Here is a 64,911-nt window from a genome sequence, read left to right as displayed (position 1 = left end):
TTTAGACTAGAAATGGGGGGAGTTGAGTTGTTGGGTTTAACGTCCCAAAGCGACTCAGGATATGGAGACGGCGTTGTGGAGGACTCCGGAAATTTCGACCACCTGGGCTTCTTTAACGTGCACTGACATTGCACAGTACACGGGTATCTTGCCTTTCGTCTCCACCGAAAAGCGACCGCCAAGGCCGGGATTCCATCGCGCATTCTTGGGAACTGTAGTCGAGCGCCGTAACCACTGCGCCAGCCCGGCAGGCTCAAGAAATGAGTTGTGAGTCGCTTGAAGTGACGTCTCGCAGTTTCTCAAGGTGCCGAGCGCTATACGCGGGCTCCCCGTTTTTCTCTATGGCGCGTCCTTCCGTATGGTCTGGGAACCCGACGCAGCCAAGGCCTTGGTGCAGCTGCGGAGATACGGCGCGGCGGCCATCAAACCGAAGCCGACGCAAGTGCGGAACCTGTCCAAGCAGGTAGCCATAGCGACGGCGCCTGCATGGTTCAGGCCTTGGCCGACCACGGCGAAACTCGCGGAGCTTGTACACCAAAAGGTTTTCTTCATACCACGCACGTTGTCGCGTCAACGCTTAAAACTGCACTCCAACGAATCCTACCGGAGAGCCCATGATGAGCGTCTGCGTTTTCAGCGCCGTGCCTTGTGGGCGTCAAAAGCAACGCACATCCGCATTCTGTTCCGACTGCCGTCGCAGATCTCACCCGGTCGAAAAGAAGCGTAGACAGGAGTCTACATGGAGCAATTTACAGCATCGAGAGACGGCCATACGCCAATGATAGACCTACATGTATGAGCAGCTTCCAGTGCCTCCGTGAACGCTGATCGGGCCTGGTCACGTCTGGGCGATTCGCTCCAATTCGCTAGCGTCCGCACCACGGGCATGCAAAAACTTGTTTCGTGGTACGACAACGACGCCGACGCTCAGGATGTGTCGCTAGATTTGTGCCTTTAGGCGGTGACTAAAAGTATCTGAAGATTTTTGCAATGAACTTTAACATCACCGATTTGGGCCATATTTTATGACGCTATAAAATAAATACAAAAGACAGGGCATGTCACGTACCACAGAAAGAAAAAGCTCGAGGTGGTCAAAACGGCTTTAGTTCTTCTGTTTCAAAGTTACAAAATAATAGCTTACAATAACTGCATTATTAATACAATCGAGACATCCCAAATGCAGTGGACAGCGATGATTTGACAATTGTTGCCGATTATGCGAAAAGGGGTGAAAACTGAGTTTAAAATAATTTGGCCGAGAATGTACTTTCCTCTAGAGTGTGAATTTTTGCATATATATTTACTGTAAAAATACCGAATAAGAAGTCATCAACATAAGCCGCATTATACCAACAGCAGAGTGATGATATCTCCCAAAATATTCCAACTAAACCAGTCCTGTGCCACCTGCATCCACTTGACCTTTGCGAACTTCTTAACCTCATCCGCCCGCCTAGAATTCTGCCGCCCTCTGGAATGATTGCCTTTCCTTAGAATACACTTCGTCACACTTAGCAACCATCGGTTAGTCTCCCTTCGCACTACATACTTGTCCATGCCCATTTTTCTTGATTTCCACTAGAATGTCGGTCAGTTATATTTCTGATCCACTCTGCACGTTTCGTAGCTTTTACCATTTCACCTACCAATTTATCTTCAATATAGCTCTGTCCTCAGGTTAAGTATAACGCTTTCCTTTACCCGACACCTATTAATCCCATAGGTGAGTGCAAGGAAGCTGCCTCTGTTATTTACTTTCTTCTTCGGCCATAACGCTAGGCTGCTAGTTACAATCGTTGAGTTTTTGTGAAATTCGCTTCATTCTAAGCTTATTCTCCTAGTTATTTTCTTAGCTGCTCCAAATCAGCGGTTACTGCTTGTCCTAAGAATACATACTCGCCTACCACTTCCTGTATTATGCTACTTACTGTATACTGCTGTCCTTTCAAGAGGCTGACGAACACTTCCTTAGCGTCTGCATATTATATCTTAGGTCGTCTCTCCTTGCCTAAGACGTTTCCTTATTTCGAATTGCTTTCATCTTTGCTCCGCTAAGTTTGGTTGTGTGCAGTTCGGAGACAACAAAACATTCTACGCATTTGAAGCACAAGGCGGATGACAGACTCATAGTTCGAAAAGCTCAAATTTATTATGAAGCTGACTACTTGCGGTGACGCTCCTGTCCTCACTCAGCAAGAGCCAGCTTTCTTGATCCATTTAATGTGCAACCTAAGCACTTTATTTTAACTTTCTACACTGTTCCCTTTCATACTCGTGAGCGTTGTAGATTTTATTTGCACATAACGAAAAGAGCACGAACTCGCAGTCACTGAGTGGCCTGTTTAGAGCAGAATGTTTCGTCCACATTGAGCAGGTGGTGCGGTCTGGAGAAGAAACACTCAATTAGAGAAATTCACTTAAAATTCGAAAATTGGTAACCATCAGCAACGTGCATGTTTTGTTTTACTGAAAACGTTCTCACGAAAATATCATGTCGCAAATGTTTCCTGATCCGCAAGGGATTCTTAGAGTAAGATGTCTTACGACAAGTTTGTTCAATGAGGCATATTCAGGATTCGAAAATTAGACGATTGACGCAGCGAAACCAAAACCACTCTGCCATTTACTCCCATCCTGAAAGGGCACCCGTTTCCATTCACGTTTCTTCATTCATCATCATCAGCCGGATTATACCCACTGCAGGGCGAAGGCCTCTCCCATATTTCTCCACTTAACCCGGTTCTGTGCTAGCTGCATCCACTTGACACCTGCGAACTTCTTAATCTCATCCGCCCACCTAACTTTCTGCCGCCCCCTGCTACGCTTTCCTTCCCTTGGAATCCAGTTTGTTACCCTCAGCGACCCTCGGTTATCCTCTCTGCGCACAACATGTCCTGCCCATGTCCATTTCTTGTTCTTAATTTCCACTAGAATGTCGGTAACTTGAGTTATTTCTCTGGCCCACTCTGCACGCTTTCTATCTCTTAATGTTACCCCTAACATTTTTCGTTCCATAGCCCTCTGGGTTGTCCTCAACTTAAGTAGAACTCTCTTGGTTAGCCTCCACGTTTCAGCCCCATAGGTGAGTACAGGCAAGATGCAACTGTTGTATACTTTCCTCTTGAGCGATACCGGTAAGCTGCTAGTCATAATCTGCGAGTGCTTGCCAATGCGCTCCATCCCAATCGTATTCTTCTTGTTATTTCCTTTTCGTGGTCCGGATTTGCGGTTACTACCTGTCCTAAGTAGAGATATTCGCCTACTACTTCCAGTATTTCGCTACCTAATGTAAAATGCTGTTCCTTCCCGAGGCTGTTGAACATTACCTTAGTCTTCTGCATATTGATTTTCAAGCCTACCTTTCTACTTTTCCTGTCTAGGTCATCAATCATTATTTGCAGTTCATCCGCCGAGTTGCTTAGCAAGGCAATGTCATCAGCAAATCGCAGATTACTGAGGTATTCTCCATCTACCCTTATCCCTAACTGCCCCCATTCCAAGTCTCTGAATACTTCCTCTAAACAAGCTGTGAATAGTACTGGAGAGATTGTGTCTCCTTGCCTAACACCTTTCTTTATGGCAATTTTGTTACTTTCTTTATGCAGAACTATGGTTGCTGTGCAGCCACTATATATATCTTCCAGCACTTTCACGTACGGCTCGTCTACCCCCTGATTTCGCAATGCCTTCATCACCGCCGAGGTTTCAACTCAGTCAAATGCTTTTTCGTAATCAATATATGCTTTATAAGGGCTGGTTATACTCCGAGCATTTTTCGATCACCTGGGTTATGGTATGAATATGATCGATAGTAGAGTACCGTTTCCGAAACCCTGCTTGATCCTTTGCTTGATTGCAGTCTAAGGTTGTCCTGATTCTATTAGTGATTACCTTAGTAAATACCTTATACGTAACATATAGTAAGCTGATTGGTCTGTAATTTTTAAGGTCCTTAGAGTCCCCTTTCTTGTGAATGAGGATAATGTTTCCATTCTTCCATGGTTCCGGTACCGTCGATGACACAAAGGCACTGCGTATACAGGGTGGCCAGTTTTTCTAGCACGATATCCCCCCCGTCCTTCAGGAAATCTGTAGTTATCTGTTCCTCTCCAGCTGATTTCCCCCTTTTAATAGTTTCTAGTGCTTTCTTGACCTCGTCCTTCGTCACTGGTGGGACGTCTGACTGTTTTTCGCTACCGCCAATCTCATTACGGTTCTGACTACTTTGGCAACGGTAGAGATCTGTATAGAACTCCTCTGCTACTTTGACTATGTTTTCCATATTAGTGATGACGTTGCCCGCCTTGTCCCTTATCGCATACATCTGGTTTTTGCCTATGCCCAATTTCTTCTTTACTGCTTTAAGGCTCTCCCCGTTCTTTACAGCATGCTCAATTTTCTCCATGTTATACTTCCTTATATCGGCCACCTTGCGCTTATTGATTAGCTTTGATATCTCGGCCAATTCGATCTGGTCTGTTGGATTGGAAGTTTTCATACTCTGGCGTTTCTTAATCAAATCTTTCGTCTCCTTAGACAGCTTGCCGGTATCCTCTCTAACTATCCTACCGCCTACTTCTACCGCGCACTCAGTAATGATATCTCTGAAATTATTGTTCCTTGCCTCTAGGGTAATGTCGCCATCCTCAGTTAGAGCTGAAAACCTATTCTGTAGCGAGATCCTGAACTCTTCTGCCCTCCCCCTCATTGCTAATTCGTTGATGGGTTTCTTTCTTACTAATCTGTTGCGTTCCTTCTTCAGATTTAGGCTAATTCGGGACCTCACCATCCTGTGGTCACTGCATCGCACTTTCCCAATTACCGCTACATCTTGCATAATGGCGGGGGTTGAACACATTATGAAATCGATTTCATTTTTAGTCTCTCCGTTAGGACTTTTCCTTGTCCATTTCTTCATTACTCAATTCATTATTTGGGATGCGCGTCTGCGTCGCCGCTTGAAACTGATTTTATGCTGCATGTTCGTTTACTTCATGCACATTTTAGCTACGACGGACTACGATGAATCGTTTAAGTGCTTTCAACCGCCCAACAATACCATTAAGACTAACGAGTGATTTTTTTAATCATAATCGACTAGAACCCGAATACTCTCCAATTTCAATTTTTATCTGCAGTGGATAAGGTACCATGACACAGCACATTTTCTAATCGTTGCATAAATAGTTTAATTTATTTCGTCATTGAATTTAGGTTATTTTTAAAATTTTCACCAGTATTTTTTATTATCATTATTTAATACACCAATATCCAGTTATTGATTACCAATAATTAACCTGCGCAATTTCCATCTATTGCCTATCATTTTTCGGTCAACTGTAGGCCTTTGTTTTTCTTCCTACATTCCGAACGCTGCTTACATTTTTTTCATGAGCTGAACCGAAAAGGGTACATCGATTGTTTGTCGCCCTAGCTATGGCCGCATATGCTTCGAATAAATGAAGTTCTTTATCTGATGGGGGAAAACGACTTAGTTCTCAAAGGGTCATTCCAAATTCGAGTATATGGGCGCTAAAATTTTGGCCTAGGTTTCTACATTATAATCTGTTAATATATTGTTTTACGCTTTTTAGCAGCCCTTGATAAAGTGTTACTCTTACGTCATTAACCGAGGGTTTATTCTATTCGAAAAATCTACATTATTCAAAAAATGCTTCCGATGCCTAAATTATGAGGACCACTGTCGCAGTGGCCAATATTTACGTGAATCACGCGTTGTGAATTCGCGCAAAGACAAATAAAATAGTACTATGCTTTGATCACCTTACCTGTGAGGTTATATGAACCCAAGACAACGCAATCAGACTGCGCATAAAGCACGGGATAAAAGTCGTGCATCAACATCGCAATGGGACCTGTTATTCAAAGAGCCCGCAATTCAAGGAACAGTAAATTAACAGAGCATTTCTGACCCAGTGTTGCTGTTCAGTTCTTATGATTGTCAACTTTCGTAGGTTGTTCACTTATTTAATTGCGAGAAGACTTCCTATTAGTGTTGTCATTACTTTTTGTGCAAGCACTCGATGCTATCGAAAAGAACATCTGATATCATATCAAGTATTTTCGGTACCCGAAAGAAAGGTTCTTTCCTTCCTTCAGGTTAACACGTTTTTCTTTTCTAATTTCAATGCTGTCCAAAATCATAAAGAAGATTTGCAATAACGAAGAAGCATTTACTTAGTCTAACACACTTCTAAATAGGTAGGTGAAATGTATGTGGTAGCAACCTAGATGTATAAGGTGAGCGTTGCTTCTATACTCTGGGTGGATTGAATTTCTGTAAGGGGACGAAATTTTTTTCAATTACATAGCAACTGCGAATGGAGCGTGGAATATATTTTATTTATATTTGCAGGCGTAGGATGGTTATAGTGGGCATATGTTTTTCATATTTGGTTCTTATGCGCATAAGCTTTTTTTATTTAAAGCGTAAGATAAACACATTCTGCTTTAGGTAGAAGAAACAACAATTAAAACCCTCACCAACCTCTTATTGTACCTTGCAAACTGGTTCCACTTGGAACTATGCATTATGCTACAGCAAACATAAAAGGTGGCCACAAATACATCAGTTTTTCCATTCATGAATGAAATGAGCAAACATTTTAAAAAACGATGCACTGTTCTTTGCTTATTTGGCCATAAAGGTAAGATTTATTTCGCTCTCACCTCTTAATGAATACTTCCCGAAAACATTTAACAAAAATTTGAAGCGAGTATGGTCGCAAAGGACAGTTTCGTTTACTTAAACTTTATTTACCCACGTACAAAACGGATAAAACGTGCATAAATATGGTAAATCCCGCTTAAAATTGTATAGCCTTCATGAGTTTACATACGTACATATATAGGTAGCTTTAATACGTTTACATATGAGCCTTAATAAATTATAACGCCGTAAAAATGCTCTCATTCAATCCTACTTCCCCAAGCAAAACAAAATATAACAGGAGAGAAAATGAAACGTTAAGAAAAGAGTTTGAATTGCAGCCTCGCTGGCTAGCGTAGCATAGTAAGCTTAAACATTTCTGGAAAGTCTGAAGACCAGTTGGACCGCAAAGGTGACGGCCAAGTTGGCGATCTTAAGGAAGCTCTCACTAAGCATACCAAATACAACGAAGCAAATGAAACTCCGTATACTACAAAGACCGTGGACTTGGTAGCCGTGTGAAATAAAACTCGCAGCAGCGCTATATTTGTATTTCGTTTTATCGAGCAGTGCAATTAAACACTTCAAATTTTCCTTCTTAGCATCAGGAAAAGCCTGGGTGAAAAAGAAAATGGCCTGACGAGTAATCAGCTACTCAACTACTCACATCTGTACTACCAGCATGATTGCGTAGGTCAAAATAATTTGATCACCATGAGCTTTGAATTAAGAGGGAAAATAACAAAGCAATGACATCATGGTAAAGCGAGATAATAAGCATTTGACTCGGAGAACTGTACATAAAATCCGTGGATAATGAATGGGTGAACAATTTTAAATATTATCAAGAAACTAAGGTTATCGTCAATAATATTTGCAAACATGCGCCAGAGGACGACTATGCTAAAATGAATAAGAAAATGGATTATTTCAACTATAGTTTGGAAATATTCTTGCGACTTTATATTTGCTAAACTCTTATAGTTAGGTAGGGGCGTGATGCTTCGTACGCTCCAACGATCCCCCTGTGCCGCTGCGTCTATGAAGGTGAGCGTCTGCTTAATTACGAATAGGAATATTTTCCTGAGGGGAAGTGGTTATTGTAATCTTATTGGCATTTTGAAGATACCGCATTTCAATAAACCACAACAACGTTTACCTTCATGGTCGACCAACGTTACATGCCCTTAAAAGCTCGTGGACATTTGAGAATACAATGGACATAGTTATCGGCAGACCTTGATTTTTAATAAGCTTATTACACGATACCGTTCTCTCTTTGACGCACTTCTTAAGGGACCTTGTTGAGTTATGTATAAATTAGTTTTTCTACTTGGTTTTAAGTACAAGAGCCCATCAGTCCTGTTCCTGAATGCTTACCAGGAATGACTAGTAAGTAATTTGTGAGATTTAGTGATTTTGTTCATTTGGTCACGGCTATGAACTTGCATAAATGTAACTAAGCGAAAGGTCAATAGAATGAACATAATCTGTAATGAGATCAAATATGCCACGACAAATAAATTCATATGCAGAAATTTTACTACACAATTTAATCCTCAGCTCTACCACCAAGACCATGGACCTGAAAAAAATTCCCTTAGTCAGCTTCTTTCCCAGGATGACGCAAGGGCATCTTTCCCTATAATTAAGGCAGTGCATTCCCATGATATAGAAATATTTCCTCTGTCTTCTTGCAACCGACTCAGTCCGATCTCCACTTCATATACTCACCAAGGTCTCCAAGCTTTATAACCTGTATCGACGGTTGTTTCTCTTCCACATACGTCAATACAATCGTAACTTTGGCTTCGCTGAAAAATTAAATTTCAAGACTGCTGTAATACCTGCCTTTTTTACATTATTGCAGCACATCTGGCGAGACATAGAGGATACTGCGTATTGGGAGGAGTCTTATTTCTCTTTACTAAAAGTATTCTGAAGCGAGGCCACGATTTGCTCTAAGTATTAGAATTTAGAATCAACCTTTAAATGGTGAAAATGAGGCTAGTAACATAAACATTTTGACCTTCCTCGCGTACTTGACTACGGCGGTACATGCAGCGAAAATGATCACCTTAGCCTACTCTGCATACAGAAGCAATGTATTGAGGCGCTGTAATTATTCATTACCCAGCATTATATTGTTCTCTACCGAGCAGCATAGCGGCCATCCGCCAAGAAAATTATAGTGCACCTGTATGCTTAAATTAAACAATTTGTTTTTCCTAGTTTTCAGAACTTATATATATATATATATATATATATACATACATAGAGGGAAATGAGGGTGCCCGTTATACTACACGAAAGAATGAAGCCAACAGTCGGCGAGGCCAAAGAAAGCGTTGGGGATGGTCCATTTATGTCTTCTTTTTTTAATGTTTGCTTAGATAACCACAGAAATTAGTAATGTAATCTGTTTAGGGGAAAGATAATTAAACGCAAAGTAGAAGAAAAAACAACGTGCCGATGGTGGGAACTGAACCCACGACCTCCGAATATCGCGTCCGGTGCTCTTCCAACTGAGCTACATCGGCCGCTGTCCCCCCTGCTACTTGCTTGGGTATTTGTGTTGTCTGTACAAGAACCTTGAGAGTGTTCACCAGCGCCACCCTCAGCCATAGCGGCGGACGTAGAACGTCCTTTGTTACCGCCAGCGTCACGTAGAACGTGATAAGGAGCGAGGGCGAACGCTGTGCTAGAACCCTCTTACGCTACCTATGGCTTCAAGACTGCCAGAACCGAGACCCCCGTAAGCTACAAGCAGATCAATTAAGGGGAAATGAGGGTGCTTGTTATACTACACGAAGGAAAGAAGCCAACAGTCGGCGAGGCCAAGGAAAGCGTTGGGGATGGTCCATTTATGTCTTTTTTTTAATGTTTGCTTAGATAACCACAGAAATTAGTAATGTAATCTGTTTAGGGGAAAGATAATTAAACGCAAAGTAGAAGAAAAAACAACGTGCCGATGGTGGGAACCGAACCCACGACCTCCGAATATCGCGTCCGGTGCTCTTCCAACTGAGCTACATCGGCCGCTGTCCCCCCTGCTACTTGCTTGGGTATTTGTGTTGTCTGTACAAGAACCTTGAGAGTAATCACCAGCGCCACCCTCAGCCATAGCGGCGGACGTAGAACGTCCTTTGTTACCGCCAGCGTCACGTAGAACGTGATCAGGAGCGAGGGCGAACGCTGTGCTAGAACCCTCTTACGCTACCTATGGCTTCAAGACTGCCAGAACCGAGACCCCCGTAAGCTACAAGAGGATCAATTAAGGGGAAATGAGGGTGCTCGTTATACTACACGAAAGAAAGAAGCCAACAGTCGGCGAGGCCAAGGAAAGCGTTGGGGATGGTCCATTTATGTCTTCTTTTTTTAATGTTTGCTTAGATAACCACAGAAATTAGTAATGTAATCTGTTTAGGGGAAAGATAATTAAACGCAAAGTAGAAGAAAAAACAACGTGCCGATGGTGGGAACCGAACCCACGACCTCCGAATATCGCGTCCGGTGCTCTTCCAACTGAGCAACATCGGCCGCTGTCCCCCCTGCTACTTGCTTGGGTATTTGTGTTGTCTGTACAAGAACCTTGAGAGTGTTCACCAGCGCCACCCTCAGCCATAGCGGCGGACGTAGAACGTCCTTTGTTACCGCCAGCGTCACGTAGAACGTGATCAGGAGCGAGGGCGAACGCTGTGCTAGAACCCTCTTACGCTACCTATGGCTTCAAGACTGCCAGAACCGAGACCCCCGTAAGCTACAAGCAGATCAATTAAGGGGAAATGAGGGTGCTCGTTATACTACACGAAAGAAAGAAGCCAACAGTCGGCGAGGCCAAGGAAAGCGTTGGGGATGGTCCGTTTATGTCTTCTTTTTTTAATGTTTGCTTAGATAAACACAGAAATTAGTAATGTAATCTGTTTAGGGGAAGATAATTAAATGCAAAGTAGAAGAAAAAACAACGTGCCGATGGTGGGAACCGAACCCACGACCTCCGAATATCGCGTCCGGTGCTCTTCCAACTGAGCTACATCGGCCGCTGTCCCCCCTGCTACTTGCTTGGGTATTTGTGTTGTCTGTACAAGAACCTTGAGAGTGTTCACCAGCGCCACCCTCAGCCATAGCGGCGGACGTAGAACGTCCTTTGTTACCGCCAGCGTCACGTAGAACGTGATCAGGAGCGAGGGCGAACGCTGTGCTAGAACCCTCTTACGCTACCTATGGCTTCAAGACTGCCAGAACCGAGACCCCCGTAAGCTACAAGCAGATCAATTAAGGGGAAATGAGGGTGCTCGTAATACTACACGAAAGAAAGAAGCCAACAGTCGGCGAGGCCAAGGAAAGCGTTGGGGATGGTCCGTTTATGTCTTCTTTTTTCAATGTTTGCTTAGATAACCACAGAAATTAGTAATGTAATCTGTTTAGGGGAAAGATAATTAAACGCAAAGTAGAAGAAAAAACAACGTGCCGATGGTGGGAACCGAACCCACGACCTCCGAATATCGCGTCCGGTGCTCTTCCAACTGAGCTACATCGGCCGCTGTCCCCCCTGCTACTTGCTTGGGTATTTGTGTTGTCTGTACAAGAACCTTGAGAGTGTTCACCAGCGCCACCCTCAGCCATAGCGGCGGACGTAGAACGTCCTTTGTTACCGCCAGCGTCACGTAGAACGTGATCAGGAGCGAGGGCGAACGCTGTGCTAGAACCCTCTTACGCTACCTATGGCTTCAAGACTGCCAGAACCGAGACCCCCGTAAGCTACAAGCAGATCAATTAAGGGGAAATGAGGGTGCTCGTTATACTACACGAAAGAAAGAAGCCAACAGTCGGCGAGGCCAAAGAAAGCATTGGGGATGGTCCATTTATGTCTTCTTTTTTAATGTTTGCTTAGATAACCACAAAAATTAGTAAGGTAATCTGTTTAGGGGAAAGATAATTAAACGCAAAGTAGAAGAAAAAACAACGTGCCGATGGTGGGAACCGAACCCACGACCTCCGAATATCGCGTCCGGTGCTCTTCCAACTGAGCTACATCGGCCGCTGTCCCCCCTGCTACTTGCATGGGTATTTGTGTTGTCTGCACAAGAACCTTGAGAGTGTTCACCAGCGCCACCCTCAGCCATAGCGGCGGACGTAGAACGTCCTTTGTTACCGCCAGCGTCACGTAGAACGTGATCAGGAGCGAGGGCGAACGCTGTGCTAGAACCCTCTTACGCTACCTATGGCTTCAAGACTGCCAGAACCGAGACCCCCGTAAGCTACAAGCAGATCAATTAAGGGGAAATGAGGGTGCTCGTTATACTACACGAAAGAAAGAAGCCAACAGTCGGCGAGGCCAAGGAAAGCGTTGGGGATGGTCCATTTATGTCTTCTTTTTTTAATGTTTGCTTGGATAACCACAGAAATTAGTAATGTAATATGTTTAGGGGAAAAATAATTAAACGCAAAGTAGAAGAAAAAACAACGTGCCGATGGTGGGAACCGAACCCACGACCTCCGAATATCGCGTCCGGTGCTCTTCCAACTGAGCTACATCGGCCGCTGTCCCCCCTGCTACTTGCTTGGCTTTTGTGTTATCTGTACAAGAACCTTGAGAGTGTTCACCAGCACCACCCTCAGCCATAGCGGCGGACGTAGAACGTCCTTTGTTACCGCCAGCGTCACGTAGAACGTGATCAGGAGCGAGGGCGAACGCTGTGCTAGAACCCTCTTACGCTACCTATGGCTTCAAGACTGCCAGAACCGAGACCCCCGTAAGCTACAAGCAGTTCAATTAAGGGGAAATGAGGGTGCTCGTTATACTACACGAAAGAAAGAAGCCAACAGTCTGAGAGGCCAAAGAAAGCGTTGGGGATGGTCCATTTATGTTTCTTTTTTTAATGTTTGCTTAGATAACCACAGAAATTAGTACTGTAACCTGTTTAGGGAAAAAATAATTAAACGCAAAGTAGAAGAAAAAACAACGTGCTGATGGTGGGAACCAAACCCACGACCTCCGAATATCGCATCCGGTGCTCTTCCAATTGAGCTACATCGGCCGCTGTCCCCCCTGCTACTTGCTTGGGTATTTGTGTTGTCTGTACAAGAACCTTGAGAGTGTTCACCAGCGCCACCCTCAGCCATAGCGGCGGACGTAGAACGTCCTTTGTCACCGCCAGCGTCACGTAGAACGTGATCAGGAGCGAGGGCGAACGCTGTGCTAGAATCCTCTTACGCTACCTATGGCTTCAAGACTGCCAGAACCGAGACCCCCGTAAGCTACAAGCAGATCAATTAAGGGGAAATGAGGGTGCTCGTTATACTACACGAAAGAAAGAATCCAACAGTCGGCGAGGCCAAGGAAAGCGTTGGGGATGGTCCGTTTATGTCTTCTTTTTTTAATGTTTGCTTAGATAAACACAGAAATTAGTAATGTAATCTGTTTAGGGGAAGATAATTAAACGCAAAGTAGAAGAAAAAACAACGTGCCGATGGTGGGAACCGAACCCACGACCTCCGAATATCGCGTCCGGTGCTCTTCCAACTGAGCTACATCGGCCGCTGTCCCCCCTGCTACTTGCTTGGGTATTTGTGTTGTCTGTACAAGAACCTTGAGAGTGTTCACCAGCGCCACCCTCAGCCATAGCGGCGGACGTAGAACGTCCTTTGTTACCGCCAGCGTCACGTAGAACGTGATCAGGAGCGAGGGCGAACGCTGTGCTAGAACCCTCTTACGCTACCTATGGCTTCAAGACTGCCAGAACCGAGACCCCCGTAAGCTACAAGCAGATCAATTAAGGGGAAATGAGGGTGCTCGTTATACTACACAAAAGAAAGAAGCCAACAGTCGGCGAGGCCAAAGAAAGCGTTGGGGATGGTCCATTTATGTCTTCTTTTTTTAATGTTTGCTTAGATAACCACAGAAATTAGTACTGTAACCTGTTTAGTGAAAAGATAATTAAACGCAAAGTAGAAGAAAAAACAACGTGCCGATGGTGGGAACCGAACCCACGACCTCCGAATATCGCGTCCGGTGCTCTTCCAACTGAGTTACATCGGCCGCTGTCCCCCCTGCTACTTGCTTGGGTATTTGTGTTATCTGTACAAGAACCTTGAGAGTGTTCACCAGCACCACCCTCAGCCATAGCGGCGGACGTAAAACGTCCTTTGTTACCGCCAGCGTCACGTAGAACGTGATCAGGAGCGAGGGCGAACGCTGTGCTAGAACCCTCTTACGCTACCTATGGCTTCAAGACTGCCAGAACCGAGACCCCCGTAAGCTACAAGCAGATCAATTAAGGGGAAATGAGGGTGCTCGTTATACTACACGAAAGAAAGAAGCCAACAGTCGGCGAGGCCAAAGAAAGCATTGGGGATGGTCCATTTATGTCTTCTTTTTTTAATGTTTGCTTAGATAACCACAAAAATTAGTAAGGTAATCTGTTTAGGGGAAAGATAATTAAACGCAAAGTAGAAGAAAAAACAACGTGCCGATGGTGGGAACCGAACCCACGACCTCCGAATATCGCGTCCGGTGCTCTTCCAACTGAGCTACATCGGCCGCTGTCCCCCCTGCTACTTGCTTGGGTATTTGTGTTGTCTGCACAAGAACCTTGAGAGTGTTCACCAGCGCCACCCTCAGCCATAGCGGCGGACGTAGAACGTCCTTTGTTACCGCCAGCGTCACGTAGAACGTGATCAGGAGCGAGGGCGAACGCTGTGCTAGAACCCTCTTACGCTACCTATGGCTTCAAGACTGCCAGAACCGAGACCCCCGTAAGCTACAAGCAGATCAATTAAGGGGAAATGAGGGTGCTCGTTATACTACACGAAAGAAAGAAGCCAACAGTCGGCGAGGCCAAGGAAAGCGTTGGGGATGGTCCATTTATGTCTTCTTTTTTTAATGTTTGCTTAGATAACCACAGAAATTAGTAATGTAATATGTTTAGGGGAAAAATAGTTAAACGCAAAGTAGAAGAAAAAACAACGTGCCGATGGTGGGAACCGAACCCACGACCTCCGAATATCGCGTCCGGTGCTCTTCCAACTGAGCTACATCGGCCGCTGTCCCCCCTGCTACTTGCTTGGCTTTTGTGTTATCTGTACAAGAACCTTGAGAGTGTTCACCAGCACCACCCTCAGCCATAGCGGCGGACGTAGAACGTCCTTTGTTACCGCCAGCGTCACGTAGAACGTGATCAGGAGCGAGGGCGAACGCTGTGCTAGAACCCTCTTACGCTACCTATGGCTTCAAGACTGCCAGAACCGAGACCCCCGTAAGCTACAAACAGATCAATTAAGGGGAAATGAGGGTGCTCGTTATACTACACGAAAGAAAGAAGCCAACAGTCGGCGAGGCCAAGGAAAGCGTTGGGGATGGTCCGTTTATGTCTTCTTTTTTTAATGTTTGCTTAGATAAACACAGAAATTAGTAATGTAATCTGTTTAGGGGAAGATAATTAAACGCAAAGTAGAAGAAAAAACAACGTGCCGATGGTGGGAACCGAACCCACGACCTCCGAATATCGCGTCCGGTGCTCTTCCAACTTAGCTACATCGCCCGCTGTCCCCCCTGCTACTTGCTTGGGTATTTCTGTTGTCTGTACAAGAACCTTGAGAGTGTTCACCAGCGCCACCCTCAGCCATAGCGGCGGACGTAGAACGTCCTTTGTTACCGCCAGCGTCACGTAGAACGTGATCAGGAGCGAGGGCGAACGCTGTGCTAGAACCCTCTTACGCTACCTATGGCTTCAAGACTGCCAGAACCGAGACCCCCGTAAGCTACAAGCAGATCAATTAAGGGGAAATGAGGGTGCTCGTTATACTACACAAAAGAAGCCAACAGTCGGCGAGGCCAAAGAAAGCGTTGGGGATGGTCCATTTATGTCTTCTTTTTTTAATGTTTGCTTAGATAACCACAGAAATTAGTACTGTAACCTGTTTAGTGAAAAGATAATTAAACGCAAAGTAGAAGAAAAAACAACGTGCCGATGGTGGGAACCGAACCCACGACCTCCGAATATCGCGTCCGGTGCTCTTCCAACTGAGTTACATCGGCCGCTGTCCCCCCTGCTACTTGCTTGGGTATTTGTGTTATCTGTACAAGAACCTTGAGAGTGTTCACCAGCACCACCCTCAGCCATAGCGGCGGACGTAGAACGTCCTTTGTTACCGCCAGCGTCACGTAGAACGTGATCAGGAGCGAGGGCGAACGCTGTGCTAGAACCCTCTTACGCTACCTATGGCTTCAAGACTGCCAGAACCGAGACCCCCGTAAGCTACAAGCAGATCAATTAAAGGGAAATGAGGGTGCTCGTTATACTACACGAAAGAAAGAAGCCAACAGTCGGCGAGGCCAAAGAAAGCATTGGGGATGGTCCATTTATGTCTTCTTTTTTTAATGTTTGCTTAGATAACCACAAAAATTAGTAAGGTAATCTGTTTAGGGGAAAGATAATTAAACGCAAAGTAGAAGAAAAAACAACGTGCCGATGGTGGGAACCGAACCCACGACCTCCGAATATCGCGTCCGGTGCTCTTCCAACTGAGCTACATCGGCCGCTGTCCCCCCTGCTACTTGCTTGGGTATTTGTGTTGTCTGCACAAGAACCTTGAGAGTGTTCACCAGCGCCACCCTCAGCCATAGCGGCGGACGTAGAACGTCCTTTGTTACCGCCAGCGTCACGTAGAACGTGATCAGGAGCGAGGGCGAACGCTGTGCTAGAACCCTCTTACGCTACCTATGGCTTCAAGACTGCCAGAACCGAGACCCCCGTAAGCTACAAGCAGATCAATTAAGGGGAAATGAGGGTGCTCGTAATACTACACGAAAGAAAGAAGCCAACAGTCGGCGAGGCCAAGGAAAGCGTTGGGGATGGTCCGTTTATGTCTTCTTTTTTTAATGTTTGCTTAGATAACCACAGAAATTAGTAATGTAATCTGTTTAGGGGAAAGATAATTAAACGCAAAGTAGAAGAAAAAACAACGTGCCGATGGTGGGAACCGAACCCACGACCTCCGAATATCGCGTCCGGTGATCTTCAAACTGAGCTACATCGGCCGCTGTCCCCCCTGCTACTTGCTTGGGTATTTGTGTTGTCTGTACAAGAACCTTGAGAGTGTTCACCAGCGCCACCCTCAGCCATAGCGGCGGACGTAGAACGTCCTTTGTTACCGCCAGCGTCACGTAGAACGTGATCAGGAGCGATGGCGAACGCTGTGCTAGAACCCTCTTAGGCTACCTATGGCTTCAAGACTGCCAGAACCGAGACCCCCGTAAGCTACAAGCAGATCAATTAAGGGGAAATGAGGGTGCTCGTTATACTACACGAAAGAAAGAAGCCAACAGTCGGCGAGGCCAAGGAAAGCGTTGGGGATGGTCCGTTTATGTCTTCTTTTTTTAATGTTTGCTTAGATAACCACAGAAATTAGTAATGTAATCTGTTTAGGGGAAAGATAATTAAACGCAAAGTAGAAGAAAAAACAACGTGCCGATGGTGGGAACCGAACCCACGACCTCCGAATATCGCGTCCGGTGCTCTTCCAACTGAGCTACATCGGCCGCTGTCCCCCCTGCTACTTGCTTGGGTATTTGTGTTGTCTGTACAAGAACCTTGAGAGTGTTCACCAGCGCCGCCCTCAGCCATAGCGGCGGACGTGAACGTCCTTTGTTACCGCCAGCGTCACGTAGAACGTGATCAGGAGCGAGGGCGAACGCTGTGCTAGAACCCTCTTACGCTACCTATGGCTTCAAGACTGCCAGAACCGAGACCCCCGTAAGCTACAAGCAGATCAATTAAGGGGAAATGAGGGTGCTCGTTATACTACACGAAAGAAAGAAGCCAACAGTCGGCGAGGCCAAAGAAAGCGTTGGGGATGGTCCATTTATGTTTCTTTTTTTAATGTTTGCTTAGATAACCACAGAAATTAGTACTGTAACCTGTTTAGGGAAAAGTTAATTAAACGCAAAGTAGAAGAAAAAACAACGTGCCGATGGTGGGAACCGAACTCACGACCTCCGAATATCGCGTCCGGTGCTCTTCCAACTGAGCTACATCGGCCGCTGTCCCCCCTGCTACTTGCTTGGGTATTTGTGTTGTCTGTACAAGAACCTTGAGAGTGTTCACCAGCGCCACCCTCAGCCATAGCGGCGGACGTAGAACGTCCTTTGTTACCGCCAGCGTCACGTAGAACGTGATCAGGAGCGAGGGCGAACGCTGTGCTAGAACCCTCTTACGCTACCTATGGCTTCAAGACTGCCAGAACCGAGACCCCCGTAAGCTACAAGCAGATCAATTAAGGGGAAATGAGGGTGCTCGTTATACTACACGAAAGAAAGAAGCCAACAGTCGGCGAGGCCAAAGAAAGCGTTGGGGATGGTCCATTTATGTCTTCTTTTTTTAATGTTTGCTTAGATAACCACAGAAATTCGTACTGTAACCTGTTTAGTGAAAAGATAATTAAACGCACAGTAGAAGAAAAAACAACGTGCCGATGGTGGGAACCGAACCCACGACCTCCGAATATCGCGTCCGGTGCTCTTCCAACTGAGCTACATCGGCCGCTGTCCCCCCTGCTACTTGTTTGGGTATTTGTGTTGTCTGTACAAGAACCTTGAGAGTGTTCACCAGCGCCACCCTCAGCCATAGCGGCGGACGTAGAACGTCCTTTGTTACCGCCAGCGTCACGTAGAACGTGATCAGGAGCGAGGGCGAACGCTGTGCTAGAACCCTCTTACGCTACCTATGGCTTCAAGACTGCCAGAACCGAGACCCCCGTAAGCTACAAGCAGATCAATTAAGGGGAAATGAGGGTGCTCGTAATACTACACGAAAGAAAGAAGCCAACAGTCGGCGAGGCCAAGGAAAGCGTTGGGGATGGTCCGTTTATGTCTTCTTTTTTTAATGTTTGCTTAGATAACCACAGAAATTAGTAATGTAATCTGTTTAGGGGAAAGATAATTAAACGCAAAGTAGAAGAAAAAACAACGTGCCGATGGTGGGAACCGAACCCACGACCTCCGAATATCGCGTCCGGTGATCTTCAAACTGAGCTACATCGGCCGCTGTCCCCCCTGCTACTTGCTTGGGTATTTGTGTTGTCTGTACAAGAACCTTGAGAGTGTTCACCAGCGCCACCCTCAGCCATAGCGGCGGACGTAGAACGTCCTTTGTTACCGCCAGCGTCACGTAGAACGTGATCAGGAGCGATGGCGAACACTGTGCTAGAACCCTCTTAGGCTACCTATGGCTTCAAGACTGCCAGAACCGAGACCCCCGTAAGCTACAAGCAGATCAATTAAGGGGAAATGAGGGTGCTCGTTATACTACACGAAAGAAAGAAGCCAACAGTCGGCGAGGCCAAGGAAAGCGTTGGGGATGGTCCGTTTATGTCTTCTTTTTTTAATGTTCGCTTAGATAACCACAGAAATTAGTAATGTAATCTGTTTAGGGGAAAGATAATTAAACGCAAAGTAGAAGAAAAAACAACGTGCCGATGGTGGGAACCGAACCCACGACCTCCGAATATCGCGTCCGGTGCTCTTCCAACTGAGCTACATCGGCCGCTGTCCCCCCTGCTACTTGCTTGGGTATTTGTGTTGTCTGTACAAGAACCTTGAGAGTGTTCACCAGCGCCGCCCTCAGCCATAGCGGCGGACGTGAACGTCCTTTGTTACCGCCAGCGTCACGTAGAACGTGATCAGGAGCGAGGGCGAACGCTGTGCTAGAACCCTCTTACGCTACCTATGGCTTCAAGACTGCCAGAACCGAGACCCCCGTAAGCTACAAGCAGATCAATTAAGGGGAAATGAGGGTGCTCGTTATACTACACGAAAGAAAGAAGCCAACAGTCGGCGAGGCCAAGGAAAGCGTTGGGGATGGTCCATTTATGTCTTCTTTTTTTAATGTTTGCTTAGATAACCACAGAAATTAGTAATGTAATCTGTTTAGGGGTAAGATAATTAAACGCAAAGTAGAAGAAAAAACAACGTGCCGATGGTGGGAACCGAACCCACGACCTCCGAATATCGCGTCCGGTGCTCTTCCAACTGAGCTACATCGGCCGCTGTCCCCCCTGCTACTTGCTTGGGTATTTGTGTTGTCTGTACAAGAACCTTGAGAGTGTTCACCAGCGCCACCCTCAGCCATAGCGGCGGACGTAGAACGTCCTTTGTTACCGCCAGCGTCACGTAGAACGTGATCAGGAGCGAGGGCGAACGCTGTGCTAGAACCCTCTTACGCTACCTATGGCTTCAAGACTGCCAGAACCGAGACCCCCGTAAGCTACAAGCAGATCAATTAAGGGGAAATGAGGGTGCTCGTTATACTACACGAAAGAAAGAAGCCAACAGTCGGCGAGGCCAAAGAAAGCGTTGGGGATGGTCCATTTATGTCTTCTTTTTTTAATGTTTGCTTAGATAACCACAGAAATTCGTACTGTAACCTGTTTAGTGAAAAGATAATTAAACGCACAGTAGAAGAAAAAACAACGTGCCGATGGTGGGAACCGAACCCACGACCTCCGAATATCGCGTCCGGTGCTCTTCCAACTGAGCTACATCGGCCGCTGTCCCCCCTGCTACTTGTTTGGGTATTTGTGTTGTCTGTACAAGAACCTTGAGAGTGTTCACCAGCGCCACCCTCAGCCATAGCGGCGGACGTAGAACGTCCTTTGTTACCGCCAGCGTCACGTAGAACGTGATCAGGAGCGAGGGCGAACGCTGTGCTAGAACCCTCTTACGCTACCTATGGCTTCAAGACTGCCAGAACCGAGACCCCCGTAAGCTACAAGCAGATCAATTAAGGGGAAATGAGGGTGCTCGTAATACTACACGAAAGAAAGAAGCCAACAGTCGGCGAGGCCAAGGAAAGCGTTGGGGATGGTCTGTTTATGTCTTCTTTTTTAAATGTTTGCTTCGATAACCACAGAAATTAGTAACGTAATCTGTTTAGGGGAAAGATAATTAAACGCAAAGTAGAAGAAAAAACAACGTGCCGATGGTGGGAACCGAACCCACGACCTCCGAATATCGCGTCCGGTGATCTTCAAACTGAGCTACATCGGCCGCTGTCCCCCCTGCTACTTGCTTGGGTATTTGTGTTGTCTGTACAAGAACCTTGAGAGTGTTCACCAGCGCCACCCTCAGCCATAGCGGCGGACGTAGAACGTCCTTTGTTACCGCCAGCGTCACGTAGAACGTGATCAGGAGCGATGGCGAACGCTGTGCTAGAACCCTCTTAGGCTACCTATGGCTTCAAGACTGCCAGAACCGAGACCCCCGCAAGCTACAAGCAGATCAATTAAGGGGAAATGAGGGTGCTCGTTATACTACACGAAAGAAAGAAGCCAACAGTCGGCGAGGCCAAGGAAAGCGTTGGGGATGGTCCGTTTATGTCTTCTTTTTTTAATGTTTGCTTAGATAACCACAGAAATTAGTAATGTAATCTGTTTAGGGGAAAGATAATTAAACGCAAAGTAGAAGAAAAAACAACGTGCCGATGGTGGGAACCGAACCCACGACCTCCGAATATCGCGTCCGGTGCTCTTCCAACTGAGCTACATCGGCCGCTGTCCCCCCTGCTACTTGCTTGGGTATTTGTGTTGTCTGTACAAGAACCTTGAGAGTGTTCACCAGCGCCGCCCTCAGCCATAGCGGCGGACGTGAACGTCCTTTGTTACCGCCAGCGTCACGTAGAACGTGATCAGGAGCGAGGGCGAACGCTGTGCTAGAACCCTCTTACGCTACCTATGGCTTCAAGACTGCCAGAACCGAGACCCCCGTAAGCTACAAGCAGATCAATTAAGGGGAAATGAGGGTGCTCGTTATACTACACGAAAGAAAGAAGCCAACAGTCGGCGAGGCCAAAGAAAGCGTTGGGGATGGTCCATTTATGTTTCTTTTTTTAATGTTTGCTTAGATAACCACAGAAATTAGTACTGTAACCTGTTTAGGGAAAAAATAATTAAACGCAAAGTAGAAGAAAAAACAACGTGCTGATGGTGGGAACCAAACCCACGACCTCCGAATATCGCGTCCGGTGCTCTTCCAACTGAGCTACATCGGCCGCTGTCCCCCCTGCTACTTGCTTGGGTATTTGTGTTGTCTGTACAAGAACCTTGAGAGTGTTCACCAGCGCCACCCTCAGCCATAGCGGCGGACGTAGAACGTCCTTTGTTACCGCCAGCGTCACGTAGAACGTAATCAGGAGCGAGGGCGAACGCTGTGCTAGAACCCTCTTACGCTACCTATGGCTTCAAGACTGCCAGAACCGAGACCCCCGTAAGCTACAAGCAGATCAATTAAGGGGAAATGAGGGTGCTCGTAATACTACACGAAAGAAAGAAGCCAACAGTCGGCGAGGCCAAGGAAAGCGTTGGGGATGGTCCGTTTATTCTTCTTTTTTTAATGTTTGCTTAGATAACCACAGAAATTAGTACTGTAACCTGTTTAGGGAAAAGTTAATTAAACGCAAAGTAGAAGAAAAAACAACGTGCCGATGGTGGGAACCGAACCCACGACCTCCGAATATCGCGTCCGGTGCTCTTCCAACTGAGCTACATCGGCCGCTGTCCCCCCTGCTACTTGCTTGGGTATTTGTGTTGTCTGTACAAGAACCTTGAGAGTGTTCACCAGCGCCACCCTCAGCCATAGCGGCGGACGTAGAACGTCCTTTGTTACCGCCAGCGTCACGTAGAACGTGATCAGGAGCGAGGGCGAACGCTGTGCTAGAACCCTCTTACGCTACCTATGGCTTCAAGACTGCCAGAACCGAGACCCCCGTAAGCTACAAGCAGATCAATTAAGGGGAAATGAGGGTGCTCGTTATACTACACGAAAGAAAGAAGCCAACAGTCGGCGAGGCCAAAGAAAGCGTTGGGGATGGTCCATTTATGTTTCTTTTTTTAATGTTTGCTTAGATAACCACAGAAATTAGTACTGTAACCTGTTTAGGGAAAAAATAATTAAACGCAAAGTAGAAGAAAAAACAACGTGCTGATGGTGGGAACCAAACCCACGACCTCCGAATATCGCGTCCGGTGCTCTTCCAACTGAGCTACATCGGCCGCTGTCCCCCCTGCTACTTGCTTGGGTATTTGTGTTGTCTGTACAAGAACCTTGAGAGTGTTCACCAGCGCCACCCTCAGCCATAGCGGCGGACGTAGAACGTCCTTTGTTACCGCCAGCGTCACGTAGAACGTGATCAGGAGCGAGGGCGAACGCTGTGCTAGAACCCTCTTACGCTACCTATGGCTTCAAGACTGCCAGAACCGAGACCCCCGTAAGCTACAAGCAGATCAATTAAGGGGAAATGAGGGTGCTCGTAATACTACACGAAAGAAAGAAGCCAACAGTCGGCGAGGCCAAGGAAAGCGTTGGGGATGGTCCGTTTATTCTTCTTTTTTTAATGTTTGCTTAGATAACCACAGAAATTAGTACTGTAACCTGTTTAGGGAAAAGTTAATTAAACGCAAAGTAGAAGAAAAAACAACGTGCCGATGGTGGGAACCGAACCCACGACCTCCGAATATCGCGTCCGGTGCTCTTCCAACTGAGCTACATCGGCCGCTGTCCCCCCTGCTACTTGCTTGGGTATTTGTGTTGTCTGTACAAGAACCTTGAGAGTGTTCACCAGCGCCACCCTCAGCTATAGCGGCGGACGTAGAACGTCCTTTGTTACCGCCAGCGTCACGTAGAACCTGATCAGGAGCGAGGGCGAACGCTGTGCTAGAACCCTCTTACGCTACCTATGGCTTCAAGACTGCCAGAACCGAGACCCCCGTAAGCTACAAGCAGATCAATTAAGGGGAAATGAGGGTGCTCGTTATACTACACGAAAGAAAGAAGTCAACAGTCGGCGAGGCCAAAGAAAGCGTTGGGGATGGTCCATTTATGTCTTCTTTTTTTAATGTTTGCTTAGATAACCACAGAAATTCGTACTGTAACCTGTTTAGTGAAAAGATAATTAAACGCACAGTAGAAGAAAAAACAACGTGCCGATGGTGGGAACCGAACCCACGACCTCCGAATATCGCGTCCGGTGCTCTTCCAACTGAGCTACATCGGCCGCTGTCCCCCCTGCTACTTGTTTGGGTATTTGTGTTGTCTGTACAAGAACCTTGAGAGTGTTCACCAGCGCCACCCTCAGCCATAGCGGCGGACGTAGAACGTCCTTTGTTACCGCCAGCGTCACGTAGAACGTGATCAGGAGCGAGGGCGAACGCTGTGCTAGAACCCTCTTACGCTACCTATGGCTTCAAGACTGCCAGAACCGAGACCCCCGTAAGCTACAAGCAGATCAATTAAGGGGAAATGAGGGTGCTCGTAATACTACACGAAAGAAAGAAGCCAACAGTCGGCGAGGCCAAGGAAAGCGTTGGGGATGGTCCGTTTATGTCTTCTTTTTTTAATGTTTGCTTAGATAACCACAGAAATTAGTAATGTAATCTGTTTAGGGGAAAGATAATTAAACGCAAAGTAGAAGAAAAAACAACGTGCCGATGGTGGGAACCGAACCCACGACCTCCGAATATCGCGTCCGGTGATCTTCAAACTGAGCTACATCGGCCGCTGTCCCCCCTGCTACTTGCTTGGGTATTTGTGTTGTCTGTACAAGAACCTTGAGAGTGTTCACCAGCGCCACCCTCAGCCATAGCGGCGGACGTAGAACGTCCTTTGTTACCGCCAGCGTCACGTAGAACGTGATCAGGAGCGATGGCGAACGCTGTGCTAGAACCCTCTTAGGCTACCTATGGCTTCAAGACTGCCAGAACCGAGACCCCCGTAAGCTACAAGCAGATCAATTAAGGGGAAATTAGGGTGCTCGTTATACTACACGAAAGAAAGAAGCCAACAGTCGGCGAGGCCAAGGAAAGCGTTGGGGATGGTCCGTTTATGTCTTCTTTTTTTAATGTTTGCTTAGATAACCACAGAAATTAGTAATGTAATCTGTTTAGGGGAAAGATAATTAAACGCAAAGTAGAAGAAAAAACAACGTGCCGATGGTGGGAACCGAACCCACGACCTCCGAATATCGCGTCCGGTGCTCTTCCAACTGAGCTACATCGGCCGCTGTCCCCCCTGCTACTTGCTTGGGTATTTGTGTTGTCTGTACAAGAACCTTGAGAGTGTTCACCAGCGCCGCCCTCAGCCATAGCGGCGGACGTGAACGTCCTTTGTTACCGCCAGCGTCACGTAGAACGTGATCAGGAGCGAGGGCGAACGCTGTGCTAGAACCCTCTTACGCTACCTATGGCTTCAAGACTGCCAGAACCGAGACCCCCGTAAGCTACAAGCAGATCAATTAAGGGGAAATGAGGGTGCTCGTTATACTACACGAAAGAAAGAAGCCAACAGTCGGCGAGGCCAAAGAAAGCGTTGGGGATGGTCCATTTATGTTTCTTTTTTTAATGTTTGCTTAGATAACCACAGAAATTAGTACTGTAACCTGTTTAGGGAAAAAATAATTAAACGCAAAGTAGAAGAAAAAACAACGTGCTGATGGTGGGAACCAAACCCACGACCTCCGAATATCGCGTCCGGTGCTCTTCCCACTGAGCTACATCGGCCGCTGTCCCCCCTGCTACTTGATTGGGTATTTGTGTTGTCTGTACAAGAACCTTGAGAGTGTTCACCAGCGCCACCCTCAGCCATAGCGGCGGACGTAGAACGTCCTTTGTTACCGCCAGCGTCACGTAGAACGTAATCAGGAGCGAGGGCGAACGCTGTGCTAGAACCCTCTTACGCTACCTATGGCTTCAAGACTGCCAGAACCGAGACCCCCGTAAGCTACAAGCAGATCAATTAAGGGGAAATGAGGGTGCTCGTAATACTACACGAAAGAAAGAAGCCAACAGTCGGCGAGGCCAAGGAAAGCGTTGGGGATGGTCCGTTTATTCTTCTTTTTTTAATGTTTGCTTAGATAACCACAGAAATTAGTACTGTAACCTGTTTAGGGAAAAGTTAATTAAACGCAAAGTAGAAGAAAAAACAACGTGCCGATGGTGGGAACCGAACCCACGACCTCCGAATATCGCGTCCGGTGCTCTTCCAACTGAGCTACATCGGCCGCTGTCCCCCCTGCTACTTGCTTGGGTATTTGTGTTGTCTGTACAAGAACCTTGAGAGTGTTCACCAGCGCCACCCTCAGCCATAGCGGCGGACGTAGAACGTCCTTTGTTACCGCCAGCGTCACGTAGAACGTGATCAGGAGCGAGGGCGAACGCTGTGCTAGAACCCTCTTACGCTACCTATGGCTTCAAGACTGCCAGAACCGAGACCCCCGTAAGCTACAAGCAGATCAATTAAGGGGAAATGAGGGTGCTCGTTATACTACACGAAAGAAAGAAGCCAACAGTCGGCGAGGCCAAGGAAAGCGTTGGGGATGGTCCATTTATGTCTTCTTTTTTTAATGTTTGCTTAGATAACCACAGAAATTAGTAATGTAATCTGTTTAGGGGAAAGATAATTAAACGCAAAGTAGAAGAAAAAACAACGTGCCGATGGTGGGAACCGAACCCACGACCTCCGAATATCGCGTCCGGTGCTCTTCCAACTGAGCTACATCGGCCGCTGTCCCCCCTGCTACTTGCTTGGGTATTTGTGTTGTCTGTACAAGAACCTTGAGAGTGTTCACCAGCGCCACCCTCAGCCATAGCGACGGACGTAGAACGTCCTTTGTTACCGCCAGCGTCACGTAGAACGTGATCAGGAGCGAGGGCGAACGCTGTGCTAGAACCCTCTTACGCTACCTATGGCTTCAAGACTGCCAGAACCGAGACCCCCGTAAGCTACAAGCAGATCAATTAAGGGGAAATGAGGGTGCTCGTTATACTACACGAAAGAAAGAAGCCAACAGTCGGCGAGGCCAAAGAAAGCATTGGGGATGGTCCATTTATGTATTCTTTTTTTAATGTTTGCTTAGATAACCACAAAAATTAGTAAGGTAATCTGTTTAGGGGAAAGATAATTAAACGCAAAGTAGAAGAAAAAACAACGTGCCGATGGTGGGAACCAAACCCACGACCTCCGAATATCGCGTCCGGTGCTCTTCCAACTGAGCTACATCGGCCGCTGTCCCCCCTGCTACTTGCTTGGGTATTTGTGTTGTCTGTACAAGAACCTTGAGAGTGTTCACCAGCGCCACCCTCAGCCATAGCGGCGGACGTAGAACGTCCTTTGTTACCGCCAGCGTCACGTAGAACGTGATCAGGAGCGAGGGCGAACGCTGTGCTAGAACCCTCTTACGCTACCTATGGCTTCAAGACTGCCAGAACCGAGACCCCCGTAAGCTACAAGCAGATCAATTAAGGGGAAATGAGGGTGCTCGTTATACTACACGAAAGAAAGAAGCCAACAGTCGGCGAGGCCAAGGAAAGCGTTGGGGATGGTCCATTTATGTCTTCTTTTTTTAATGTTTGCTTAGATAACCACAGAAATTAGTACTGTAACCTGTTTAGTGAAAAGATAATTAAACGCAAAGTAGAAGAAAAAACAACGTGCCGATGGTGGGAACCGAACCCACGACCTCCGAATATCGCGTTCGGTGCTCTTCCAACTGAGCTACATCGGCCGCTGTCCCCCCTGCTACTTGCTTGGGTATTTGTGTTGTCTGTACAAGAACCTTGAGAGTGTTCACCAGCGCCACCCTCAGCCATAGCGGCGGACGTAGAACGTCCTTTGTTACCGCCAGCGTCACGTAGAACGTGATCAGGAGCGAGGGCGAACGCTGTGCTAGAACCCTCTTACGCTACCTATGGCTTCAAGACTGCCAGAACCGAGACCCCCGTAAGCTACAAGCAGATCAATTAAGGGGAAATGAGGGTGCTCGTTATACTACACGAAAGAAGGAAGCCAACAGTCGGCGAGGCCAAAGAAAGCGTTGGGGATGGTCCATTTATGTCTTCTTTTTTTAATGTTTGCTTAGATAACCACAGAAATTCGTACTGTAACCTGTTTAGTGAAAAGATATTTAAACGCACAGTAGAAGAAAAAACAACGTGCCGATGGTGGGAACCGAACCCACGACCTCCGAATATCGCGTCCGGTGCTCTTCCAACTGAGCTACATCGGCCGCTGTCCCCCCTGCTACTTGCTTGGGTATTTGTGTTGTCTGTACAAGAACCTTGAGAGTGTTCACCAGCGCCACCCTCAGCCATAGCGGCGGACGTAGAACGTCCTTTGTTACCGCCAGCGTCACGTAGAACGTGATCAGGAGCGAGGGCGAACGCTGTGCTAGAACCCTCTTACGCTACCTATGGCTTCAAGACTGCCAGAACCGAGACCCCCGTAAGCTACAAGCAGATCAATTAAGGGGAAATGAGGGTGCTCGTAATACTACACGAAAGAAAGAAGCCAACAGTCGGCGAGGCCAAGGAAAGCGTTGGGGATGGTCCGTTTATGTCTTCTTTTTTTAATGTTTGCTTAGATAACCACAGAAATTAGTAATGTAATCTGTTTAGGGGAAAGATAATTAAACGCAAAGTAGAAGAAAAAACAACGTGCCGATGGTGGGAACCGAACCCACGACCTCCGAATATCGCGTCCGGTGATCTTCAAACTGAGCTACATCGGCCGCTGTCCCCCCTGCTACTTGCTTGGGTATTTGTGTTGTCTGTACAAGCACCTTGAGAGTGTTCACCAGCGCCACCCTCAGCCATAGCGGCGGACGTAGAACGTCCTTTGTTACCGCCAGCGTCACGTAGAACGTGATCAGGAGCGATGGCGAACGCTGTGCTAGAACCCTCTTAGGCTACCTATGGCTTCAAGACTGCCAGAACCGAGACCCCCGTAAGCTACAAGCAGATCAATTAAGGGGAAATGAGGGTGCTCGTTATACTACACGAAAGAAAGAAGCCAACAGTCGGCGAGGCCAAGGAAAGCGTTGGGGATGGTCCGTTTATGTCTTCTTTTTTTAATGTTTGCTTAGATAACCACAGAAATTAGTAATGTAATCTGTTTAGGGGAAAGATAATTAAACGCAAAGTAGAAGAAAAAACAACGTGCCGATGGTGGGAACCGAACCCACGACCTCCGAATATCGCGTCCGGTGCTCTTCCAACTGAGCTACATCGGCCGCTGTCCCCCCTGCTACTTGCTTGGGTATTTGTGTTGTCTGTACAAGAACCTTGAGAGTGTTCACCAGCGCCACCCTCAGCCATAGCGGCGGACGTAGAACGTCCTTTGTTACCGCCAGCGTCACGTAGAACGTGATCAGGAGCGAGGGCGAACGCTGTGCTAAAACCCTCTTACGCTACCTATGGCTTCAAGACTGCCAGAACCGAGACCCCCGTAAGCTACAAGCAGATCAATTAAGGGGAAATGAGGGTGCTCGTTATACTACACAAAAGAAAGAAGCCAACAGTCGGCGAGGCCAAAGAAAGCGTTGGGGATGGTCCATTTATGTCTTCTTTTTTTAATGTTTGCTTAGATAACCACAGAAATTAGTACTGTAACCTGTTTAGTGAAAAGATAATTAAACGCAAAGTAGAAGAAAAAACAACGTGCCGATGGTGGGAACCGAACCCACGACCTCCGAATATCGCGTTCGGTGCTCTTCCAACTGAGCTACATCGGCCGCTGTCCCCCCTGCTACTTGCTTGGGTATTTGTGTTGTCTGTACAAGAACCTTGAGAGTGTTCACCAGCGCCACCCTCAGCCATAGCGGCGGACGTAGAACGTCCTTTGTTACCGCCAGCGTCACGTAGAACGTGATCAGGAGCGAGGGCGAACGCTGTGCTAGAACCCTCTTACGCTACCTATGGCTTCAAGACTGCCAGAACCGAGACCCCCGTAAGCTACAAGCAGATCAATTAAGGGGAAATGAGGGTGCTCGTTATACTACACGAAAGAAGGAAGCCAACAGTCGGCGAGGCCAAAGAAAGCGTTGGGGATGGTCCATTTATGTCTTCTTTTTTTAATGTTTGCTTAGATAACCACAGAAATTCGTACTGTAACCTGTTTAGTGAAAAGATAATTAAACGCACAGTAGAAGAAAAAACAACGTGCCGATGGTGGGAACCGAACCCACGACCTCCGAATATCGCGTCCGGTGCTCTTCCAACTGAGCTACATCGGCCGCTGTCCCCCCTGCTACTTGCTTGGGTATTTGTGTTGTCTGTACAAGAACCTTGAGAGTGTTCACCAGCGCCACCCTCAGCCATAGCGGCGGACGTAGAACGTCCTTTGTTACCGCCAGCGTCACGTAGAACGTGATCAGGAGCGAGGGCGAACGCTGTGCTAGAACCCTCTTACGCTACCTATGGCTTCAAGACTGCCAGAACCGAGACCCCCGTAAGCTACAAGCAGATCAATTAAGGGGAAATGAGGGTGCTCGTAATACTACACGAAAGAAAGAAGCCAACAGTCGGCGAGGCCAAGGAAAGCGTTGGGGATGGTCCGTTTATGTCTTCTTTTTTTAATGTTTGCTTAGATAACCACAGAAATTAGTAATGTAATCTGTTTAGGGGAAAGATAATTAAACGCAAAGTAGAAGAAAAAACAACGTGCCGATGGTGGGAACCGAACCCACGACCTCCGAATATCGCGTCCGGTGATCTTCAAACTGAGCTACATCGGCCGCTGTCCCCCCTGCTACTTGCTTGGGTATTTGTGTTGTCTGTACAAGCACCTTGAGAGTGTTCACCAGCGCCACCCTCAGCCATAGCGGCGGACGTAGAACGTCCTTTGTTACCGCCAGCGTCACGTAGAACGTGATCAGGAGCGATGGCGAACGCTGTGCTAGAACCCTCTTAGGCTACCTATGGCTTCAAGACTGCCAGAACCGAGACCCCCGTAAGCTACAAGCAGATCAATTAAGGGGAAATGAGGGTGCTCGTTATACTACACGAAAGAAAGAAGCCAACAGTCGGCGAGGCCAAGGAAAGCGTTGGGGATGGTCCGTTTATGTCTTCTTTTTTTAATGTTTGCTTAGATAACCACAGAAATTAGTAATGTAATCTGTTTAGGGGAAAGATAATTAAACGCAAAGTAGAAGAAAAAACAACGTGCCGATGGTGGGAACCGAACCCACGACCTCCGAATATCGCGTCCGGTGCTCTTCCAACTGAGCTACATCGGCCGCTGTCCCCCCTGCTACTTGCTTGGGTATTTGTGTTGTCTGTACAAGAACCTTGAGAGTGTTCACCAGCGCCGCCCTCAGCCATAGCGGCGGACGTAGAACGTCCTTTGTTACCGCCAGCGTCACGTAGAACGTGATCAGGAGCGAGGGCGAACGCTGTGCTAGAACCCTCTTACGCTACCTATGGCTTCAAGACTGCCAGAACCGAGACCCCCGTAAGCTACAAGCAGATCAATTAAGGGGAAATGAGGGTGCTCGTTATACTACACGAAAGAAAGAAGCCAACAGTCGGCGAGGCCAAAGAAAGCGTTGGGGATGGTCCATTTATGTTTCTTTTTTTAATGTTTGCTTAGATAACCACAGAAATTAGTACTGTAACCTGTTTAGGGAAAAAATAATTAAACGCAAAGTAGAAGAAAAAACAACGTGCTGATGGTGGGAACCAAACCCACGACCTCCGAATATCGCGTCCGGTGCTCTTCCAACTGAGCTACATCGGCCGCTGTCCCCCCTGCTACTTGCTTGGGTATTTGTGTTGTCTGTACAAGAACCTTGAGAGTGTTCACCAGCGCCACCCTCAGCCATAGCGGCGGACGTAGAACGTCCTTTGTTACCGCCAGCGTCACGTAGAACGTGATCAGGAGCGAGGGCGAACGCTGTGCTAGAACCCTCTTACGCTACCTATGGCTTCAAGACTGCCAGAACCGAGACCCCCGTAAGCTACAAGCAGATCAATTAAGGGGAAATGAGGGTGCTCGTAATACTACACGAAAGAAAGAAGCCAACAGTCGGCGAGGCCAAGGAAAGCGTTGGGGATGGTCCGTTTATTCTTCTTTTTTTAATGTTTGCTTAGATAACCACAGAAATTAGTACTGTAACCTGTTTAGGGAAAAGTTAATTAAACGCAAAGTAGAAGAAAAAACAACGTGCCGATGGTGGGAACCGAACCCACGACCTCCGAATATCGCGTCCGGTGCTCTTCCAACTGAGCTACATCGGCCGCTGTCCCCCCTGCTACTTGCTTGGGTATTTGTGTTGTCTGTACAAGAACCTTGAGAGTGTTCACCAGCGCCACCCTCAGCCATAGCGGCGGACGTAGAACGTCCTTTGTTACCGCCAGCGTCACGTAGAACCTGATCAGGAGCGAGGGCGAACGCTGTGCTAGAACCCTCTTACGCTACCTATGGCTTCAAGACTGCCAGAACCGAGACCCCCGTAAGCTACAAGCAGATCAATTAAGGGGAAATGAGGGTGCTCGTTATACTACACGAAAGAAAGAAGCCAACAGTCGGCGAGGCCAAGGAAAGCGTTGGGGATGGTCCATTTATGTCTTCTTTTTTTAATGTTTGCTTAGATAACCACAGAAATTAGTAATGTAATCTGTTTAGGGGAAAAATAATTAAACGCAAAGTAGAAGAAAAAACAACGTGCCGATGGTGGGAACCGAACCCACGACCTCCGAATATCGCGTCCGGTGCTCTTCCAACTGAGCTACATCGGCCGCTGTCCCCCCTGCTACTTGCTTGGCTTTTGTGTTATCTGTACAAGAACCTTGAGAGTGTTCGCCAGCACCACCCTCAGCCATTGCGGCGGACATAGAACGTCCTTTGTTACCGCCAGCGTCACGTAGAACGTGATCAGGAGCGAGGGCGAACGCTGTGCTAGAACCCTCTTACGCTACCTATGGCTTCAAGACTGCCAGAACCCAGACCCCCGTAAGCTACAAGCAGATCAATTAAGGGGAAATGAGGGTGCTCGTTATACTACACGAAAGAAAGAAGCCAACAGTCGGCGAGGCCAAAGAAAGCATTGGGGATGGTCCATTTATGTCTTCTTTTTTTAATGTTTGCTTAGATAACCACAAAAATTAGTAAGGTAATCTGTTTAGGGGAAAGATAATTAAACGCAAAGTAGAAAAAAAAACAACGTGCCGATGGTGGGAACCGAACCCACGACCTCCGAATATCGCGTCCGGTGCTCTTCCAACTGAGCTACATCGGCCGCTGTCCCCCCTGCTACTTGCTTGGGTATTTGTGTTGTCTGCACAAGAACCTTGAGAGTGTTCACTAGCGCCACCCTCAGCCATAGCGGCGGACGTAGAACGTCCTTTGTTACCGCCAGCGTCACGTAGAACGTGATCAGGAGCGAGGGCGAACGCTGTGCTAGAACCCTCTTACGCTACCTATGGCTTCAAGACTGCCAGAACCGAGACCCCCGTAAGCTACAAGCAGATCAATTAAGGGGAAATGAGGGTGCTCGTTATACTACACGAAAGAAAGAAGCCAACAGTCGGCGAGGCCAAGGAAAGCGTTGGGGATGGTCCATTTATGTCTTCTTTTTTTAATGTTTGCTTAGATAACCACAGAAATTAGTAATGTAATATGTTTAGGGGAAAAATAATTAAACGCAAAGTAGAAGAAAAAACAACGTGCCGATGGTGGGAACCGAACCCACGACCTCCGAATATCGCGTCCGGTGCTCTTCCAACTGAGCTACATCGGCCGCTGTCCCCCCTGCTACTTGCTTGGGTATTTGTGTTGTCTGTACAAGAACCTTGAGAGTGTTCACCAGCGCCACCCTCAGCCATAGCGGCGGACGTAGAACGTCCTTTGTTACCGCCAGCGTCACGTAGAACGTGATCAGGAGCGAGGGCGAACGCTGTGCTAGAACCCTCTTACGCTACCTATCGCTTCAAGACTGCCAGAACCGAGACCCCCGTAAGCTACAAGCAGATCAATTAAGGGGAAATGAGGGTGCTCGTTATACTACACGAACGAAAGAAGCCAACAGTCGGCGAGGCCAAAGAAAGCGTTGGGGATGGTCCATTTATGTCTTCTTTTTTTAATGTTTGCTTAGATAACCACAGAAATTCGTACTGTAACCTGTTTAGTGAAAAGATAATTAAACGCACAGTAGAAGAAAAAACAACGTGCCGATGGTGGGAACCGAACCCACGACCTCCGAATATCGCGTCCGGTGCTCTTCCAACTGAGCTACATCGGCCGCTGTCCCCCCTGCTACTTGCTTGGGTATTTGTGTTGTCTGTACAAGAACCTTGAGAGTGTTCACCAGCGCCACCCTCAGCCATAGCGGCGGACGTAGAACGTCCTTTGTTACCGCCAGCGTCACGTAGAACGTGATCAGGAGCGAGGGCGAACGCTGTGCTAGAACCCTCTTACGCTACCTATGGCTTCAAGACTGCAAGAACCGAGACCCCCGTAAGCTACAAGCAGATCAATTAAGGGGAAATGAGGGTGCTCGTAATACTACACGAAAGAAAGAAGCCAACAGTCGGCGAGGCCAAGGAAAGCGTTGGGGATGGTCCGTTTATGTCTTCTTTTTTTAATGTTTGCTTAGATAACCACAGAAATTAGTACTGTAACCTGTTTAGGGAAAAGTTAATTAAACGCAAAGTAGAAGAAAAAACAACGTGCCGATGGTGGGAACCGAACCCACGACCTCCGAATATCGCGTCCGGTGCTCTTCCAACTGAGCTACATCGGCCGCTGTCCCCCCTGCTACTTGCTTGGGTATTTGTGTTGTCTGTACAAGAACCTTGAGAGTGTTCACCAGCGCCACCCTCAGCCATAGCGGCGGACGTAGAACGTCCTTTGTTACCGCCAGCGTCACGTAGAACCTGATCAGGAGCGAGGGCGAACGCTGTGCTAGAACCCTCTTACGCTACCTATGGCTTCAAGACTGCCAGAACCGAGACCCCCGTAAGCTACAAGCAGATCAATTAAGGGGAAATGAGGGTGCTCGTTATACTACACGAAAGAAAGAAGCCAACAGTCGGCGAGGCCAAGGAAAGCGTTGGGGATGGTCCATTTATGTCTTCTTTTTTTAATGTTTGCTTAGATAACCACAGAAATTAGTAATGTAATCTGTTTAGGGGAAAAATAATTAAACGCAAAGTAGAAGAAAAAACAACGTGCCGATGGTGGGAACCGAACCCACGACCTCCGAATATCGCGTCCGGTGCTCTTCCAACTGAGCTACATCGGCCGCTGTCCCCCCTGCTACTTGCTTGGCTTTTGTGTTATCTGTACAAGAACCTTGAGAGTGTTCGCCAGCACCACCCTCAGCCATTGCGGCGGACATAGAACGTCCTTTGTTACCGCCAGCGTCACGTAGAACGTGATCAGGAGCGAGGGCGAACGCTGTGCTAGAACCCTCTTACGCTACCTATGGCTTCAAGACTGCCAGAACCCAGACCCCCGTAAGCTACAAGCAGATCAATTAAGGGGAAATGAGGGTGCTCGTTATACTACACGAAAGAAAGAAGCCAACAGTCGGCGAGGCCAAAGAAAGCATTGGGGATGGTCCATTTATGTCTTCTTTTTTTAATGTTTGCTTAGATAACCACAAAAATTAGTAAGGTAATCTGTTTAGGGGAAAGATAATTAAACGCAAAGTAGAAAAAAAAACAACGTGCCGATGGTGGGAACCGAACCCACGACCTCCGAATATCGCGTCCGGTGCTCTTCCAACTGAGCTACATCGGCCGCTGTCCCCCCTGCTACTTGCTTGGGTATTTGTGTTGTCTGCACAAGAACCTTGAGAGTGTTCACTAGCGCCACCCTCAGCCATAGCGGCGGACGTAGAACGTCCTTTGTTACCGCCAGCGTCACGTAGAACGTGATCAGGAGCGAGGGCGAACGCTGTGCTAGAACCCTCTTACGCTACCTATGGCTTCAAGACTGCCAGAACCGAGACCCCCGTAAGCTACAAGCAGATCAATTAAGGGGAAATGAGGGTGCTCGTTATACTACACGAAAGAAAGAAGCCAACAGTCGGCGAGGCCAAGGAAAGCGTTGGGGATGGTCCATTTATGTCTTCTTTTTTTAATGTTTGCTTAGATAACCACAGAAATTAGTAATGTAATATGTTTAGGGGAAAAATAATTAAACGCAAAGTAGAAGAAAAAACAACGTGCCGATGGTGGGAACCGAACCCACGACCTCCGAATATCGCGTCCGGTGCTCTTCCAACTGAGCTACATCGGCCGCTGTCCCCCCTGCTACTTGCTTGGGTATTTGTGTTGTCTGTACAAGAACCTTGAGAGTGTTCACCAGCGCCACCCTCAGCCATAGCGGCGGACGTAGAACGTCCTTTGTTACCGCCAGCGTCACGTAGAACGTGATCAGGAGCGAGGGCGAACGCTGTGCTAGAACCCTCTTACGCTACCTATCGCTTCAAGACTGCCAGAACCGAGACCCCCGTAAGCTACAAGCAGATCAATTAAGGGGAAATGAGGGTGCTCGTTATACTACACGAACGAAAGAAGCCAACAGTCGGCGAGGCCAAAGAAAGCGTTGGGGATGGTCCATTTATGTCTTCTTTTTTTAATGTTTGCTTAGATAACCACAGAAATTCGTACTGTAACCTGTTTAGTGAAAAGATAATTAAACGCACAGTAGAAGAAAAAACAACGTGCCGATGGTGGGAACCGAACCCACGACCTCCGAATATCGCGTCCGGTGCTCTTCCAACTGAGCTACATCGGCCGCTGTCCCCCCTGCTACTTGCTTGGGTATTTGTGTTGTCTGTACAAGAACCTTGAGAGTGTTCACCAGCGCCACCCTCAGCCATAGCGGCGGACGTAGAACGTCCTTTGTTACCGCCAGCGTCACGTAGAACGTGATCAGGAGCGAGGGCGAACGCTGTGCTAGAACCCTCTTACGCTACCTATGGCTTCAAGACTGCAAGAACCGAGACCCCCGTAAGCTACAAGCAGATCAATTAAGGGGAAATGAGGGTGCTCGTAATACTACACGAAAGAAAGAAGCCAACAGTCGGCGAGGCCAAGGAAAGCGTTGGGGATGGTCCGTTTATGTCTTCTTTTTTTAATGTTTGCTTAGATAACCACAGAAATTAGTAATGTAATCTGTTTAGGGGAAAGATAATTAAACGCAAAGTAGAAGAAAAAACAACGTGCCGATGGTGGGAACCGAACCCACGACCTCCGAATATCGCGTCCGGTGATCTTCAAACTGAGCTACATCGGCCGCTGTCCCCCCTGCTACTTGCTTGGGTATTTGTGTTGTCTGTACAAGAACCTTGAGAGTGTTCACCAGCGCCACCCTCAGCCATAGCGGCGGACGTAGAACGTCCTTTGTTACCGCCAGCGTCACGTAGAACGTGATCAGGAGCGATGGCGATCGCTGTGCTAGAACCCTCTTAGGCTACCTATGGCTTCAAGACTGCCAGAACCGAGACCCCCGTAAGCTACAAGCAGATCAATTAAGGGGAAATGAGGGTGCTCGTTATACTACAAGAAAGAAAGAAGCCAACAGTCGGCGAGGCCAAGGAAAGCGTTGGGGATGGTCCGTTTATGTCTTCTTTTTTTAATGTTTGCTTAGATAACCACAGAAATTAGTAATGTAATCTGTTTAGGGGAAAGATAATTAAACGCAAAGTAGAAGAAAAAACAACGTGCCGATGGTGGGAACCGAACCCACGACCTCCGAATATCGCGTCCGGTGCTCTTCCAACTGAGCTACATCGGCCGCTGTCCCCCCTGCTACTTGCTTGGGTATTTGTGTTGTCTGTACAAGAACCTTGAGAGTCTTCACCAGCGCCGCCCTCAGCCATAGCGGCGGACGTAGAACGTCCTTTGTTACCGCCAGCGTCACGTAGAACGTGATCAGGAGCGAGGGCGAACGCTGTGCTAGAACCCTCTTACGCTACCTATGGCTTCAAGACTGCCAGAACCGAGACCCCCGTAAGCTACAAGCAGATCAATTAAGGGGAAATGAGGGTGCTCGTTATACTACACGAAAGAAAGAAGCCAACAGTCGGCGAGGCCAAAGAAAGCGTTGGGGATGGTCCATTTATGTTTCTTTTTTTAATGTTTGCTTAGATAACCACAGAAATTAGTACTGTAACCTGTTTAGGGAAAAAATAATTAAACGCAAAGTAGAAGAAAAAACAACGTGCTGATGGTGGGAACCAAACCCACGACCTCCGAATATCGCGTCCGGTGCTCTTCCAACTGAGCTACATCGGCCGCTGTCCCCCCTGCTACTTGCTTGGGTATTTGTGTTGTCTGTACAAGAACCTTGAGAGTGTTCACCAGCGCCACCCTCAGGCATAGCGGCGGACGTAGAACGTCCTTTGTTACCGCCAGCGTCACGTAGAACGTGATCAGGAGCGAGGGCGAACGCTGTGCTAGAACCCTCTTACGCTACCTATGGCTTCAAGACTGCCAGAACCGAGACCCCCGTAAGCTACAAGCAGATCAATTAAGGGGAAATGAGGGTGCTCGTAATACTACACGAAAGAAAGAAGCCAACAGTCGGCGAGGCCAAGGAAAGCGTTGGGGATGGTCCGTTTATGTCTTCTTTTTTTAATGTTTGCTTAGATAACCACAGAAATTAGTAATGTAATCTGTTTAGGGGAAAGATAATTAAACGCAAATTAGAAGAAAAAACAACGTGCCGATGGTGGGAACCGAACCCACGACCTCCGAATATCGCGTCCGGTGATCTTCCAACTGAGCTACATCGGCCGCTGTCCCCCCTGCTTCTTGCTTGGGTATTTGTGTTGTCTGTACAAGAACCTTGAGAGTGTTCACCAGCGCCACCCTCAGCCATAGCGGCGGACCTAGAACGTCCTTTGTTACCGCCAGCGTCACGTAGAACGTGATCAGGAGCGAGGGCGAACGCTGTGCTAGAACCCTCTTACGCTACCTACGGCTTCAAGACTGCCAGAACCGAGACCCCCGTAAGCTACAAGCAGATCGATTAAGGGGAAATGAGGGTGCTCGTTATACTACACGAAAGAAAGAAGCCAACAGTCGGCGAGGCCAAGGAAAGCGTTGGGGATGGTCCATTTATGTCTTTTTTTTTAATGTTTGCTTAGATAACCACAGAAATTAGTAATGTAATCTGTTTAGGGGAAAGATAATTAAACGCAAAGTAGAAGAAAAAACAACGTGCCGATGGTGGGAACCGAACCCACTACCTCCGAATATCGCGTCCGGTTCTCTTCCAACTGAGCTACATCGGCCGCTGTCCGCCCTGCTACTTGCTTGGGTATTTGTGTTGTCTGTACAAGAACCTTGAGAGTGTTCACCAGCGCCACCCTCAGCCATAGCGGCGGACGTAGAACGTCCTTTGTTACCGCCAGCGTCACGTAGAACGTGATCAGGAGCGAGGGCGAACGCTGTGCTAGAACCCTCTTACGCTACCTATGGCTTCAAGACTGCCAGAACCGAGACCCCCGTAAGCTACAAGCAGATCAATTAAGGGAAAATGAGGGTGCTCGTTATACTACACGAAAGAAAGAAGCCAACAGTCGGCGAGGCCAAAGAAAGCGTTGGGGATGGTCCATTTATGTCTTCTTTTTTTAATGTTTGCTTAGATAATCACAGAAATTAGTACTGTAATCTGTTTAGGGGAAAGATAATTAAACGCAAAGTAGAAGAAAAAACAACGTGCCGATGGTGGGAACCGAACCCACGACCTCCGAATATCGCGTCCGGTGCTCTTCCAACTGAGCTACATCGGCCGCTGTCCCCCCTGCTACTTGCTTGGCTTTTGTGTTATCTGTACAAGAACCTTGAGAGTGTTCACCAGCACCACCCTCAGCCATTGCGGCGGACGTAGAACGTCCTTTGTTACCGCCAGCGTCACGTAGAACGTGATCAGGAGCGAGGGCGAACGCTGTGCTAGAACCCTCTTACGCTACCTATGGCTTCAAGACTGCCAGAACCGAGACCCCCGTAAGCTACAAGCAGATCAATTAAGGGGAAATGAGGGTGCTCGTTATACTACACGAAAGAAAGAAGCCAACAGTCGGCGAGGCCAAAGAAAGCATTGGGGATGGTCCATTTATGTCTTCTTTTTTTAATGTTTGCTTAGATAACCACAAAAATTAGTAAGGTAATCTGTTTAGGGGAAAGATGATTAAACGCAAAGTAGAAGAAAAAACAACGTGCCGATGGTGGGAACCGAACCCACGACCTCCGAATATCGCGTCCGGTGCTCTTCCAACTGAGCTACATCGGCCGCTGTCCCCCCTGCTACTTGCTTGGGTATTTGTGTTGTCTGCACAAGAACCTTGAGAGTGTTCACCAGCGCCACCCTCAGCCATAGCGGCGGACGTAGAACGTCCTTTGTTACCGCCAGCGTCACGTAGAACGTGATCAGGAGCGAGGGCGAACGCTGTGCTAGAACCCTCTTACGCTACCTATGGCTTCAAGACTGCCAGAACCGAGACCCCCGTAAGCTACAAGCAGATCAATTGAGGGGAAATGAGGGTGCTCGTTATACTACACGAAAGAAAGAAGCCAACAGTCGGCGAGGCTAAGGAAAGCGTTGGGGATGGTCCATTTATGTCTTCTTTTTTTAATGTTTGCTTAGATAACCACAGAAATTAGTAATGTAATATGTTTAGGGGAAAAATATTTAAACGCAAAGTAGAAGAAAAAACAACGTGCCGATGGTGGGAACCGAACCCACGACCTCCGAATATCGCGTCCGGTGCTCTTCCAACTGAGCTTCATCGGCCGCTGTCCCCCCTGCTACTTGCTTGGGTATTTGTGTTGTCTGTACAAGAACCTTGAGAGTGTTCACCAGCGCCACCCTCAGCCATAGCGGCGGACGTAGAACGTCCTTTGTTACCGCCAGCGTCACGTAGAACGTGATCAGGAGCGAGGGCGAACGATGTGCTAGAACCCTCTTACGCTACCTATGGCTTCAAGACGGCCAGAACCGAGACCCCCGTAAGCTACAAGCAGATCAATTAAGGGGAAATGAGGGTGCTCGTTATACTACACGAAAGAAAGAAGCCAACAGTCGGCGAGGCCAAGGAAAGCGTTGGGGATGGTCCGTTTATGTCTTCTTTTTTTAATGTTTGCTTAGATAACCACAGAAATTAGTAATGTAATCTGTTTAGGGGAAAGATAATTAAACGCAAAGTAGAAGAAAAAACAACGTGCCGATGATGGGAACCGAACCCACGACCTCCGAATATCGCGTCCGGTGCTCTTCCAACTGAGCTACATCGGCCGCTGTCCCCCCTGCTACTTGCTTGGGTATTTGTGTTGTCTGTACAAGAACCTTGAGAGTGTTCACCAGCGCCACCCTCAGCCATAGCGGCGGACGTAGAACGTCCTTTGTTACCGCCAGCGTAACGTAGAACGTGATCAGGAGCGAGGGCGAACGCTGTGCTAGAACCCTCTTACGCTACCTATGGCTTCAAGACTGCCAGAACCGAGACCCCCGTAAGCTACAAGCAGATCAATTAAGGGGAAATGAGGGTGCTCGTTATACTACACGAAAGAAAGAAGCCAACAGTCGGCGAGGCCAAGGAAAGCGTTGGGGATGGTCCGTTTATGTCTTCTTTTTTTAATGTTTGCTTAGATAACCACAGAAATTAGTAATGTAATCTGTTTAGGGGAAAGATAATTAAACGCAAAGTAGAAGAAAAAACAACGTGCCGATGGTGGGAACCGAACCCACGACCTCCGAATATCGCGTCCGGTGCTCTTCCAACTGAGCTACATCGGCCGCTGTCCCCCCTGCTACTTGCTTGGGTATTTGTGTTGTCTGTACAAGAACCTTGAGAGTGTTCACCAGCGCCACCCTCAGCCATAGCGGCGGACGTAGAACGTCCTTTGTTACCGCCAGCGTCACGTAGAACGTGATCAGGAGCGATGGCGATCGCTGTGCTAGAACCCTCTTAGGCTACCTATGGCTTCAAGACTGCCAGAACCGAGACCCCCGTAAGCTACAAGCAGATCAATTAAGGGGAAATGAGGGTGCTCGTTATACTACAAGAAAGAAAGAAGCCAACAGTCGGCGAGGCCAAGGAAAGCGTTGGGGATGGTCCGTTTATGTCTTCTTTTTTTAATGTTTGCTTAGATAACCACAGAAATTAGTAATGTAATCTGTTTAGGGGAAAGATAATTAAACGCAAAGTAGAAGAAAAAACAACGTGCCGATGGTGGGAACCGAACCCACGACCTCCGAATATCGCGTCCGGTGCTCTTCCAACTGAGCTACATCGGCCGCTGTCCCCCCTGCTACTTGCTTGGGTATTTGTGTTGTCTGTACAAGAACCTTGAGAGTGTTCACCAGCGCCGCCCTCAGCCATAGCGGCGGACGTAGAACGTCCTTTGTTACCGCCAGCGTCACGTAGAACGTGATCAGGAGCGAGGGCGAACGCTGTGCTAGAACCCTCTTACGCTACCTATGGCTTCAAGACTGCCAGAACCGAGACCCCCGTAAGCTACAAGCAGATCAATTAAGGGGAAATGAGGGTGCTCGTTATACTACACGAAAGAAAGAAGCCAACAGTCGGCGAGGCCAAAGAAAGCGTTGGGGATGGTCCATTTATGTTTCTTTTTTTAATGTTTGCTTAGATAACCACAGAAATTAGTACTGTAACCTGTTTAGGGAAAAAATAATTAAACGCAAAGTAGAAGAAAAAACAACGTGCTGATGGTGGGAACCAAACCCACGACCTCCGAATATCGCGTCCGGTGCTCTTCCAACTGAGCTACATCGGCCGCTGTCCCCCCTGCTACTTGCTTGGGTATTTGTGTTGTCTGTACAAGAACCTTGAGAGTGTTCACCAGCGCCACCCTCAGGCATAGCGGCGGACGTAGAACGTCCTTTGTTACCGCCAGCGTCACGTAGAACGTGATCAGGAGCGAGGGCGAACGCTGTGCTAGAACCCTCTTACGCTACCTATGGCTTCAAGACTGCCAGAACCGAGACCCCCGTAAGCTACAAGCAGATCAATTAAGGGGAAATGAGGGTGCTCGTAATACTACACGAAAGAAAGAAGCCAACAGTCGGCGAGGCCAAGGAAAGCGTTGGGGATGGTCCGTTTATGTCTTCTTTTTTTAATGTTTGCTTAGATAACCACAGAAATTAGTAATGTAATCTGTTTAGGGGAAAGATAATTAAACGCAAATTAGAAGAAAAAACAACGTGCCGATGGTGGGAACCGAACCCACGACCTCCGAATATCGCGTCCGGTGATCTTCCAACTGAGCTACATCGGCCGCTGTCCCCCCTGCTTCTTGCTTGGGTATTTGTGTTGTCTGTACAAGAACCTTGAGAGTGTTCACCAGCGCCACCCTCAGCCATAGCGGCGGACCTAGAACGTCCTTTGTTACCGCCAGCGTCACGTAGAACGTGATCAGGAGCGAGGGCGAACGCTGTGCTAGAACCCTCTTACGCTACCTACGGCTTCAAGACTGCCAGAACCGAGACCCCCGTAAGCTACAAGCAGATCGATTAAGGGGAAATGAGGGTGCTCGTTATACTACACGAAAGAAAGAAGCCAACAGTCGGCGAGGCCAAGGAAAGCGTTGGGGATGGTCCATTTATGTCTTTTTTTTTAATGTTTGCTTAGATAACCACAGAAATTAGTAATGTAATCTGTTTAGGGGAAAGATAATTAAACGCAAAGTAGAAGAAAAAACAACGTGCCGATGGTGGGAACCGAACCCACTACCTCCGAATATCGCGTCCGGTTCTCTTCCAACTGAGCTACATCGGCCGCTGTCCGCCCTGCTACTTGCTTGGGTATTTGTGTTGTCTGTACAAGAACCTTGAGAGTGTTCACCAGCGCCACCCTCAGCCATAGCGGCGGACGTAGAACGTCCTTTGTTACCGCCAGCGTCACGTAGAACGTGATCAGGAGCGAGGGCGAACGCTGTGCTAGAACCCTCTTACGCTACCTATGGCTTCAAGACTGCCAGAACCGAGACCCCCGTAAGCTACAAGCAGATCAATTAAGGGAAAATGAGGGTGCTCGTTATACTACACGAAAGAAAGAAGCCAACAGTCGGCGAGGCCAAAGAAAGCGTTGGGGATGGTCCATTTATGTCTTCTTTTTTTAATGTTTGCTTAGATAATCACAGAAATTAGTACTGTAATCTGTTTAGGGGAAAGATAATTAAACGCAAAGTAGAAGAAAAAACAACGTGCCGATGGTGGGAACCGAACCCACGACCTCCGAATATCGCGTCCGGTGCTCTTCCAACTGAGCTACATCGGCCGCTGTCCCCCCTGCTACTTGCTTGGCTTTTGTGTTATCTGTACAAGAACCTTGAGAGTGTTCACCAGCACCACCCTCAGCCATTGCGGCGGACGTAGAACGTCCTTTGTTACCGCCAGCGTCACGTAGAACGTGATCAGGAGCGAGGGCGAACGCTGTGCTAGAACCCTCTTACGCTACCTATGGCTTCAAGACTGCCAGAACCGAGACCCCCGTAAGCTACAAGCAGATCAATTAAGGGGAAATGAGGGTGCTCGTTATACTACACGAAAGAAAGAAGCCAACAGTCGGCGAGGCCAAAGAAAGCATTGGGGATGGTCCATTTATGTCTTCTTTTTTTAATGTTTGCTTAGATAACCACAAAAATTAGTAAGGTAATCTGTTTAGGGGAAAGATGATTAAACGCAAAGTAGAAGAAAAAACAACGTGCCGATGGTGGGAACCGAACCCACGACCTCCGAATATCGCGTCCGGTGCTCTTCCAACTGAGCTACATCGGCCGCTGTCCCCCCTGCTACTTGCTTGGGTATTTGTGTTGTCTGCACAAGAACCTTGAGAGTGTTCACCAGCGCCACCCTCAGCCATAGCGGCGGACGTAGAACGTCCTTTGTTACCGCCAGCGTCACGTAGAACGTGATCAGGAGCGAGGGCGAACGCTGTGCTAGAACCCTCTTACGCTACCTATGGCTTCAAGACTGCCAGAACCGAGACCCCCGTAAGCTACAAGCAGATCAATTGAGGGGAAATGAGGGTGCTCGTTATACTACACGAAAGAAAGAAGCCAACAGTCGGCGAGGCTAAGGAAAGCGTTGGGGATGGTCTATTTATGTCTTCTTTTTTTAATGTTTGCTTAGATAACCACAGAAATTAGTAATGTAATATGTTTAGGGGAAAAATATTTAAACGCAAAGTAGAAGAAAAAACAACGTGCCGATGGTGGGAACCGAACCCACGACCTCCGAATATCGCGTCCGGTGCTCTTCCAACTGAGCTTCATCGGCCGCTGTCCCCCCTGCTACTTGCTTGGGTATTTGTGTTGTCTGTACAAGAACCTTGAGAGTGTTCACCAGCGCCACCCTCAGCCATAGCGGCGGACGTAGAACGTCCTTTGTTACCGCCAGCGTCACGTAGAACGTGATCAGGAGCGAGGGCGAACGATGTGCTAGAACCCTCTTACGCTACCTATGGCTTCAAGACGGCCAGAACCGAGACCCCCGTAAGCTACAAGCAGATCAATTAAGGGGAAATGAGGGTGCTCGTTATACTACACGAAAGAAAGAAGCCAACAGTCGGCGAGGCCAAGGAAAGCGTTGGGGATGGTCCGTTTATGTCTTCTTTTTTTAATGTTTGCTTAGATAACCACAGAAATTAGTAATGTAATCTGTTTAGGGGAAAGATAATTAAACGCAAAGTAGAAGAAAAAACAACGTGCCGATGATGGGAACCGAACCCACGACCTCCGAATATCGCGTCCGGTGCTCTTCCAACTGAGCTACATCGGCCGCTGTCCCCCCTGCTACTTGCTTGGGTATTTGTGTTGTCTGTACAAGAACCTTGAGAGTGTTCACCAGCGCCACCCTCAGCCATAGCGGCGGACGTAGAACGTCCTTTGTTACCGCCAGCGTAACGTAGAACGTGATCAGGAGCGAGGGCGAACGCTGTGCTAGAACCCTCTTACGCTACCTATGGCTTCAAGACTGCCAGAACCGAGACCCCCGTAAGCTACAAGCAGATCAATTAAGGGGAAATGAGGGTGCTCGTTATACTACACGAAAGAAAGAAGCCAACAGTCGGCGAGGCCAAGGAAAGCGTTGGGGATGGTCCGTTTATGTCTTCTTTTTTTAATGTTTGCTTAGATAACCACAGAAATTAGTAATGTAATCTGTTTAGGGGAAAGATAATTAAACGCAAAGTAGAAGAAAAAACAACGTGCCGATGGTGGGAACCGAACCCACGACCTCCGAATATCGCGTCCGGTGCTCTTCCAACTGAGCTACATCGGCCGCTGTCCCCCCTGCTACTTGCTTGGGTATTTGTGTTGTCTGTACAAGAACCTTGAGAGTGTTCACCAGCGCCACCCTCAGCCATAGCGGCGGACGTAGAACGTCCTTTGTTACCGCCAGCGTCACGTAGAACGTGATCAGGAGCGATGGCGATCGCTGTGCTAGAACCCTCTTAGGCTACCTATGGCTTCAAGACTGCCAGAACCGAGACCCCCGTAAGCTACAAGCAGATCAATTAAGGGGAAATGAGGGTGCTCGTAATACTACACGAAAGAAAGAAGCCAACAGTCGGCGAGGCCAAGGAAAGCGTTGGGGATGGTCCGTTTATGTCTTCTTTTTTTAATGTTTGCTTAGATAACCACAGAAATTAGTAATGTAATCTGTTTAGGGGAAAGATAATTAAACGCAAAGTAGAAGAAAAAACAACGTGCCGATGGTGGGAACCGAACCCACGACCTCCGAATATCGCGTCCGGTGCTCTTCCAACTGAGCTACATCGGCCGCTGTCCCCCCTGCTACTTGCTTGGGTATTTGTGTTGTCTGTACAAGAACCTTGAGAGTGTTCACCAGCGCCGCCCTCAGCCATAGCGGCGGACGTAGAACGTCCTTTGTTACCGCCAGCGTCACGTAGAACGTGATCAGGAGCGAGGGCGAACGCTGTGCTAGAACCCTCTTACGCTACCTATGGCTTCAAGACTGCCAGAACCGAGACCCCCGTAAGCTACAAGCAGATCAATTAAGGGGAAATGAGGGTGCTCGTTATACTACACGAAAGAAAGAAGCCAACAGTCGGCGAGGCCAAAGAAAGCGTTGGGGATGGTCCATTTATGTTTCTTTTTTTAATGTTTGCTTAGATAACCACAGAAATTAGTACTGTAACCTGTTTAGGGAAAAAATAATTAAACGCAAAGTAGAAGAAAAAACAACGTGCTGATGGTGGGAACCAAACCCACGACCTCCGAATATCGCGTCCGGTGCTCTTCCAACTGAGCTACATCGGCCGCTGTCCCCCCTGCTACTTGCTTGGGTATTTGTGTTGTCTGTACAAGAACCTTGAGAGTGTTCACCAGCGCCACCCTCAGGCATAGCGGCGGACGTAGAACGTCCTTTGTTACCGCCAGCGTCACGTAGAACGTGATCAGGAGCGAGGGCGAACGCTGTGCTAGAACCCTCTTACGCTACCTATGGCTTCAAGACTGCCAGAACCGAGACCCCCGTAAGCTACAAGCAGATCAATTAAGGGGAAATGAGGGTGCTCGTAATACTACACGAAAGAAAGAAGCCAACAGTCGGCGAGGCCAAGGAAAGCGTTGGGGATGGTCCGTTTATGTCTTCTTTTTTTAATGTTTGCTTAGATAACCACAGAAATTAGTAATGTAATCTGTTTAGGGGAAAGATAATTAAACGCAAAGTAGAAGAAAAAACAACGTGCCGATGGTGGGAACCGAACCCACTACCTCCGAATATCGCGTCCGGTTCTCTTCCAACTGAGCTACATCGGCCGCTGTCCGCCCTGCTACTTGCTTGGGTATTTGTGTTGTCTGTACAAGAACCTTGAGAGTGTTCACCAGCGCCACCCTCAGCCATAGCGGCGGACGTAGAACGTCCTTTGTTACCGCCAGCGTCACGTAGAACGTGATCAGGAGCGAGGGCGAACGCTGTGCTAGAACCCTCTTACGCTACCTATGGCTTCAAGACTGCCAGAACCGAGACCCCCGTAAGCTACAAGCAGATCAATTAAGGGAAAATGAGGGTGCTCGTTATACTACACGAAAGAAAGAAGCCAACAGTCGGCGAGGCCAAAGAAAGCGTTGGGGATGGTCCATTTATGTCTTCTTTTTTTAATGTTTGCTTAGATAATCACAGAAATTAGTACTGTAATCTGTTTAGGGGAAAGATAATTAAACGCAAAGTAGAAGAAAAAACAACGTGCCGATGGTGGGAACCGAACCCACGACCTCCGAATATCGCGTCCGGTGCTCTTCCAACTGAGCTACATCGGCCGCTGTCCCCCCTGCTACTTGCGTGGCTTTTGTGTTATCTGTACAAGAACCTTGAGAGTGTTCACCAGCACCACCCTCAGCCATTGCGGCGGACGTAGAACGTCCTTTGTTACCGCCAGCGTCACGTAGAACGTGATCAGGAGCGAGGGCGAACGCTGTGCTAGAACCCTCTTACGCTACCTATGGCTTCAAGACTGCCAGAACCGAGACCCCCGTAAGCTACAAGCAGATCAATTAAGGGGAAATGAGGGTGCTCGTTATACTACACGAAAGAAAGAAGCCAACAGTCGGCGAGGCCAAAGAAAGCATTGGGGATGGTCCATTTATGTCTTCTTTTTTTAATGTTTGCTTAGATAACCACAAAAATTAGTAAGGTAATCTGTTTAGGGGAAAGATGATTAAACGCAAAGTAGAAGAAAAAACAACGTGCCGATGGTGGGAACCGAACCCACGACCTCCGAATATCGCGTCCGGTGCTCTTCCAACTGAGCTACATCGGCCGCTGTCCCCCCTGCTACTTGCTTGGGTATTTGTGTTGTCTGCACAAGAACCTTGAGAGTGTTCACCAGCGCCACCCTCAGCCATAGCGGCGGACGTAGAACGTCCTTTGTTACCGCCAGCGTCACGTAGAACGTGATCAGGAGCGAGGGCGAACGCTGTGCTAGAACCCTCTTACGCTACCTATGGCTTCAAGACTGCCAGAACCGAGACCCCCGTAAGCTACAAGCAGATCAATTAAGGGGAAATGAGGGTGCTCGTTATACTACACGAAAGAAAGAAGCCAACAGTCGGCGAGGCTAAGGAAAGCGTTGGGGATGGTCCATTTATGTCTTCTTTTTTTAATGTTTGCTTAGATAACCACAGAAATTAGTAATGTAATATGTTTAGGGGAAAAATATTTAAACGCAAAGTAGAAGAAAAAACAACGTGCCGATGGTGGGAACCGAACCCACGACCTCCGAATATCGCGTCCGGTGCTCTTCCAACTGAGCTTCATCGGCCGCTGTCCCCCCTGCTACTTGCTTGGGTATTTGTGTTGTCTGTACAAGAACCTTGAGAGTGTTCACCAGCGCCACCCTCAGCCATAGCGGCGGACGTAGAACGTCCTTTGTTACCGCCAGCGTCACGTAGAACGTGATCAGGAGCGAGGGCGAACGATGTGCTAGAACCCTCTTACGCTACCTATGGCTTCAAGACGGCCAGAACCGAGACCCCCGTAAGCTACAAGCAGATCAATTAAGGGGAAATGAGGGTGCTCGTTATACTACACGAAAGAAAGAAGCCAACAGTCGGCGAGGCCAAGGAAAGCGTTGGGGATGGTCCGTTTATGTCTTCTTTTTTTAATGTTTGCTTAGATAACCACAGAAATTAGTAATGTAATCTGTTTAGGGGAAAGATAATTAAACGCAAAGTAGAAGAAAAAACAACGTGCCGATGATGGGAACCGAACCCACGACCTCCGAATATCGCGTCCGGTGCTCTTCCAACTGAGCTACATCGGCCGCTGTCCCCCCTGCTACTTGCTTGGGTATTTGTGTTGTCTGTACAAGAACCTTGAGAGTGTTCACCAGCGCCACCCTCAGCCATAGCGGCGGACGTAGAACGTCCTTTGTTACCGCCAGCGTCACGTAGAACGTGATCAGGAGCGAGGGCGAACGCTGTGCTAGAACCCTCTTACGCTACCTATGGCTTCAAGACTGCCAGAACCGAGACCCCCGTAAGCTACAAGCAGATCAATTAAGGGGAAATGAGGGTGCTCGTTATACTACACGAAAGAAAGAAGCCAACAGTCGGCGAGGCCAAGGAAAGCGTTGGGGATGGTCCGTTTATGTCTTCTTTTTTTAATGTTTGCTTAGATAACCACAGAAATTAGTAATGTAATCTGTTTAGGGGAAAGATAATTAAACGCAAAGTAGAAGAAAAAACAACGTGCCGATGGTGGGAACCGAACCCACGACCTGCGAATATCGCGTCCGGTGCTCTTCCAACTGAGCTACATCGGCCGCTGTCCCCCCTGCTACTTGCTTGGGTATTTGTGTTGTCTGTACAAGAACCTTGAGAGTGTTCACCAGCGCCACCCTCAGCCATAGCGGCGGACGTAGAACGTCCTTTGTTACCGCCAGCGTCACGTAGAACGTGATCAGGAGCGAGGGCGAACGCTGTGCTAGAACCCTCTTACGCTACCTATGGCTTCAAGACTGCCAGAAACGAGACCCCCGTAAGCTACAAGCAGATCAATTAAGGGGAAATGAGGGTGCTCGTTATACTACACGAAAGAAAGAAGCCAACAGTCGGCGAGGCCAAAGAAAGCGTTGGGGATGGTCCATTTATGTCTTCTTTTTTTAATGTTTGCTTAGATAACCACAGAAATTAGTACTGTAATCTGTTTAGGGGAAAGATAATTAAACGCAAAGTAGAAGAAAAAACAACATGCCGATGGTGGGAACCGAACCCACGACCTCCGAATATCGCGTCCGGTGCTCTTCCAACTGAGCTTCATCGGCCGCTGTCCCCCCTGCTACTTGCTTGGGTATTTGTGTTGTCTGTACAAGAACCTTGAGAGTGTTCACCAGCGCCACCCTCAGCCATAGCGGCGGACGTAGAACGTCCTTTGTTACCGCCAGCGTCACGTAGAACGTGATCAGGAGCGAGGGCGAACGATGTGCTAGAACCCTCTTACGCTACCTATGGCTTCAAGACGGCCAGAACCGAGACCCCCGTAAGCTACAAGCAGATCAATTAAGGGGAAATGAGGGTGCTCGTTATACTACACGAAAGAAAGAAGCCAACAGTCGGCGAGGCCAAGGAAAGCGTTGGGGATGGTCCGTTTATGTCTTCTTTTTTTAATGTTTGCTTAGATAACCACAGAAATTAGTAATGTAATCTGTTTAGGGGAAAGATAATTAAACGCAAAGTAGAAGAAAAAACAACGTGCCGATGATGGGAACCGAACCCACGACCACCGAATATCGCGTCCGGTGCTCTTCCAACTGAGCTACATCGGCCGCTGTCCCCCCTGCTACTTGCTTGGGTATTTGTGTTGTCTGTACAAGAACCTTGAGAGTGTTCACCAGCGCCACCCTCAGCCATAGCGGCGGACGTAGAACATCCTTTGTTACCGCCAGCGTCACGTAGAACGTGATCAGGAGCGAGGGCGAACGCTGTGCTAGAACCCTCTTACGCTACCTACGGCTTCAAGACTGCCAGAACCGAGACCCCCGTAAGCTACAAGCAGATCAATTAAGGGGAAATGAGGGTGCTCGTTATACTACACGAAAGAAAGAAGCCAACAGTCGGCGAGGCCAAAGAAAGCATTGGGGATGGTCCATTTATGTCTTCTTTTTTTAATGTTTGCTTAGATAACCACAAAAATTAGTAAGGTAATCTGTTTAGGGGAAAGATGATTAAACGCAAAGTAGAAGAAAAAACAACGTGCCGATGGGGGGAACCGAACCCACGACCTCCGAATATCGCGTCCGGTGCTCTTCCAACTGAGCTACATCGGCCGCTGTCCCCCCTGCTACTTGCTTGGGTATTTGTGTTGTCTGCACAAGAACCTTGAGAGTGTTCACCAGCGCCACCCTCAGCCATAGCGGCGGACGTAGAACGTCCTTTGTTACCGCCAGCGTCACGTAGAACGTGATCAGGAGCGAGGGCGAACGCTGTGCTAGAACCCTCTTACGCTACCTATGGCTTCAAGACTGCCAGAACCGAGAGCCCCGTAAGCTACAAGCAGATCAATTAAGGGGAAATGAGGGTGCTCGTTATACTACACGAAAGAAAGAAGCCAACAGTCGGCGAGGCCAAGGAAAGCGTTGGGGATGGTCCATTTATGTCTTCTTTTTTTAATGTTTGCTTAGATAACCACAGAAATTAGTAATGTAATATGTTTAGGGGAAAAATATTTAAACGCAAAGTAGAAGAAAAAACAACGTGCCGATGGTGGGAACCGAACCCACGACCTCCGAATATCGCGTCCGGTGCTCTTCCTACTGAGCTACATCGGCCGCTGTCCCCCCTGCTACTTGCTTGGCTTTTGTGTTATCTGTACAAGAACCTTGAGAGTGTTCACCAGCACCACCCTCAGCCATAGCGGCGGACGTAGAACGTCCTTTGTTACCGCCAGCGTCACGTAGAACGTGATCAGGAGCGAGGGCGAACGCTGTGCTAGAACCCTCTTACGCTACCTATGGCTTCAAGACTGCCAGAACCGAGACCCCCGTAAGCTACAAGCAGATCAATTAAGGGGAGATGAGGGTGCTCGTTATACTACACGAAAGAAAGAAGCCAACAGTCGGCGAGGCCAAAGAAAGCATTGGGGATGGTCCATTTATGTCTTCTTTTTTTAATGTTTGCTTAGATAACCACAAAAATTAGTAAGGTAATCTGTTTAGGGGAAAGATAATTAAACGCAAAGTAGAAGAAAAAACAACGTGCCGATGGTGGGAACCGAACCCACGACCTCCGAATTTCGCGTCCGGTGCTCTTCCAACTGAGCTACATCGGCCGCTGTCCCCCCTGCTACTTGCTTGGGTATTTGTGTTGTCTGTACAAGAACCTTGAGAGTGTTCACCAGCGCCACCCTCAGCCATAGCGGCGGACGTAGAACGTCCTTTGTTACCGCCAGCGTCACGTAGAACGTGATCAGGAGCGAGGGCGAACGCTGTGCTAGAACCCTCTTACGCTACCTATGGCTTCAAGACTGCCAGAACCGAGACCCCCGTAAGCTACAAGCAGATCAATTAAGGGGAAATGAGGGTGCTCGTTATACTACACGAAAGAAAGAAGCCAACAGTCGGCGAGGCCAAGGAAAGCGTTGGGGATGGTCCGTTTATGTCTTCTTTTTTTAATGTTTGCTTAGATAACCACAGAAATTAGTAATGTAATCTGTTTAGGGGAAAGATAATTAAACGCAAAGTAGAAGAAAAAACAACGTGCCGATGGTGGGAGCCGAACCCACGACCTCCGAATATCGCGTCCGGTGCTCTTCCAACTGAGCTACATCGGCCGCTGTCCCCCCTGCTACTTGCTTGGGTATTTGTGTTGTCTGTACAAGAACCTTGAGAGTGTTCACCAGCGCCACCCTCAGCCATAGCGGCGGACGTAGAACGTCCTTTGTTACCGCCAGCGTGACGTAGAACGTGATCAGGAGCGAGGGCGAACGCTGTGCTAGAACCCTCTTACGCTACCTATAGCTTCAAGACTGCCAGAAACGAGACCCCCGTAAGCTACAAGCAGATCAATTAAGGGGAAATGAGGGTGCTCGTTATACTACACGAAAGAAAGAAGCCAACAGTCGGCGAGGCCAAAGAAAGCGTTGGGGATGGTCCATTTATGTCTTCTTTTTTTAATGTTTGCTTAGATAACCACAGAAATTAGTACTGTAATCTGTTTAGGGGAAAGATAATTAAACGCAAAGTAGAAGAAAAAACAACATGCCGATGGTGGGAACCGAACCCACGACCTCCGAATATCGCGTCCGGTGCTCTTCCAACTGAGCTTCATCGGCCGCTGTCCCCCCTGCTACTTGCTTGGGTATTTGTGTTGTCTGTACAAGAACCTTGAGAGTGTTCACCAGCGCCACCCTCAGCCATAGCGGCGGACGTAGAACGTCCTTTGTTACCGCCAGCGTCACGTAGAACGTGATCAGGAGCGAGGGCGAACGATGTGCTAGAACCCTCTTACGCTACCTATGGCTTCAAGACGGCCAGAACCGAGTCCCCCGTAAGCTACAAGCAGATCAATTAAGGGGAAATGAGGGTGCTCGTTATACTACACGAAAGAAAGAAGCCAACAGTCGGCGAGGCCAAGGAAAGCGTTGGGGATGGTCCGTTTATGTCTTCTTTTTTTAATGTTTGCTTAGATAACCACAGAAATTAGTAATGTAATCTGTTTAGGGGAAAGATAATTAAACGCAAAGTAGAAGAAAAAACAACGTGCCGATGGTGGGAACCGAACCCACTACCTCCAAATATCGCGTCCGGTGCTCTTCCAACTGAGCTACATCGGCCGCTGTCCCCCCTGCTACTTGCTTGGGTATTTGTGTTGTCTGTACAAGAACCTTGAGAGTGTTCACCAGCGCCACCCTCAGCCATAGTGGCGGACGTAGAACGTCCTTTGTTACCGCCAGCGTCACGTAGAACGTGATCAGGAGCGAGGGCGAACGCTGTGCTAGAACCCTCTTACGCTACCTATGGCTTCAAGACTGCCAGAACCGAGACCCCCGTAAGCTACAAGCAGATCAATTAAGGGAAAATGAGGGTGCTCGTTATACTACACGAAAGAAAGAAGCCAACAGTCGGCGAGGCCAAAGAAAGCGTTGGGGATGGTCCATTAATGTCTTCTTTTTTTAATGTTTGCTTAGATAATCACAGAAATTAGTACTGTAATCTGTTTAGGGGAAAGATAATTAAACGCAAAGTAGAAGAAAAAACAACGTGCCGATGGTGTGAACCGAACCCACGACCTCCGAATATCGCGTTCGGTGCTCTTCCAACTGAGCTACATCGGCCGCTGTCCCCCCTGCAATTTTCTTGGGTATTTGTGTTGTCTGTACAAGAACCTTGAGAGTGTTCACCAGCGCCACCCTCAGCCATAGCGGCGGACGTAGAACGTCCTTTGTTACCGCCAGCGTCACGTAGAACGTGATCAGGAGCGAGGGCGAACGCTGTGCTAGAACCCTCTTACGCTACCTATGGCTTCAAGACTGCCAGAACCGAGACCCCCGTAAGCTACAAGCAGATCTATTAAGGGGAAATGAGGGTGCTCGTAATACTACACGAAAGAAAGAAGCCAACAGTCGGCGAGGCGAAGGAAAGCGTTGGGGATGGTCCATTTATGTCTTTTTTTTTAATGTTTGCTTAGATAACCACAGAAATTAGTAATGTAATCTGTTTAGGGGAAAGATAATTAAACGCAAAGTAGAAGAAAAAACAACGTGCCGATGATGGGAACCGAACCCACGACCTCCGAATATCGCGTCCGGTGCTCTTCCAACTGAGCTACATCGGCCGCTGTCCCCCCTGCTACTTGCTTGGGTATTTGTGTTGTCTGTACAAGAACCTTGAGAGTGTTCACCAGCGCCACCCTCAGCCATAGCGGCGGACGTAGAACGTCCTTTGTTACCGCCAGCGTCACGTAGAACGTGATCAGGAGCGAGGGCGAACGCTGTGCTAGAACCCTCTTACGCTACCTATGGCTTCAAGACTGCCAGAACCGAGACCCCCGTAAGCTACAAGCAGATCAATTAAGGGGAAATGAGGGTGCTCGTTATACTACACGAAAGAAAGAAGCCAACAGTCGGCGAGGCCAAGGAAAGCGTTGGGGATGGTCCGTTTATGTCTTCTTTTTTTAATGTTTGCTTAGATAACCACAGAAATTAGTAATGTAATCTGTTTAGGGGAAAGATAATTAAACGCAAAGTAGAAGAAAAAACAACGTGCCGATGGTGGGAACCGAACCCACGACCTGCGAATATCGCGTCCGGTGCTCTTCCAACTGAGCTACATCGGCCGCTGTCCCCCCTGCTACTTGCTTGGGTATTTGTGTTGTCTGTACAAGAACCTTGAGAGTGTTCACCAGCGCCACCCTCAGCCATAGCGGCGGACGTAGAACGTCCTTTGTTACCGCCAGCGTCACGTAGAACGTGATCAGGAGCGAGGGCGAACGCTGTGCTAGAACCCTCTTACGCTACCTATGGCTTCAAGACTGCCAGAAACGAGACCCCCGTAAGCTACAAGCAGATCAATTAAGGGGAAATGAGGGTGCTCGTTATACTACACGAAAGAAAGAAGCCAACAGTCGGCGAGGCCAAAGAAAGCGTTGGGGATGGTCCATTTATGTCTTCTTTTTTTAATGTTTGCTTAGATAACCACAGAAATTAGTACTGTAATCTGTTTAGGGGAAAGATAATTAAACGCAAAGTAGAAGAAAAAACAACATGCCGATGGTGGGAACCGAACCCACGACCTCCGAATATCGCGTCCGGTGCTCTTCCAACTGAGCTTCATCGGCCGCTGTCCCCCCTGCTACTTGCTTGGGTATTTGTGTTGTCTGTACAAGAACCTTGAGAGTGTTCACCAGCGCCACCCTCAGCCATAGCGGCGGACGTAGAACGTCCTTTGTTACCGCCAGCGTCACGTAGAACGTGATCAGGAGCGAGGGCGAACGATGTGCTAGAACCCTCTTACGCTACCTATGGCTTCAAGACGGCCAGAACCGAGACCCCCGTAAGCTACAAGCAGATCAATTAAGGGGAAATGAGGGTGCTCGTTATACTACACGAAAGAAAGAAGCCAACAGTCGGCGAGGCCAAGGAAAGCGTTGGGGATGGTCCGTTTATGTCTTCTTTTTTTAATGTTTGCTTAGATAACCACAGAAATTAGTAATGTAATCTGTTTAGGGGAAAGATAATTAAACGCAAAGTAGAAGAAAAAACAACGTGCCGATGATGGGAACCGAACCCACGACCACCGAATATCGCGTCCGGTGCTCTTCCAACTGAGCTACATCGGCCGCTGTCCCCCCTGCTACTTGCTTGGGTATTTGTGTTGTCTGTACAAGAACCTTGAGAGTGTTCACCAGCGCCACCCTCAGCCATAGCGGCGGACGTAGAACATCCTTTGTTACCGCCAGCGTCACGTAGAACGTGATCAGGAGCGAGGGCGAACGCTGTGCTAGAACCCTCTTACGCTACCTACGGCTTCAAGACTGCCAGAACCGAGACCCCCGTAAGCTACAAGCAGATCAATTAAGGGGAAATGAGGGTGCTCGTTATACTACACGAAAGAAAGAAGCCAACAGTCGGCGAGGCCAAAGAAAGCATTGGGGATGGTCCATTTATGTCTTCTTTTTTTAATGTTTGCTTAGATAACCACAAAAATTAGTAAGGTAATCTGTTTAGGGGAAAGATGATTAAACGCAAAGTAGAAGAAAAAACAACGTGCCGATGGGGGGAACCGAACCCACGACCTCCGAATATCGCGTCCGGTGCTCTTCCAACTGAGCTACATCGGCCGCTGTCCCCCCTGCTACTTGCTTGGGTATTTGTGTTGTCTGCACAAGAACCTTGAGAGTGTTCACCAGCGCCACCCTCAGCCATAGCGGCGGACGTAGAACGTCCTTTGTTACCGCCAGCGTCACGTAGAACGTGATCAGGAGCGAGGGCGAACGCTGTGCTAGAACCCTCTTACGCTACCTATGGCTTCAAGACTGCCAGAACCGAGAGCCCCGTAAGCTACAAGCAGATCAATTAAGGGGAAATGAGGGTGCTCGTTATACTACACGAAAGAAAGAAGCCAACAGTCGGCGAGGCCAAGGAAAGCGTTGGGGATGGTCCATTTATGTCTTCTTTTTTTAATGTTTGCTTAGATAACCACAGAAATTAGTAATGTAATATGTTTAGGGGAAAAATATTTAAACGCAAAGTAGAAGAAAAAACAACGTGCCGATGGTGGGAACCGAACCCACGACCTCCGAATATCGCGTCCGGTGCTCTTCCTACTGAGCTACATCGGCCGCTGTCCCCCCTGCTACTTGCTTGGCTTTTGTGTTATCTGTACAAGAACCTTGAGAGTGTTCACCAGCACCACCCTCAGCCATAGCGGCGGACGTAGAACGTCCTTTGTTACCGCCAGCGTCACGTAGAACGTGATCAGGAGCGAGGGCGAACGCTGTGCTAGAACCCTCTTACGCTACCTATGGCTTCAAGACTGCCAGAACCGAGACCCCCGTAAGCTACAAGCAGATCAATTAAGGGGAGATGAGGGTGCTCGTTATACTACACGAAAGAAAGAAGCCAACAGTCGGCGAGGCCAAAGAAAGCATTGGGGATGGTCCATTTATGTCTTCTTTTTTTAATGTTTGCTTAGATAACCACAAAAATTAGTAAGGTAATCTGTTTAGGGGAAAGATAATTAAACGCAAAGTAGAAGAAAAAACAACGTGCCGATGGTGGGAACCGAACCCACGACCTCCGAATTTCGCGTCCGGTGCTCTTCCAACTGAGCTACATCGGCCGCTGTCCCCCCTGCTACTTGCTTGGGTATTTGTGTTGTCTGTACAAGAACCTTGAGAGTGTTCACCAGCGCCACCCTCAGCCATAGCGGCGGACGTAGAACGTCCTTTGTTACCGCCAGCGTCACGTAGAACGTGATCAGGAGCGAGGGCGAACGCTGTGCTAGAACCCTCTTACGCTACCTATGGCTTCAAGACTGCCAGAACCGAGACCCCCGTAAGCTACAAGCAGATCAATTAAGGGGAAATGAGGGTGCTCGTTATACTACACGAAAGAAAGAAGCCAACAGTCGGCGAGGCCAAGGAAAGCGTTGGGGATGGTCCGTTTATGTCTTCTTTTTTTAATGTTTGCTTAGATAACCACAGAAATTAGTAATGTAATCTGTTTAGGGGAAAGATAATTAAACGCAAAGTAGAAGAAAAAACAACGTGCCGATGGTGGGAACCGAACCCACGACCTCCGAATATCGCGTCCGGTGCTCTTCCAACTGAGCTACATCGGCCGCTGTCCCCCCTGCTACTTGCTTGGGTATTTGTGTTGTCTGTACAAGAACCTTGAGAGTGTTCACCAGCGCCACCCTCAGCCATAGCGGCGGACGTAGAACGTCCTTTGTTACCGCCAGCGTGACGTAGAACGTGATCAGGAGCGAGGGCGAACGCTGTGCTAGAACCCTCTTACGCTACCTATAGCTTCAAGACTGCCAGAAACGAGACCCCCGTAAGCTACAAGCAGATCAATTAAGGGGAAATGAGGGTGCTCGTTATACTACACGAAAGAAAGAAGCCAACAGTCGGCGAGGCCAAAGAAAGCGTTGGGGATGGTCCATTTATGTCTTCTTTTTTTAATGTTTGCTTAGATAACCACAGAAATTAGTACTGTAATCTGTTTAGGGGAAAGATAATTAAACGCAAAGTAGAAGAAAAAACAACATGCCGATGGTGGGAACCGAACCCACGACCTCCGAATATCGCGTCCGGTGCTCTTCCAACTGAGCTTCATCGGCCGCTGTCCCCCCTGCTACTTGCTTGGGTATTTGTGTTGTCTGTACAAGAACCTTGAGAGTGTTCACCAGCGCCACCCTCAGCCATAGCGGCGGACGTAGAACGTCCTTTGTTACCGCCAGCGTCACGTAGAACGTGATCAGGAGCGAGGGCGAACGATGTGCTAGAACCCTCTTACGCTACCTATGGCTTCAAGACGGCCAGAACCGAGTCCCCCGTAAGCTACAAGCAGATCAATTAAGGGGAAATGAGGGTGCTCGTTATACTACACGAAAGAAAGAAGCCAACAGTCGGCGAGGCCAAGGAAAGCGTTGGGGATGGTCCGTTTATGTCTTCTTTTTTTAATGTTTGCTTAGATAACCACAGAAATTAGTAATGTAATCTGTTTAGGGGAAAGATAATTAAACGCAAAGTAGAAGAAAAAACAACGTGCCGATGATGGGAACCGAACCCACGACCTCCGAATATCGCGTCCGGTGCTCTTCCAACTGAGCTACATCGGCCGCTGTCCCCCCTGCTACTTGCTTGGGTATTTGTGTTGTCTGTACAAGAACCTTGAGAGTGTTCACCAGCGCCACCCTCAGCCATAGCGGCGGACGTAGAACATCCTTTGTTACCGCCAGCGTCACGTAGAACGTGATCAGGAGCGAGGGCGAACGCTGTGCTAGAACCCTCTTACGCTACCTACGGCTTCAAGACTGCCAGAACCGAGACCCCCGTAAGCTACAAGCAGATCAATTAAGGGGAAATGAGGGTGCTCGTTATACTACACGAAAGAAAGAAGCCAACAGTCGGCGAGGCCAAGGAAAGCGTTGGGGATGGTCCATTTATGTCTTCTTTTTTTAATGTTTGCTTAGATAACCACAGAAATTAGTAATGTAATCTGTTTAGGGGAAAGATAATTAAACGCAAAGTAGAAGAAAAAACAACGTGCCGATGGTGGGAACCGAACCCACTACCTCCAAATATCGCGTCCGGTGCTCTTCCAACTGAGCTACATCGGCCGCTGTCCCCCCTGCTACTTGCTTGGGTATTTGTGTTGTCTGTACAAGAACCTTGAGAGTGTTCACCAGCGCCACCCTCAGCCATAGTGGCGGACGTAGAACGTCCTTTGTTACCGCCAGCGTCACGTAGAACGTGATCAGGAGCGAGGGCGAACGCTGTGCTAGAACCCTCTTACGCTACCTATGGCTTCAAGACTGCCAGAACCGAGACCCCCGTAAGCTACAAGCAGATCAATTAAGGGAAAATGAGGGTGCTCGTTATACTACACGAAAGAAAGAAGCCAACAGTCGGCGAGGCCAAAGAAAGCGTTGGGGATGGTCCATTAATGTCTTCTTTTTTTAATGTTTGCTTAGATAATCACAGAAATTAGTACTGTAATCTGTTTAGGGGAAAGATAATTAAACGCAAAGTAGAAGAAAAAACAACGTGCCGATGGTGTGAACCGAACCCACGACCTCCGAATATCGCGTTCGGTGCTCTTCCAACTGAGCTACATCGGCCGCTGTCCCCCCTGCAATTTTCTTGGGTATTTGTGTTGTCTGTACAAGAACCTTGAGAGTGTTCACCAGCGCCACCCTCAGCCATAGCGGCGGACGTAGAACGTCCTTTGTTACCGCCAGCGTCACGTAGAACGTGATCAGGAGCGAGGGCGAACGCTGTGCTAGAACCCTCTTACGCTACCTATGGCTTCAAGACTGCCAGAACCGAGACCCCCGTAAGCTACAAGCAGATCTATTAAGGGGAAATGAGGGTGCTCGTAATACTACACGAAAGAAAGAAGCCAACAGTCGGCGAGGCGAAGGAAAGCGTTGGGGATGGTCCATTTATGTCTTTTTTTTTAATGTTTGCTTAGATAACCACAGAAATTAGTAATGTAATCTGTTTAGGGGAAAGATAATTAAACGCAAAGTAGAAGAAAAAACAACGTGCCGATGGTGGGAACCGAACCCACTACCTCCGAATATCGCGTCCGGTTCTCTTCCAACTGAGCTACATCGGCCGCTGTCCCCCCTGCTACTTGCTTGGGTATTTGTGTTGTCTGTACAAGAACCTTGAGAGTGTTCACCAGCGCCACCCTCAGCCATAGCGGCGGACGTAGAACGTCCTTTGTTACCGCCAGCGTCACGTAGAACGTGATCAGGAGCGAGGGCGAACGCTGTGCTAGAACCCTCTTACGCTACCTATGGCTTCAAGACTGCCAGAACCGAGACCCCCGTAAGCTACAAGCAGATCAATTAAGGGAAAATGAGGGTGCTCGTTATACTACACGAAAGAAAGAAGCCAACAGTCGGCGAGGCCAAAGAAAGCGTTGGGGATGGTCCATTTATGTCTTCTTTTTTTAATGTTTGCTTAGATAATCACAGAAATTAGTACTGTAATCTGTTTAGGGGAAAGATAATTAAACGCAAAGTAGAAGAAAAAACAACGTGCCGATGGTGGGAACCGAACCCACGACCTCCGAATATCGCGTCCGGTGCTCTTCCAACTGAGCTACATCGGCCGCTGTCCCCCCTGCTACTTGCTTGGCTTTTGTGTTATCTGTACAAGAACCTTGAGAGTGTTCACCAGCACCACCCTCAGCCATTGCGGCGGACGTAGAACGTCCTTTGTTACCGCCAGCGTCACGTAGAACGTGATCAGGAGCGAGGGCGAACGCTGTGCTAGAACCCTCTTACGCTACCTATGGCTTCAAGACTGCCAGAACCGAGACCCCCGTAAGCTACAAGCAGATCAATTAAGGGGAAATGAGGGTGCTCGTTATACTACACGAAAGAAAGAAGCCAACAGTCGGCGAGGCCAAAGAAAGCATTGGGGATGGTCCATTTATGTCTTCTTTTTTTAATGTTTGCTTAGATAACCACAAAAATTAGTAAGGTAATCTGTTTAGGGGAAAGATGATTAAACGCAAAGTAGAAGAAAAAACAACGTGCCGATGGTGGGAACCGAACCCACGACCTCCGAATATCGCGTCCGGTGCTCTTCCAACTGAGCTACATCGGCCGCTGTCCCCCCTGCTACTTGCTTGGGTATTTGTGTTGTCTGCACAAGAACCTTGAGAGTGTTCACCAGCGCCACCCTCAGCCATAGCGGCGGACGTAGAACGTCCTTTGTTACCGCCAGCGTCACGTAGAACGTGATCAGGAGCGAGGGCGAACGCTGTGCTAGAACCCTCTTACGCTACCTATGGCTTCAAGACTGCCAGAACCGAGACCCCCGTAAGCTACAAGCAGATCAATTAAGGGGAAATGAGGGTGCTCGTTATACTACACGAAAGAAAGAAGCCAACAGTCGGCGAGGCTAAGGACAGCGTTGGGGATGGTCCATTTATGTCTTCTTTTTTTAATGTTTGCTTAGATAACCACAGAAATTAGTACTGTAATCTGTTTAGGGGAAAGATAATTAAACGCAAAGTAGAAGAAAAAACAACATGCCGATGGTGATAACCGAACCCACGACCTCCGAATATCGCGTCCGGTGCTCTTCCAACTGAGCTTCATCGGCCGCTGTCCCCCCTGCTACTTGCTTGGGTATTTGTGTTGTCTGTACAAGAACCTTGAGAGTGTTCACCAGCGCCACCCTCAGCCATAGCGGCGGACGTAGAACGTCCTTTGTTACCGCCAGCGTCACGTAGAACGTGATCAGGAGCGAGGGCGAACGATGTGCTAGAACCCTCTTACGCTACCTATGGCTTCAAGACGGCCAGAACCGAGACCCCCGTAAGCTACAAGCAGATCAATTAAGGGGAAATGAGGGTGCTCGTTATACTACACGAAAGAAGCCAACAGTCGGCGAGGCCAAGGAAAGCGTTGGGGATGGTCCGTTTATGTCTTCTTTTTTTAATGTTTGCTTAGATAACCACAGAAATTAGTAATGTAATCTGTTTAGGGGAAAGATAATTAAACGCAAAGTAGAAGAAAAAACAACGTGCCGATGATGGGAACCGAACCCACGACCTCCGAATATCGCGTCCGGTGCTCTTCCAACTGAGCTACATCGGCCGCTGTCCCCCCTGCTACTTGCTTGGGTATTTGTGTTGTCTGTACAAGAACCTTGAGAGTGTTCACCAGCGCCACCCTCAGCCATAGCGGCGGACGTAGAACATCCTTTGTTACCGCCAGCGTCACATAGAACGTGATCAGGAGCGAGGGCGAACGCTGTGCTAGAACCCTCTTACGCTACCTACGGCTTCAAGACTGCCAGAACCGAGACCCCCGTAAGCTACAAGCAGATCAATTAAGGGGAAATGAGGGTGCTCGTTATACTACACGAAAGAAAGAAGCCAACAGTCGGCGAGGCCAAGGAAAGCGTTGGGGATGGTCCATTTATGTCTTCTTTTTTTAATGTTTGCTTAGATAACCACAGAAATTAGTAATGTAATCTGTTTAGGGGAAAGATAATTAAACGCAAAGTAGAAGAAAAAACAACGTGCCGATGGTGGGAACCGAACCCACTACCTCCAAATATCGCGTCCGGTGCTCTTCCAACTGAGCTACATCGGCCGCTGTCCCCCCTGCTACTTGCTTGGGTATTTGTGTTGTCTGTACAAGAACATTGAGAGTGTTCACCAGCGCCACCCTCAGCCATAGTGGCGGACGTAGAACGTCCTTTGTTACCGCCAGCGTCACGTAGAACGTGATCAGGAGCGAGGGCGAACGCTGTGCTAGAACCCTCTTACGCTACCTATGGCTTCAAGACTGCCAGAACCGAGACCCCCGTAAGCTACAAGCAGATCAATTAAGGGAAAATGAGGGTGCTCGTTATACTACACGAAAGAAAGAAGCCAACAGTCGGCGAGGCCAAAGAAAGCGTTGGGGATGGTCCATTAATGTCTTCTTTTTTTAATGTTTGCTTAGATAATCACAGAAATTAGTACTGTAATCTGTTTAGGGGAAAGATAATTAAACGCAAAGTAGAAGAAAAAACAACGTGCCGATGGTGGGAACCGAACCCACGACCTCCGAATATCGCGTTCGGTGCTCTTCCAACTGAGCTACATCGGCCGCTGTCCCCCCTGCTACTTGCTTGGGTATTTGTGTTGTCTGTACAAGAACCTTGAGAGTGTTCACCAGCGCCACCCTCAGCCATAGCGGCGGACGTAGAACGTCCTTTGTTACCGCCAGCGTCACGTAGAACGTGATCAGGAGCGAGGGCGAACGCTGTGCTAGAACCCTCTTACGCTACCTATTGCTTCAAGACTGCCAGAACCGAGACCCCCGTAAGCTACAAGCAGATCTATTAAGGGGAAATGAGGGTGCTCGTAATACTACACGAAAGAAAGAAGCCAACAGTCGGCGAGGCGAAGGAAAGCGTTGGGGATGGTCCGTTTATGTCTTCTTTTTTAATGTTTGCTTAGATAACCACAGAAATTAGTAATGTAATCTGTTTAGGGGAAAGATAATTAAACACAAAGTAGAAGAAAAAACAACGTGCCGATGGTGGGAACCGAACCCACGACCTCCGAATATCGCGTCCGGTGCTCTTCCAACTGAGCTACATCGGCCGCTGTCCCCCCTGCTACTTGCTTGGGCATTTGTGTTGTCTGTAAAAGAACCTCGAGAGTGTTCACCAGCTCCACCCTCAGCCATAGCGGCGGACGTAGAACGTCCTTTGTTACCGCCAGCGTCACGTAGAACGTGATCAGGAGCGAGGGAAAACGCTGTGCTAGAACCCTCTTACGCTACCTACGGCTTCAAGACTGCCAGAACCGAGACCCCCGTAAGCTACAAGCAGATCGATTAAGGGGAAATGAGGGTGCTCGTTATACTACACGAAAGAAAGAAGCCAACAGTCGGCGAGGCCAAGGAAAGCGTTGGGGATGGTCCATTTATGTCTTTTTTTTTAATGTTTGCTTAGATAACCACAGAAATTAGTAATGTAATCTGTTTAGGGGAAAGATAATTAAACGCAAAGTAGAAGAAAAAACAACGTGCCGATGGTGGGAACCGAACCCACTACCTCCGAATATCGCGTCCGGTTCTCTTCCAACTGAGCTACATCGGCCGCTGTCCCCCCTGCTACTTGCTTGGGTATTTGTGTTGTCTGTACAAGAACCTTGAGAGTGTTCACCAGCGCCACCCTCAGCCATAGCGGCGGACGTAGAACGTCCTTTGTTACCGCCAGCGTCACGTAGAACG

The 64,911-nt window shown here is 48.2% G+C and overlaps 1 long non-coding RNA gene and 2 other non-coding genes across 3 annotated transcripts; all 3 read right to left on the bottom strand.

The window, feature by feature from the left end:
• Nucleotides 1–2,110: 2,110 nt before the first annotated feature.
• Nucleotides 2,111–7,970, bottom strand: LOC146170635 (uncharacterized). Its single transcript, XR_014703158.1, has 3 exons — nt 7,833–7,970; nt 5,793–5,879; nt 2,111–2,387 (listed from the first exon to the last, which is right to left on the bottom strand). It is a non-coding gene; the product is annotated as an uncharacterized LOC146170635 (long non-coding RNA).
• A 44,219-nt stretch (nt 7,971–52,189) lies between these two features.
• TRNAS-CGA (transfer RNA serine (anticodon CGA)) lies at nt 52,190–52,262 on the bottom strand. Its single transcript has one exon. It is a non-coding gene; the product is annotated as a tRNA-Ser (tRNA).
• Nucleotides 52,263–57,698: 5,436 nt separating this feature from the next.
• TRNAS-CGA (transfer RNA serine (anticodon CGA)) lies at nt 57,699–57,771 on the bottom strand. The gene has a single exon. It is a non-coding gene; the product is annotated as a tRNA-Ser (tRNA).
• Between the last annotated feature and the right edge of the window lie 7,140 nt (nt 57,772–64,911).

The sequence above is a fragment of the Amblyomma maculatum genome, unplaced genomic scaffold (genome assembly GCF_055883805.1).
Source record: "Amblyomma maculatum isolate TAMU_Amacu unplaced genomic scaffold, ASM5588380v1 scaffold_119, whole genome shotgun sequence".
Taxonomy (NCBI): Eukaryota; Metazoa; Arthropoda; class Arachnida; order Ixodida; family Ixodidae; genus Amblyomma; species Amblyomma maculatum.
This window is presented reverse-complemented; position numbering and strand designations above follow the sequence as displayed.